This window comes from Melanaphis sacchari, unplaced genomic scaffold (assembly GCF_002803265.2).
Source record: "Melanaphis sacchari strain LSU unplaced genomic scaffold, SCAv2.0 Contig1439_pilon_pilon, whole genome shotgun sequence".
Lineage (NCBI taxonomy): Eukaryota > Metazoa > Arthropoda > Insecta > Hemiptera > Aphididae > Melanaphis > Melanaphis sacchari.
In genome coordinates, this window is record NW_020270613.1 from 204,560 (window position 1) to 276,648 (window position 72,089).

The following is a 72,089-nucleotide window of genomic DNA, read 5'->3' on the forward strand; positions in this document are numbered from 1 at the left end:
AAATATATACGACATTAATTTTACAAAATCTAATCGATTTATTATTCCTACAATTTTTTTTATTTATATTGTCAGCTACCAATTTTTCTTTTTGCAAAATTTGTTGGTGTGATAGGATATACTATATGTTTTATACACGATTAAGTATAAATTATTGACATAACTGTTCATTATAGATATTATGATGTTAACATTTAATTTCAGATACTGACAAAGTTTATTATGAAAGTATGTTTCAGAATGTATGGTTTTTAAAATAAAGGTTTTTTGATAATTTTATAATTTATAGTATGAGTAATTATAATTTTTTTTATTTATTTTTTAATTACTTACTTTTTTACCCTCAAAGCAAATTTTTTTCTTTTATATATTTGTTAATTATTATAAAAAAAATAAATATTTATCATATGAAATAACTGAAAATATGTTAAATTAATGTAATAATAATTATCTGTATGTATATAGTACGATTATATTTTAGTGTGCGTTATAATCTATGACTAACGGTAAATAAATTAAATGGATTTAATTTGAGTACTCATATGAGATTTTTACTTGTGTTTATGGGTTTGTCTGATAGTGTTCCAATAATATATACTGATGTTTTCTAAAAGTAAAATAGTTTTGGATACTTCAGAGCATTATGTTATTACACATTGATCAGTTAACTTTTTTAAGTTAACGTTTAATATTGCAATTAATATACGAAAATAAAGAAAGAGAAAAAATATCACTCAATTGATAAAAAATTTCGGATTTTTATCAATACTGATTGTTTATTTTAAAATTCACCAAATTTCGTTTATAAGAAAGTATAAACTACAAAAATTATTCGGGGTTTGATCAATCTGTTTTGTATATCCTATAAGTTTTACTGGTATTCGTACTTTTACCGTAACATATACATGTATGTATTTCATTAAACCCATATATAAGTCCACGCTACACACATATTAATGTATAGTATACAACTAAACAAGGTAATTTTTCTTTAATCTCCAACACTTATTTCTAAAAAAAAAAAAATAAATAAAGATACTAGTGGTCTTTTAATACCTAGTACTTATTTATAAACTGTGAAGCTTTTTAAAATAAAACTCACATTGTGAAATCTAAATTAATACGTTCATATTATATGTATGTATATATATATATATTTTTAAATACCTATAAATTCTAAAAATATTTATAAATTTTTCAAAAATTGCTTGATGGCAAGTTATATAATTTTATATTTTAACTTTTAAGTATAAAATTCATTTATATGATAAATAATAAGTAAAACTTATTACAAAGTTCAAGTGTTCAATTTTAAATACAATTAAGTGAAAAATGTAACAGTAAGTATTATAAACCACACATCATGTTTAATGTAGGTACCTATAGAAAGTCTAATAATATATGTATAGGATATTTTTTGACTCTAGACTCTATAAAATATAACAATTTTATACTGAAATTACATTTAAATATTATCTAGATACATTATGCTTAATATGTGATTTTAAACAATTGATTTTCGTATTTCATTTGAATCTATGATGTACAAAGTGTCATGTCAATATAAGACATATGTATAAGATGTATTTTATTTCGGTATATCCAATACATACAGTAAAATATATAAATTTTAACATTAATCATTCAACTAATTTCGGATTAAACAATAATAATATTATAATAATGCTCCGATAAATAGGTGTATTGGTATTAATTCGTATTTTTGAGAATCACACTCGTGTGGATCAAACCGAAAGATAAATACCGATCAGGACACGAACCAATCGTTTCTCACAGCTAGCGGCTTTATATATACGTTTTACCATACAACTATAATAATAATAATAATAATAATATGTAAGTATATAATATTCGACACGCCACGCCGCCACGGTCCCGCCCGCACTGAAGTCATTATATTATTATTTTTTTTATTATATACATAACATTTTATCTAATTTGGTTTATTTAATAACATACCTACTCTTTAACGCCGCTGATACCGCTGATTAAGTACCAATACACCAATATTACTTCTCGTTCGGCACAATATAATATCTAAACATTTAATTATTTTATATGTATGTATAATTAATATACCTGATGCGCGATGACTAAAACCATATTAATTATACAACAATAGTAGGTACATTATTACAATAAATTCAATACTACAACATGTTAATAGGTATGAAGTATCTAAATGTTTTCGTGCATTTTTATGACCCATTTTTAGTATCAAATTATTTTTTTTTCATATAGGTATATATTTAACTTTATTATTTATAGTTAATTCTTTTGATTATCATATTTATCACAAAATGTTATTATTAGATATTTTATTTTTAAATATTTGTATAAGACTAGTTTTTGTACAAAAAAATTTGTTTTCGATTACAAAAAACTATTTGAGAAAAGTGGAGAGAAGTTTTTTTATTCTATAAAAAATGTATCAAATTATAACAAACGTTTAGCTTAATAATATTTACGTACAATTCATCTTATGTTTCAGAGATGCTAACATCTTTAAATTTAATATTCTTATTATTTACGTCTAGCGTTTTATTATCTATACAAAGTCAACGAATGTCTTAGAAAAATATAAAATATTATAAATTATATCTAATATTTTTATAATGTTAAAATGTAATATTAGTTTCCCCGTGAATATTTCTATATAAGACTAAATAAATGCACATCTTTATTTTGGAAAAAAAAGTTGTGTAATTTAATAAATAATAATATAGGTATTTTTATGTATTATAATACAAATCAATAATTTATATTCTTTATATTTTTTAGTTATCTTCTAAAATTTAAAATATACTAAGCCATAACATAAATAGAAATAAATAATTTAATAAAGAATAGAAATGAGTATGATAATTTCTCGTTTAATTGTACGTAACACAATAATATACCATATGTCCATATATTATTATAACTGTTCCTGAGTGTCGCCTATTGATTCGAGAATAGAACGTTTTCATATTTTAAACAATTAGCCACTAGATGCATATTATGTGAATTGGAAATAATGATTTAATAAATTTGCAGATAATTAGTATAAAATATTTGTTTACTTACAACAAACCTCAATTTTATAGTAACCAATTTTTGGAGATAAATTGATTTGAAACTTTTTACATTTTAATCATCCGATAAATATATTTCTATGCTTTCCAATACAAATGCATTTGTGTATTTCGAAATTTTATGCATACTTGTGGATTTTTCTTATAATTTTATATGCTATAATATTATATTTTATTGGTTTATTATTAAACTCAACGTATAGTAATTAATATTGTGAAAAAACGTATACTAAAAACGACTTGCAGAAACGTAATATTATATAAAAAGAATTTATAATTATTTTAAGTAACATTTTAATCGAATTATTAAAAAATATTTAAACTAAATGCTGCAATATTATTATTTATATATAGTTATAGATTCTGCACGTATTTATTCATACAGAAGTGATGGAACACTGTTTTTTATAAATAATTATTTAATTCATTTTTTAGTTATTATAATTAAAACTAACAACATCTGTTTTATACAATATTTTTGTATAATTTTTTAAATATTAATACCTTAATATTATAATATAACTCAAATCAAAGTATATTTTATGAACATTATAATAAAATAGGTTAAATTTCTCTGATTGGATATATTGAACTATAGGATAGACAAATTTTAATTTATGATACCTTATGTAATAAAGATTATAATAATTAAAAATAATGTTAAAAAAAATAAATAGATTTGTTATTATGTTATTAAATTCAACTAATTAGTGTCTATTGTAGTAAGGTAAACATGAACCCGGATATACTGAAAATTGCATAGGAGATTCTATTCTTATATAATTAGATTTTTTTCTGAATAAGATAATCACACAACAGTCAAAACAATAGTGAAATGTGTATAACTAAAACAATAATACAAATTAAAAAAAACTTAACAACCTGAAGAAGATTTATAAGATATGATTTCAGAAAATCATATAGCTACGACACGGTATTTAAAGCTATTATTTTTGTAAATAATATCTAGAAATCATAATAGACCGTAGACGTACGTTTTTACTATAGGATTAATTATGTATTTGCAAATATTATTTTACAAATATATTTGCTTATGCTTATTAATGTTATAAATTCATATATTAAACACTTGACAAAAAAAAATATCGGTTATTTAATCGAAATATAAATCTTACTACATATATAATTAAAATGTATTAAAAGAAATATTTACTTTTGTATGTCCTGGATTTAATCAAATAATTAATGTATATGTGCCACAATACTTATTGGAAAAATCGTATAATTATTTTATAATTATTTTTCTTCTTACCTACATAGTATACTTCCGTGAACATATCCATTTTATATAATGAACATTGAAAAGAAAAATTAATGTTTAAAAAAAATAATTTAAATGTATAAAGTTAAAAAATCCAATAGTTTTTAATCTATTATTATTGAACTACTTATAAATATGAAATTAATTTTAATCTGAAAAATAGTCATTTCAAAACCGATATTGATAACATATTTCTAAATGGCTTTATATACCTACAAATTATTTATGTATAAAGAGTACAAATATTCTTGTTAGTATAATATATATATATGTTAACTATTTATTATTTATTTAAATTTAGCATGAATAATAAATATCATTATTTAAATTAATATTTACAATCAGATTCTGGATTTCACGTTTTAACTATGAACGATAATAATCCTTTTAATTAATACTAAAAGTTCAACTATATTCAATGCAATTGTATACTTAAATTTATAATTTTTAAATGTAAATTATAATATTTTAAGATCAAAAATTAAATTAATTATTGACTATTGCATTATAGGTATACTACCTAAAAATAGTTTTTACATTCACATACTACATTATATTTTGAAAAATCAAAAAAATTTACAGCTTCCAATTATGTTAAGTAAAACTTTTAGAAAACTTTTGGTATATTATGGTAGATTACTAAATGGTTTGTATAGTCTTAAATATTTAAGCGCATATCCATTAATTTCCTCGTGATATTATCAAATTTAGAAAACATGTTTTGTGTTCAAAGTACAGCAGAGAATATATATTTTATGAACTATTGACGAATGGTGTTTGGTTATTTTAAGATAAATATTTAGGCAGTATCAATATTTTTTGAATTAATATCTATTTTAAAAAGAATAATGTTGAAAAAAAATTAAGCTGCAACCTGAAAGAATTAGTGTTTGAAAAAATAGCTAACACTACTTATTAAGTATAATTAGAGAAATAAAATATTCCATTGAACTCTGAACTAAATACGAGTACATTAATTTAAACCAAAACGAAGTGAAGAAGTTCTCAACCAACTTAAAATTAGCCACATTAAATTATTATAAGGAAATCTTATGGAAAAAATAGAACCTTCCTAATGCCTATAAACTAATAATATGTAATATAAATAATTTTATCAAGCACATAATCATCCATTGCTCAAATTTTATTTAAGCTAAAAGTGAACATCCAGAAAAATGTATAGACTCCGGTCGGTCTTGTTAGACTCCAGTCAACCCTGAAAATGATTATTATTTTTATATGTATAATTTGAGTTTGAAAATTTAGCCTAACACGAAAGATTTTAATCAAACGATAATTAAATTTAACGAAATATGGTGTAACTTTCACTTTAAAATCTATTAACATAGTTAGCTTATTATTCAGTTAGATGTAAAGAAGGAAAAATAAATTAAAAATTAAAAATTCGGTTAAACTGTATTATCTATCGTTCTCATTAAATATATAATTATTACTAATTTTACTATGTATATGCTATAACTAATAATTGATTAAATTAATATTAAATATAACATATAAATATAAAATTCTTAAATATATTCTAAATAAATTTAGGAGATCATAAGAAGGCCATGTCAAGGAAATTAATTTGTTTATTAAAACCAGGTTAGGTTAATTCATTGATTTGAAAATGAAAAAAAAAATTAAATAAAAAAATAAATTAAACATATTTTTTTGCGTCTTTGATGTTAGCTATAATATATAATACTTATAATAGGGTTGTCTACAAATTAATAATATACAATGTTGTATGTAAATATTTATTAACTTGCAGTAAAGAGTATAAATTGTTTGATTAGTTTTAGAAAAAATAATTATCTATCTATAATATTACTAATTTTGTAGTTTAAACTGTATGATACAATTGACATTAATCAATTAACTATTTACTAAACTGTTAATTAACATTTTTAAACAGTTTAAAACTTATATTAGGTAAGTAGCATGTATACATAGTACTTATACTTATGAAATACATTTCAAACTTAAATAATGATATCCATAAATTTAAATTGTTTCAAAATAAAGATAAATTATTGAATTTTTACATTAGATTCTAGCATAACTATGTTTGAATATAATTTAGACTAATTTAATCAAATTTTGCCTAAAAAAGCTTAAACTTTAAACTGTTTAGTATATATTTTAAATTTATCAGTAATCACATATTATGTGATGTGTGCTCTATAAGTATACAATGAATGTTCATTGTCGGTTCATAAAAGATTTATTGATATTAATAAAAACAAAAAATTGAAATCTCTAATCTAGCGTCCATTATGTGCATGACTAGAGTCAACACATAAAAATAAACTAAAATACATGTCCTGTTTATTTACATAACAATATAGGATATCAGATAACAAAACGTTATTTTAAATAAAACAATTTAACATAAGTAATTCAATTATAAACATTATATGTCTTTCGCAGGTTAATATAGGCATCTATCCCCTGATATTATTCTACTATTGATTAAAATATACTTAATCCATTTAAAATAAATATTATTTCTGTGAACTTATTTATCTAATAACTCTAAACCTATAGCAGTTTTTCGAATACAATGATAAAAATTAATAGTATATCATCAAATCACATTGAGCCCCTATAACTATGTCTCATTTATCAACCGTTAAAGATTAAAATTATATTCAGCAAACACTAAATGAAACATAATAATAGTATACGATTAGGAGTGTCTGCTAATGATATTGGCTTTAGACGATAGATTTCGGCGCGCACACAAGCGTAATAATCTATTAATTTAAATATCTGTTAAGATATACATATACAAGTTTTTATTACAATGATGTAATAAAAAAATACCTACAGACATGCATAATATACATATATACAGTATACATATACAAACTAACATGCACACGAGTCGTTTGGTGGAAACCTGCAACAAGAGAAAGAGAGCGTAAATTAAAGAGACAGAGAAAATTAATAAGCTCCGGAGGGAATATACATTTTAATAACACGTTCGGCCGCGGTCGACCACTGCAAGACCGACGCATCTATAAGAAATAATCATAAAATATCAATTTAAAATAATTACCTAGAATACTTTAAACGAAATAACTATACAGATTAAAAAAATAATAGTAGTAAAAAATTTTAAAAAAAGGATAACAACCGAAAACAACGAAATTGAAGTCTCGGGGACGGGACGAATTTGCATATTAATTTGCTTATAGGTCGGTGCGCTGCCGTACAAACAAGCTTGTATACCTATTATATTATATACGTAGTCATCGTCGTCAGCTACTGCACGGATCAGGTGTTCGGAGTCACTATGTACAGGTACACCGATTTAAATGAGCGGCTTAACATTCCATTTGTGTTTGACCGTACATATAGTGTCTAAATAATTCACGCTGTATAATATACATATACATAATTGTATGGAACCTTATCGCTGGTTTACGTACTGGTCACCCATTTAACAACACTAATAATAGTGAGTTATAAAACTTACACATCATACTATTATTATATTGAATGTATATAACTTTTACATGAATTCAAAAACTCCAATAATAATATAAAGACATTAAATATTATTATCAGTAGCTATTTGACTACGTATGTTATACTTAATAATAAGTAAACGTATCTTCGGAAACTGTTGAGTTAGGCCATCGTTTCTCAAAAGGATGTATATATAAATAGTAAGCATTTGTACGTTTTCGTATAATTAATATAATGATCATAAGAAACTATGATATTATAACTTGATAGGGTGAAAGGATAAAATGTATATTTTGCTAGTCTACATAAGTTATTATTTTACATAATTTTATGAAAAATTGACAAAAAATCAATAAAAGATATAATATATTAGGTATTTATAAGTAGACAGGGTGATTTTTTTATCATTGAACACTCATTATTTCAAAATCTATTAATGTTTTTGAAAATATTATTATTACATAATTTCCTATCAAAACAAACACAATATTTTTTATTGCTATAATTATTTAAGTTCTTACTTTTTTGAATGATAACATTCATTTTTTATTTTTATTCTAAAGCAATAAATATTTTTTTGGAGTATTTTTATAGGTACATAAAATTCAATCAATGTATTTATATTTATAGTATATACACAATAATGTATAGTATATGTATCTACACAATTACTCAACAATATATTACTCAACTGAAATACTAAAGTAACTTTAACAGCTTCTAATATTTATTTAGGAACAACATTTTAAATTTTAAATATATACTTATAGAAAATCACTAAGTTTTGTATAATAGTTATGGTAGAGTACAATATTAAGTTTTTTTGTATTTATTTAAATGTATATAAAATAAAAAAAAAAATATAACTAATTGCCTTTGCAGACGATTTAACTTAAGAACAATAAAATAAATAAATAAATACTAAGTAAATTTAATACAGGTATATTTCCTAAATATTCGACAAATATTTAAAATTAGGTATTAAGATTTATATAAAATAACTGTTTTACAATTGATAAAATCTAAATTGTAACAAGACGAGTTACCGCAGAGGCGTATTTATGGCAGGGTTTGTAAATTATAGCCCTTTTATATCTCAAAAAAATTTCTGGGAACATTTTTAAGAACTACATGTTACCTATTTAAGCACTCTAATGTTGTTGATTTTTTAAAAAGTAAAAGAATACAATAGCTGGGATATTTTTGTAAAGCAGAAAGAAGTTAAATGAAGAATGTATTGGATAAAAAAATCAAATAAGAAAATACCTCGTGGAAAACCAAGACGAGAATGGTTAAACACGGCACTAAATGATTTACAAACCATAGATGAAGTGATACAGGTGGAAAATGCAAGAAACAGTGAACGATGGAAAGACGATGGAAGTGTTGGTCCTGAATGATCAGTAAATTGAAAAAAAAAAAGGTGCTTAATATGCATTGTTATTAAACTATTTTAATTTTTTTTTATTATTATTATATTTGTATGAGATATTCTTTTGTTCAAAACAAATTAACTTAATTAACTAAAACTTTTGTTCAATACTTAATGCAAACTGTAATATACTTATAATAAATATAATTTACTTAAGAAACCTATTCAATTATATAGCAAACTATATAGTATAGTAACTATATTACATTTTATGTAAAATTAAAAAAAAAAAAATTAGCATATATTATATAATTGCTGTTTATTTTACGATTTGTTATATTATAAGGCATATAGGCAATTATGGATGCTTTAAATGACATTGACTATTTTTGAACCTTATATTATGTATAAATTAAATAAACACATTTAGTATATTATATTCACACCACTACATCAGCTGAGTCTGTTGAATACTTTCGATAACTATAACTTAGGTATGCATATAATCATTATTATTATTACCATGAAAATTATAATTCATTAAGTTGTGTGCAATAATCACTAAAAAATAAACATAATAACTACCTATGTATCAACTATCAAGTAAATAATTTTTGCTGCATCATACAGGAATATAGGACAACAGTTAATAAGATAAATTGTTATACCTAGGTTATAGTAGTTAATATTGTTTTCTGTTATAATTTTGTGTATCATTACTTTTATATTATAGTCTATAAAGTATATACAATGTATATTATACATATAGTTTATGATATAATTATTTAGTTATATAAATTGCAATAATTACAAATTTTAGTGTACTTATTACCTTATACAATTATTGTGGTCCCAGTTGAGAAATAACCTTGTGAAACGTGTACCTATTATAAAAAGTACAAAATATCATGAAACATTTATATAAATGCATGATTTTGTAAAATTTAGATATATAATCGGTATATTATAATTTATAGGTAAGTAATGAAGCCAATTGCCGAATAATTGAAACGCAAGTACGCAATAATAATATTGCAATTTACTTACATAATTGAGAACTCATCAAAAATATGATCTTATGATAGTTTTTTAGATGGATAATAGGTACTTTGAAAACATAAATTATACAAAATATCGTTTAATTTCTAAATTTTGGTTTTAAAATAAAAATAATAAATTACCATTGCTTAAACGTTTTTTATACGCATATAGGTATATTTTATAATAACACATTATTATGTACAATTTAATTATCACTGTTTTATATATAAATATAAATTAATTATTAATAATTATATAATTAATAGATGTTTGATAAATGATTTATATTTCGGAATCTATCTATTTTTTTTTAAAGATTGAATTTGAAATAATATATAGTTTTAAGAAAAAAAAATGAATGACGACATACATTAAAATATTTTAAAATTGAAAATAAAATCGATAACTATTAAAACTTGCTACTAGAGCATACATTAAAAGTTATAAAGCGAATTAAAATGATTAATCGAGAACAAAATTGTTTAGCTAACTGTATATAATATATACTTATATAGTATATGTATAAACCTAAAGGTATTTTTCGCAAATAACAATATTTACGCTGCAAAGTAAAGTTAACAAGTAGGAATGTCGGATTTACCCAATATTATCTCAGATAAGCCATAATACGTCGTGATTGTTTTATAATAAATCAACCATCTGTTATATCTGATTATGGCGAGGATAGCGAGGATGGGGTTGTTCAAGTATAAATCAAGTCTGAACAAATTACGTATGTCCGTATGATTATTCACGTATAATTGTGATATATATTCAATTCTCAGCAGGCAGCGCGACAAATGTTTCCAAAAATTAATTGCACCAACTAAACTATTATTATAATATGCTCATAATAATACTTAATAATGGACAAATTCAGTTTCCGAAAAAAAAAAAATAATAACGACCGATTATCATAATCTTATACCCGAAAAATCACTGAGCAAAAGCTAAATAGTTAATATTGTGTGATTATCATATAATATACATTATAGATACGTGCTGTATTTTGACGTTTACTTTAACATACGTCGTCTTATTTAATGCTTTGGACAGAACTTAAGGATAATAAAAGATACATTTTTTTCAAATAATTTCTTTCGAAGTTTTTTATTTTTAAAAAACATTCATAAATAATAAATTCCCGATCGAAGATAATTTAATTTTAATATTATACTTCCTTGATGTGTTTTAAATTTTTCTCGAACGTTTTTTCGGTAAAATAACAACTTGTAGGTGTACAATAAGTGCAACAATATAAAGTCTAATATAGTTTAATAAATACAATCAAATATAATATTATTTCACCAAAAAAATATTTTAAAATTTTAAAGTGCATATATATATATATAAAAATACCAATAAAAATATATTAATTATAATTATAGTATTTTTAGATGTCACATGTTTTACTAATCTTTAGCAAATACGCAATTCGCGTTTCAGTATTAATAATGAGTATCATCATCCAAAACTTAACGCAAGTCAATTATTGTAACTTGTTATCTACAAGTACCTATAGAATTAAATAATAAATAGTGTTAGGTACCTATAGATCTTCTATTCATAAAATAAATTGCAACCAGCCAATTAGGTTGATCAATTATTAAAAGATAAACATTCTCACAGACTTTCTATTGATTGGTCTGCTATTTACTTCGACATGTTTTCACTATCAGTTTTCGGCAATTTCTGAAGCTGACACAAAAAGTATAAATTAGTCAATAAAAATAATGAACAATTAGCAAATAACGTATTTTACACATAAATTATAGAATTATTGACTTGACTTATTTAATTTATTGACTAGGATAAGACTAGAAGTCTAACACAAACATACAATGACGATGACAAAATAAATCATTTAAAGTAGAAAAAAGTTATATGAATTTCAGATTAATTCAATTAATTTTAATAAAATTTTGATTAGTTTTATACTTATGTGTTTTAATTAATTGGAATTTAAATATATTTAATGATAGTATTTTTAATATTTTAAAATGAGAAGTCATTTTTTGATTTATTGCCAAAGTGTTTCCTCAAGTACAAAAGAGATGTAGAGGAAATTAATTAACTTAAATACGTATTATCATACAATAATATACAATAACACACCTGCAAAGTCCTGCTCTGAACCAAACGAATTTAGATGAGCTCCTTGTAAATTGTAATAGGCTACGTCCAAATATGCTGTTCCATTTAATTTAGAACGTATTTAATTTTTAATCTAGTATGAATTGTGTGTTATGACATAGCACAAAATATTATGATAATTTTATCTAATCTTCATAACCTAAAATATGAAAATTAAAATACAATTTACCAATTTAAATTATTTAATAGCACTAAAGATGTCAATATTTAAAAAATTTACAATTATTTTTTTTTAGTAATTATTAATAACAACTATAGTTATGTTACATAACTTTTCGTAAATTATTTTTAAAACGTTTTTTTTAAACAGCGATTTCTATTAAATTAAAGGTACTCATATTTAAAAGTTAATTATTTTATAACCGACTGCAGCAATTAAAGTCAAAGTCTAAAATAATCATTATGTTTCCAAGTAATAACGTCATAATAAGTGTAGAAGAGGTTATTTGCTAATCGATTAATCGATTTATGAACCATAAATATGTGCACACCTTTCAATAATTTGTGGTCGATAGTTAATTTTACTTTATTTCTACTCTAGGCACCATAACCACTACATCACGGTAATATGCAATCGATCAACGAACTTTATTAGTAATATTGCAGGTTGTTGATTTTTTCGTCCATTTTTTTTAGTGATAAATATGTCTTCCATTATAATTCGAAAATAATATTGTTTTAACAAGCTTCGTATTTTGACACGCCAAGTGATAAATGATAATGTCATGTACTACCTTATACGTGTATATGGGTGTGAAAACCAAATACGTGTCGGAGAAATTTAACGTTTTAGCCTCTGTGATAGATTAAATAGGCAGGTACCACATCATAATGGTATGCTTAAACTCTTTTAGTGTAATTTAAACTAGTGGGATGTAAATTATATTACACCATGTATTCAAAATTGTACATGTTCAAAAGTGAACGTTTGACTAGTTGTGTAATTCCATGGTATATAAGTACCAAGCGAGTACAATGTACAATAATATACTATATTAAATATTTATATATATAGTTTATAATTTTTAATGTTAAATAATAACGATTATTGATGAAATATTAAATATCTTAATATCTTAATGTCTACTAATTAAATTTACCATGAAATTCTTTGAATAATCATATCAATGTTGCGTTTACAATAATTTAATAATATATATATTTATGTTTATAGAATAATAACAGCGTATGTATGCAATTACGTTTTTAAAAATAATTGTATGGCTCAGGTTTGTTATAAAACTATTAAATTAATTGAAATGTTTCGTATAATTTATAACTATCTGTTTTTAAAAATTTATATTCTTAATTTTATCATTCTTTGTAATTTAAACTATTCTTTTTTAAATATTTATATTAAATCTATCGATAATCTATACAGTCCATCTTTTTTTATACATATAAAAGCCTGAAGGGAAAACAACTTGAACAGAATGATTTACCCCACCCCCTGTTATTCGTTCCCTATGTTTAAATGCCGATAAAATCAATGCTGACGGCTAGTATCATTTATGACTAGGCTATTGAAAAACTTATAATGTACAAGAAATAATAAAATTGTATAATATGATAGGTATACCACATACAGCATTGAAAAATAACAAACTACTTAGAAACGTCAAATTTGTTTTACTTACTTGACCTTAAAGGTTCAGATTAGCTGACAACAAATATTTTTAGCTAATAATAATTGTCCTTAATAAAATATTTATACAACTAAAGTAACTTATTTAAAAACTGTTTAAAATTACATTTTTTTTTTTTTTGACCAGTTTTTAGGTTAAATTTACTAAAAGTACTTATATATCTAATAGAAAAATTACATAAATAACAAAATAATAAATATTATAAGATTATAACTTTAAAAAAATCTATAAAATGCTATACATTATGAAATTGATTTAGTATATAGTGAAAATTAAATAAAAATAAAATATTGTGTCTGTAGGTATAATTATAATTTATAAGTAAACGTGAATTAAAATTGAGTATACCTACAAAATAATAATAATCACGATAATTTTAAGAATTTTCAAGAAAGCATTAAATTTATCATCTAATTTTATCAATTATCTAACATAATGGATTTGGGAGTTTTACAAATAAAATTTTTACGCCGGTAGTTTTTTTACACGTCCTCTTGAAAAAACTAATTAAAGATTAACTGTTCTGAGGTGAAATGTCTGTTGCGTTCCTGACCCAATATTCAAATGCTAATTTATGCACAGTCAACATGATGACAGTCAATTGTTTTATTTACGTGACCACAATCTGTTGTCACATTATTTAGAGAGCAGCAACAAAATATTTAAATATTACACCTTAGATCAATTGTCTATAAAAATGAACAATTATTATTGACAAAGCTAATGGACATCAAGCAAAATATAATAATAATGATGCAACGAATAATTTTTACCTATCTATAAAGAAATATTAAACGTATACAACATATCGATAAAAATTATAACTATTTTATACTATTAGAAAACTCTCATAATAATGTAACATATTATACGCATTAACTAATAGCAATATTGCTTATAAAAATCTATAGTTACATTAAGTAAAACAAAATAAAATATGGTAAAAAAATTCTAGAATTATTAGTTTTTTTTATAGATAGGTACGTAATATTTGTTAAGGGCTTTAACTCTATCTAGTTAACGATAGGACAATAGCACGTAACTTAGTATTAAACTATATTTAAATTTAAAAACTATTATTAAGTTTCAATTTATAATACTATAGTTTATAATAATCTTTAAGTATGTATTTAAAATGTACACATAAACACATTTGCAAACTATAATATCATGTAAAATGAAAAGCATAAGAGGATCTAATTCATAAATAAATGAAAAGTGAACTCAAGTTTTAATGATCGAAATGTAAATACCTTAAATAAATCCTACGATTCAAGAACAACAATCAACGATGTACTATAATACTGAAATTCCAAACCTTACATTTATTATTAAATTCTTGTTACATAATGATTATGTTATCGACGCCACATGTGTTGTTTCAGAATCATATATCAGAACGACAGAGCATATAATGTCATTAGCTCACTCATCAATCAGCTTGTTCCCCAAAAGATAACACGTGTTATCGGTGTATTAATGATTTCTATACCAAAGCCACCTTAAACACATCTTCAATTTTAGAAATGTATTTCATAAAACTCGAATGGCGTGTAATAAGTGTATAGATCATGTGTGATCATTAGCAGCTTTTCTTCGTCATATAATACGTGAGTATACTTTAAATTAGTATATAATTTTAAAGCGCACCTGTCGAATTGTCTCTAACATGACTTCAAAGACCAATTATTACATCTATCCACGTAAGTCTTCCGAGTTCTCTTTCATCTACTTTAATTTTATAACAGCTATATTTATATACGTTCTGATCAAACATTTTGTATAAGCGGTAAAAAATCACTCATCATTTCTCAAAACCTAGAATTATTTTCTACTTACATATTATGACTTGGATATTTTATGTTTAATTTATTAATTTAAAAAATATATTTATATTGAGATTTCCGTAACATAATAATATAATATCTAATTATGTTTTATCGTTTTTAAATTTTATTTTTTGTGTTTAATGCATTAATTATAAATTATTCAAAATGACTGATGATGAACAGGTATTTTAATTAGCCATTATATCATACAGTTTACTTGATAAATAATATTTTACACAAATTTAATACACATAATGTCATAATATACCTAACTAACTTTAATTTGTTGAAATATTTTGATTCCCATCAACTGAATAAAGTTCAGAATTACTCTAACCCGAAGTATTTTATCTTTAAACTCTTGTAGATATGAATAATAATAATAAATTTATAAAAGCGTATATTTCTGTATAAAACCATTTTAATTCGTAAATTTTATAATTCCTTTTTTAAATGCCAGTTATAATAATATGCAATACGAGCATTAAATAATAATGTCTAGATAATTTATTAGTTTATTAGTTTATTTTAAATAAATGGTTGATTAACTAACTATATTGCTATATACATAGTAGATTTATAAGATATTTAATATATATATATATATATATATGATGTTACTATTAATTAGTCAATTAGAAGTACAAACAATAAACATGCAAAGTCGGTGTACAGAGTGTGACACTCATTGTGTGAATTACATAAAATAATTAAAATAATGTTTCAATCATACATCTCAATGGGAAAAAGTCGAATTCAGGTGTCAATTAAAAGGAAATGGGTCAACTATAGAATAAATTTGACGTTAAGATTGTTACGATCTCTCACCTACATTATTTGCCATTACCACAATCACCGCCTTTACTGAAGAAATTATCCTATTTGTATATAAGATGTTAATACCTATTTATTAATAGTGATTTTGTTTTAAATATATAAAGTTGAATAAATATATATATATGTATATTACTGATCAAATAAAAAGTGTTCATATTACCGGAGAGCGGAGTATACATATTCCGAGAGGAGGATCAAACAATATAACTACTGACAGTATATATTAAATACTATTGACAATTTTAAAATAGAATACATTATTATATAAATAATACCTATACAATATCTTAATTATTGTGTATATATAAACACTGGTAGTCAACATTGAATAATTCCTACCGGGTGTAGGTATATCTACATATTATATTGTGTCAATATAGAAACATAGTAGTATAATGTATATAAAAATAAAAATAAAATATCTTCCTTTTATTGTACAATAAAAAAATAATCTCATACAATATGCATTACATATTTTAATTGTTAACTTAGATTTTGCTTTAAGGAAGACTGATCATTTATTTTAGATATATAGTTATCATGGTAAAAGTACCAATACCTGTAAAATCTAATATACAATAAATAGTTTGGTCAAACCCCGAATGATTTTTGTAGTTTGGATTTTTACAAATGAGATTTGGTAAAATCTTAGGATAAACAACCAGCGTTGGTAAAAATCCAACGCTATAGTACCTTATATACTTAAATATTAATTATTAATATTTTTATATACGAGTAAAAACCGAGGGAAATAAATATTACATAATTAGTATTTAGTAAACAATGTTAGACTTTCACCAACACTGATTGCTTATCTTAAAATTTACTAAATCTCGTTTATAAAAGTACAAACTACAAAAACCATTCGGGTTTGTCCAAACTATTTTGTGTACCTATCTTAGATTTTACTGAAATCAATCGGTACCTAAATATCCGAAATTAGATTTTTCCAATATAGATAGTTTTATAAAATATTAGTTATTATCAGTACTTAAAACTGAAAAAAAATTATTTTTATGAAAATACAATTATAAAGTAAAGTAACGATTATCTCTGTTACGAAAAATCATAGATCTGTACATATTAAGCAGTGTGTTATACAGTCTACTCCATAATAGCTCACTTTTCAGCACACCGGAGGCTTTATTATTATTATATCACATCGTTTGATGCGACGATCGACCGTGTTTAGGTCGTCATCGCCCAGACACCGCGGCGTTATTAATACGTTAACGCGCCTATACCTCTATGCGAGTCACTTTAAGATTTAAAAAAAAAACGTTACACGTACCTTTCAATAATATAAAATACGATATAACGTTTTACCATTCTCTCTCTCGCATACATAAACACTGTACTCCCGAAACCGGTTAATTACTGTACTTCCTCCCCACAATCACTCATCAAACGCCATTCGTTCGCGAGCCGTCGTTTTTGTGTTGTTTATTTTAATTGCCCATACCATATCCGCATCGTCTCGTCTCACATCTATAGTCTATACACGTGGTATAAAATAAAGATCTATGTGTGTGTGTGGGTGTGTAATGCATTCAATTATGTACAGGTATCTAATATTATAATGAATATAATGTATTGATGACGTTCCTTTATATAGTGTGATTTCAATTATAACGCATTTATGACAACAATTGTATTAACAATCAATGTGTGCGTATAGGAACAAATTCTAACTACAGTTAAAATATATTATGTACGTCGAAAACTTTAACCAAGTTTACTAAAAAGTTTGTAACCTCTAAATTTTATTTTAAAATAAAAAATGATTTATATTTGTGTAGAAAATAAAACTATTACTATTGTAACGTGTAAATAAAATTCGTATGTAATTATTAAAATGAATACTTAGCTGACAATAATTTATTTTATATATTTGTATTTAAATAAATATAAATAATTATTTATTTATTTATTTTTAAATAATTAAATAATTAAAAATAATGATGAGTTTTTGTATAATACAACCATAAAAAGTACGCGATTTTAAGTATTTTTACCTACCAAACATGTATAGTTTTATCCGATATTTTATCTAAAGTGTATTTTTAAATTAAATTACCATATGTAGTAAAATATGTTTATTTTATAGAAAATGAATATTTTTTTCTATAAGTTAAGTATATTCAAAAATATATTTCAAAAGCATATATTTTCTGCAAAGAAAACTATTGTTTTATGTTAAAATAGACAAATAGTACCCAGTACTTAAAGAAAATTGTAATATATACTCAGTACTTACGAACATAGTAGTACTTACGTATATAGGTATAGGTATAAAGATATATAAACATATGTATTAAATAGTTAAATAATTAGATTAAAGTTAAATTTTGAAAATTTAATATATTTTTTTTCGAGGACTTAAATTTTAAAAATTGTGCACACTTTGTTTTATAATAAAGATTTCATTAATATAGTACATCATGAATGTCTTACAAAATTAACTGATTATATGATTTATGAATTAGTATTGAGAGATTTATAGTATTTACTATTTACCATAAAAGTTGACAGCAATTTATTTCATTTAGGTTGGAAATTGTTTTAATTATTCGAATTTAAAAAAATTGATTACACCTACCTATACATTTTGTACATAATAATTTAATACAAATGGGTTGAACTAAAATATATACGATTTACTGTCTAAATGGTACACGATGATTACATTGTTTTTTTTATTTTTTATAACTGTATGAAGTCAAATAGATACCTACTAAATTGTATTGTTAATAGATCGTACATTATATAGCTATTAAATATTTTTGTGATATTTAGCAACTATGTATCTTAGACTTAGTCACACTATGTTAAAAATATTGAATTTATATCAGTATCAAACTCGAGTCATCACAACTGATATAAAAAAGTGATATACTCATAAGTGCATGTGTAATATACATAAATGATGTACCTATGTAGGATACTTAAAAAAGTCTAAATAAAAGAAACATTCATAATCTCTGCAATTATAAAGTGTATACTATATATTAAATATTTATTTTTTTTTTTTAGTTAAAATCCGTAGGTTTTTTTGTTGCAACTCTCTATGCTTCTCTATCGTAGCATAATTCTTTCAGGTCTTTGTAATTTCCTTTATTTGTATCCTGTATTATCTGTTTTACGTATTCTGTAATTGGTTTTCTTGCTATGTTTCCTTCAACATCTCCTTCAATAAAATTATTTTCTTTAATAAACTTTCATGCCTTAACATGTGCTCTATCATTTTACCTATTCTAGATTGAATATTTTTCCATATTTGTCGTTGTTCTTTTGTATTATCTAGTACTTCCTTATTCGTTACTATTTCGGTCCATGGGATTTTAAGCGTTTTCTTATTTAATATATTCATTCAATATTTTAGAAAATTATTCTTAAACATAAATATATTGTATACTAATTTAAACAAAAATAAGTAATACCCACTTTTTTTCTATGCATAATATAAAGTTATAAATTTGTACGAATATAATATAAAAGCAATTATTATTGTGATACATTATAATATTATATGCGTATAACACTATAATAGATGTATGTGTATTACTATATTATGGAAAATTTAATATATACTTCAAAATTGTCCCCTCATCCTTCACCATCAACAATGACGACGACTTATAATAATTAATTTATTAGTATCGACTATCGACTTTAAGTATATAATATTGTCGAAACAAGACACGTCTAAACGGGCGCTGGGCGGTTTCGGCATGTAAGTCGCCAGGAGAAAAGTGTTGGAAATAGGCGGCTGTTTGTCGTGACTAAATCGTGAGCCGATAAATCAAATTTTTGTTATTAATAACAGCGTTTATATAAATTATAAATATATACTATTACGTGTGCGCGTGCTTATACTTGATGAATCAGGTATATATTTTCCTAATAAATTATGTAATGCTTCAAGAGTATTGATAAGAATATTATTATACCTGCGTAATACTTTGTGTATCATTTATGACACAAATAATAACCAATAGCTATTATAGATAAACATTTAAAAATTGTTAGAAACATATAATTGATATGATTTATTGCTAAACTAATGTCAACGTCAAAAGTAAATTATAATATGTGAACTATTAAAATCTCTACAAGCACTGAATAGAGGTATTGTTTTAATATGTATATATTATATATTTAGTTCAGTATAAAAATATATTACATATACGATATACCTTTAAATATCCTCTGCAATTATCTATAAAACGAATACCTAAGTAAATTTAATATTCTCGTTATTATAGTAACAGCTGGTATAGTATGTACTCATAAAATGTATACACGGGTCTTACTTTTACAAATAATTATATTTCTAACACAAATATTATATAATACATATTTTATAATTTATATACATTGTTTTATTTTCTTTAAAGAAAATAATTTTATTTTCAACTATATTAACTATTTATGTCAAGAAAAAATATTATTAATAATTTGAGTTATTTTTAGTTCTAAACTTTCATTTTAACATTATACCTACTGATCATATAAAAAATAAATCGTGTTTAGGAACCGAACGAAAATTTACCATGATTTTCATTAATAAGACAGACATATAGTCGTAGTTTTCCTTTCTTTCGTCTCATTTTACTTGTTCTCACAGTGTCTTCAAAGATTTGTTTAAGTTTAAATGAAAAAATGAAAGTTATAGGAAAAAGTTGCAGTTAATTGTTAAAAAAAAAAAAAACGGGACAAAAACTTAACACGAATTTTGAAATTTTTAATTGTATTTTAATCCGCTTACTTTATTTTATTATATTATTATATTTGATTAATACCTAATAAATATTATTTATACTATAATATTTTTATTATTAGGAAATATAATAATTTTGTTTCTATCGGCTTTCTTACAATGGGGTAGTCCACATATTATATGCGACATAAACCTATAAACTATATACTTGTAATTTATAAATTGCGGAGAAAGATTTCTGGAAGTCGATGATGTGCTACAAACCAAAATTTCACTCCGAGAGACAGCACAAACATTTTACAATTTAGATGGTTTGGACTACGACCTATGTAAATACCTATAGAGTGTACAAAAATATGAAATACGGAAATTCAAATAAATACAAAGTATCGGAGCAACTAAGAACTTACAAATGTCACAAAAGAAATACATTATGTGACAATAAGTCAATAAGTGATATAAAAATCATAATTACTCGTATATATTCTAATAGTATAAATATATACTAGTATTCAATATATTTTTACTATACTTTGCGATTAAATATTATATTATACATAACATATTGGCCAATATATAAAGGGCATTTTATGTAACGCCCAGGATTGTAGAATACGCTTAAATTGTATATATATTATCCGTAATATGTATAACTGTCACATTATAATTTGTAAATTAGAATATTATTTCTGTAATAAAGAATATTATTATTATAGTTATTATTGTAATCTATAACAGTGATAATTATTTTGTCTTAAAAAATAATATGTTAATATAATTTATATTTATACCTCACCAAACTCATCAAATAATAAATTAGTTTTATTATGATAATGACTACATATTATTTTGACGTTTACTGCAGTTTCAAAATTAAAACACTATAGTATTGAGTAATGTAGGTACTTTGATTCAAATCTTAAAAAGAAAAAATCCTCGTTATAGTCACTGCAGGTTTGTTTTCATGAGAAACATATGGAACCATAGCAAACGTTTTGTTTTTCACACAGTAATTTGTTATCTACAATATAATATGTGACACTCTACCGCACGAGTAAATTACACTTTAAATGTTTTAAAACTAATATACCTACGCATTAGTGTAAAACCAACACAACCAAAAACAAACTACTTTATAATCTTCGTTTAGATATAACATGAAATTTAATAACTAATATAAACATTCTAAAATCAAAGAGACTTAAACGACCGAGTTTAAGGTTAACGAGTTGATATAATAATATTATATCCTCACACGTTAGACACATTCGAGTTAAAATGATATACTTTTATTTAGAATAATATATTTTTTATACATAATATGTTTAATTGGAATCATTATATTATAGTTAAAGCAATAAATATATAAGTATAGTACATTGTAAATTTAATATTTTATATGTACTATACTGTTTGAAAATTCCATTCCATTTTAAATTTTTATTAAAATTATGAAAAACACGAAAATAATTTACCTGCTTGAATTAATTAAAGTACTACCTATTCTTTACGCGTATAACTGACAAGCAATTCTATACAAATGATGTGCAAATAATGCATCAATTATATTTTAAACTTTATTGTTTTAAGACGTAGATCCGAATTATTATCCACTAAAAAAAAACATCTTAAAAATTATTATCCTGCAATAATTATTATAACTAATGCATAACAAAATTATTTAATTATATTCTACTTAATATCGTTCTTAAATAAATTTCATAGCATAAACATTATACAAATATGCATTTATATATATATATATATATATATTATATAAAATCATGCATGAAAGTTATTATTAGGTACTATTGTAAATTTACGGAAAACATTCAAATTTCTACCCCTTAAATAAATAATATGAAAGAAGTTAACTTGTATTTTTTATAGCCCATTTATTGATATTTGATTTAAATATTTTATTTAAAAAGTTTAACAATACCGACAGTTCAAAATAACAATAAATATAAAAAAAAATGATAACATTTAATAAAAACTCAATTGGTATACAATAGGATAATACATCCTACTTAATATTACTTTGTAATGGACTGTAAATTACAAAATTTTTATAACAATATGTTATAACTTATAAGAAATTGATTATTTCTTAAAATTTTAAATAACAGAAAATAAATACTTTATACTATATGCAAATAAAAGTGATAGATAATTATTTCTTTATCTATCTACTGTCCCAATTTATTCATTATATATGTATTTAATAAAAATTATAATTTTATGTAGAAATGTATCCTTACAATGATATACTATTATACTGTATACAAATGTACGACTATTCCTACATTATAAACTCAATGAATATAATATTTGTAAAATACTATTTTATAATTAAATAAATTTAATAGTAATGTAATAGATAACAATAAATACGTTATGTTGGTACTCGTATAATAGGATTTTATTCAAACCATTAAATTTAGTATACAGTCGTGGAAATTATTACACCTAAAATTATAAAATTCATGTTGTCTTTATTATATTGGCTATAATTTTTTTTTTTTAATTGGTCTTGAGCTTTGGCGACAGGAGTTTTTAACTTAAAACATTATATTTTACTTATATTTTTGACTATAAATTATAATCACCTTAAGAATGGAAAACAATAACTTTAAGAATAATAAATCGTATAATAATTTTTCTTTTGTACCCAAAAGTTTAATAACACAATAGAGGATAAAGTTGTCTAAGATTAAAAAAACACATAGTATGAAATTTAAATTTTAAAGCAAAATAAATAAAAATTCACATTTAAAAATGTTTATAGCAGAGAAATACATGCATTAAAATTGTACTAGATTATTGTAAATCAAATTTAAAGAAATGTCATTAACTATGAGCCAAACTGACGTATCTATTAAAGATACTTAACGGGAAAATAAAAATGTTATACCTATATAGATTTAACTTTCTGACTTATGTTAGTATTTATTTGAAGTAAACGGATTTTATGAGTACAATTTACGTATGATTGCATTATAATACTTAATACATGTTAAATTGATATCGTTTATACATACACCTATATACCTATATATATATATATATAGGTATATACTTGTACATATTTACGTAAAATATTACATATCATCGAAAATTAAATTATACATACATTTTATTCATATAAACCTTAACCATAAAACGCATTAAGTTATATAATATATATATATATTATAAGCAATATGTTTATTATATTATATTGCCATAATAAAATCGTTTTAAAAACGTTGAATCTTCTAAAATTTAAAATAATTTAAGTCCTGATATATTAAAATAATTATTTATTTGACATACTAAAAAAATATAGTTGATGTAAGTACTAAATACTGATATTAACTGAGCTATAACCCATACATATATAGTTAAAACTTATAAAAAGATTAATAAACTTTAAGTATTATATACATATTATAATAATTTATTTGGTTCACCTCAATAAAACATCATTGAATGCTGCAGGTCGTTAGCAAGAAGACAATATGGTGATTATTTGTGCTAGAATTTATCTAGTATCTATAATATTTTCTGTTTTTGTTTAATTAAAAGGTTTTTATTTTTTTATTTTTTTTTTTTTTTACTTATTAATTGTTATTCATATTTATACATCATACTAAAATCGTTAAAAATTAAAAATACCTTAAATACCTCATTATATTATTGTATATATCATTAAATTAATATATTTATAGACTAAGTTAATTTTGGTCTACAACGAGGGTCTAAATTAGGGTTGTATAAACAATCACTAAGCATTTAATGAATCAATAGTGAACTAATAGTCTTTCAAACGTGATTAGCTAATGATTGCTAATTCAATTTTAAGTAATCATTAAATGAATCAATTATTTATGTAGTCTGGCAATTGTATGTTGAAACTAGATTGACCCTCAGCCTTCTACCATCAATATTTTCAACCATAGTACATGGTAACACATAATTAGTTTTGAAATCAAAGTTTTAATGATTGATTTTAGTACCAGCCGACAGTAAACCAAAAAAAAAATTTTTGAAACATTATTTAATTTTGTTGTTTATTTAAAAGATTTTTTGATTTCGAATATTATATGACCGAATACATTAAGCCAACAATAATAGTAGTATGTCTAATGGCTTGCCTAATACGATATTATAATATAATTTGTAACTTGATGATAATTAAGTGCCGGTAAAAAAAATTTTACTCGTATAGTATGCGGTGCATACTATACGAGTCGAACAAATTATTATACTATGTAATATCAAGAAGATCACTCAATTTACTTTATGTACGCTAGTTTATCTATGCACTAATGACAAAATAATAAATATACGCTACAATAATTATTACAACTACAGATAATGTGTATATTTATATATATATATGACACCGGTAATATTATAATACAATAACAACGCGTCATAACAGCTATTTTTATATTCCCGTCTACCGTGCCGCCAACGGTTAATTTCCCGTCGCCGCCACTGCTCGAGGCGTCTCCACTTCTTTTTCGTCACTCTCTCTCTCTTTCTCACGTGCCTGTCAGACGATTCTCCGATCTTTTGTTAGACGTTATTAAATTACACGTACAATTTACTCCCCCGCGTAACGGGCTCCAACAATTGTGTTGTATTTGTTTCCTTTACCCCGCCCCGTTTCTTTATACACACCGTATAGGTGTTTATTGTATGGGACAGGACTGCACCGCTCTGTCAGGGCTGCCTAAAATATACATCACCCAAAATATCTAAGATTCTACTTATTTATTTATAAACGGAAAGGTAGTTTATACACTTAACATTATATTAGATGGTCATCGCGATATCTATGGGATGGTATATGCCTATAATTATCGCATTGTATCCATTTTTCACCCTCTATACGAAGTATATGATACTTTTAATAGTAAGCACTCATTACATCGAAAAGTTTTAACATTTTTGAAAACATTTATCTTACATAACTTGATTCAGTACAATTATATAATATCAATAAATATCATATAATATATACTTTATAATTTATATACATTGTTTCATTTTCTTTAAAGAAAATAATTTTATTTTCAATTATATTAATTTATGCCTATCAAGAAAAAATATTATTAATAATTTGAGAGTTATTTTTAGTTCTAAACTTTCATTTTAATATCATGCTGATCATATGAAAAATAAATCGTGTCTAGGTACTGAACGAACATTTATTATGATATACATTAATAAAACGGACACGATACATGCGGGTATGACGTCCTCTTAAAAGTTTTGTATTATCATCTAGTTAACTCTAAAGATATTAAATTTTGATTAATTTAAACTTAAAAATGTAATTAATTTTAAAACAATATTATTAAAAAACATATTGTTAAGTATAACAATAAAATAAAATAGATTTACATTTTTTATTTTCACTTGCACTTTCACAACGAATTTAAAAGTTGAAGGTCATTTAATAGTAGTTCTATACTCAAAAATATTGAATTTATATCGCATAAATACATATAATACTGAAAGTAAGTAAAAAAATATTAAATATAGTAGAAATAATGATAAAAATTATTAAAACATATAATTTTCTATATGGTTATTTTATAATGATTTCAAAGATAGTAAAGATTCATGAAATGTATTTACTTTTTCTGTACAATTTTTCAATAAAGAATTACAGTTATTCAAAATCTGTACTTTCTTTTTGAAACGCCCCACATGATTTTCGTCATTTTTTTAATCTAATTCATAAAATAAAATAAAATTTGAGGAATAAAGTAAAATAATATTGGGAAAACTTTTTAATTTATATTTTCTACTCGTACAATAAATAGAGTGAATTTTTTTTACAAATTTTACGAGGACACCGAAATTCAAACACTATATTTAAAATTTATATTATCATTATTGTAAATAGACATATTCTCGCTGCAGCAGTACGGCACTACGGTTCACGACGCTACTATATAGTTATATGTTTGTTATTCAGCACTTTCTCGCATATGAACTAGGTACCTTGTATTTTTATATATTATTCATGTGGAGGTTTATATATAACGTGCGTGGTGAAATAGTATATTAATCATAACAATATACACGTCAAAACGATTTCGTCGTCTACAATAGCCGCCCAGAGTATAATAGATTATAATTTTTCACTGAGCAAAACCAATTACGTATATTTTATACTCCTATGTATATCGTTAAAAGAAGGTATGTTCTAACCGATAGAGTGAAGAGGCATAATTATATCTCGTCTCTTATATTATTCTATTCTTATTGTTCTTACTGTATATACGTATTTATAACATAATATACGCTTAAACAGGTCTTATTTTGACTTGCGTTTACCTTTAGACATATTTCGCATAGCTATACATGATAAATACAGTGGGTAGATCCGTACATAAAATCTAAGCCATGCATACATCTGAATAATTCTTGAAAAAAGTTCTATCCTTAAATTGTAATGAAAGCATACGATATTATATTATTATAAATAATAAATGATATTTTCATACGAAAAATATTTAGTCTTTGATTAGCGGGTATAAAGAAAATTGGATAAGTGCCACTTGAACCGCGACTCGTACCTATCTCAAATCTCTTGCTGTGATGAGAAATCCGTATAGTGGATACTATGTATTATTATATTATATTAATATATAGTAGCTATTCTCCTGAGTTAATTAATAATTATTTTCAAAAGAAAGTAATTTCTACACTTATTGCAGTTTATTTTAGTAGATAATAATGTTTTTGACTGGCTATTCCAATTGTCTTCTTTATGGAATATCTAAAATAAAATCCTTGCATCAAATAAATTCAACAAAGTATTTAGTTTTTATTTATTTATTTATTTATATAAATACATGCCGAACAAGTTGTTATTTGATTAAAAATACTTTAAGACTTTTATTTTTCAATAATTAAAACGTAATGTAACATGAGTTGTTTATCGTAAAATTGAAAAATAATGGCGATTTCAAAACAGGTTTGACTACTGAAATTGATTCAAATATTTTAATTAAAAACAACACATAGATAGAGATTTATAATGTGTTTGAAACAAACGTTTGGTATATACATGTAATGTCTGTTTTGCAATTGATAATCATTATTATTATTATTATTATTATTAACCACTTTGTTTTTTAATTTAAAAACTGCTTCTAATAAATCAATTGGAACAAGTATGATTAATTAATATCCCAATAGGTTAATTTTGTTTTCACACGTATTAAAACCTATAACATATTATAGTGAAATCCTTTTATACGGATATGTATTATGTATACAAAGGAATAAACAATAATATTATTAGTGTCTGCGATAATCGTTATACAAACCCATTATATACAATGATTAAAAAAACCAATTTATTGTTTAGTAAAAAAATAATATATTATTATATACACAAGTTCAATCTATTATCGTATCTTGCAATTTTTATCTGACCAATCTAAAAAAATATCGCATATCTTAAAATCTAACGTTTCAGGAATGAAAATATTATGATATCATCCGATCATTGTTACGGGCATGGTGCTCATCGTTGAAAATGTGTATTAAATTACAATTTGTAATTTTACGTACCGGCAGGACGCCATCCTTCATTACCTCATGAGTTATGATATCTGACATTCAAATAAAAGCCGAATCACGAATGGCTAATGATATTCACCTGTATACCTACGACGCATATACCTGTATATACTATATACGGTTGTAAGACACTTTCCGTACATAAATCTCTCTCTAGTTTCTGGAGAAAAATTCTCCTACATATGTCTCCATTGTATTTTACAATTTAATTCATATTTAATAACGTACATAATTTGACAGCAGGCCGGTGTTGGCTTAATAAATTATTTTTTTTATTTGTTCAAAAAAGTATTAGCAAGATTATTTCGAAATATTAGATTTTATAGGAGATTAATGAGACAAATTCATTAAGTGGTAAGGTGTAATTAAAAATATGTAAAAGTATATTAACATTAAACTTATCAAACATAGTTAATACTTAATACAGTAAAATATAAGCTATAAGTATTATAGATTAAAATTAATACCATTAAAAAATAATAATATTAATAATAAAATAGTTTAATTCATAATAATATTAACTATTATAGGTAATGTTGTTCTGATAAGAACCATATTCAATCTTATTCTTCTGTAATTTATAGACAGATATAGATTTATACTCTTAATCGCTTAGGTTTTTTTAATACTTACAACTTGTCTCAATTAGTATATTGTATTAATTTTTATTCCGCTAACTTTTTTATTTATTATTTTTTTTTTTTTTTTTTTTTAATAATATTATTTCATAATTATCATACCAGGTGCAGTACTTATATATTATATATATAATATAATATTGAGGGTATATAATTTAAGAAAAATAATTGGTGTAGTCATATTGAGAAATTAGGTTCATCACTCGTCTTAATCCGAATTATGCTAACATATAGCAGTCGGTGGATGCCGACGTACGCTGCAGGCCACAGTACCATAGGGATAAGCTATAATATATAATATACGCACTAAACACGAGATAAATTTGGGTTTTTATACAAAAAATATCGACACGCGATAAATAAGAGGCGATCTTGAAAGCTATTTAGGTGTAAATTATGTAATAATAACATCTTTCACGCGTTGTATGCATTCTTCTGTCGGAAATTTGTAGACATCTAAACATTATATGGTATTATAATTTATAATATACTCGATTAAATTCCCATAAAGCCATTTTAGACTTGACTAACTTGTTCCAGGGAATATATACATATATAGGTAAGTACTAATTATGTGCTTCTAGAATAAAAATTAACTGTAATCAAAAATTTTTAATTTTTTTGTTATTAAGAGCTAAACAACATGGGCCATTTACATTAGCTTTATATGATTTAAATAAATAAATTATAATAAATTTTTACGAAAATGTATTTCATTATTATTGTATCTGTATGTAAATAAATACATATATTTTGTCTCATGCATTGTCTTCTTAAATCCATGCGACAATGAGTTAATTATTAATATGTTAATGTTATTTTTTAATTGTTTAACTGAACACTGTGCACATTACACATATTATGAACCAATGTTCATTTAATTAAATGAAAGCTATAGTTTTTAAAATGATAAAAAACAATCACTGGTAACGTAGGTACTCAACCGTAATGTATGGAATGCGTGTTGTAATTAAATACTCCACAGGCAATCTGTCATCGCGCACATACTTAGAGGTTGTCGTGTTGACGAAAATGGATAGAAACATCACTTCTGTAATAAACATACGACATACATATTGTATTATTACTATAATAATAGTAGTTTATAATATGTACTAAGACGATGCCACGGTGTAACGAACTCAGCCAATATATACGCAGATCGTTGGATGCGGGGTGTACAATTAACGTCAAATAAACGGTTATTTCATCAACACTCGATATTAATACAATATTATACAACTCATTTTAGTCGTTTAACCCTAACCATGTATACCTACTTGTATTATTATATCGTTCATTGTTTAGTCGCATCTGGTCTAATAATTAAATCGTTTTAATTAATATCGAACATATTAGGTTCTTAATATACCCCATTGATTGTCGAGGAATTATTCTCCAGCTCTCCGTGCACTTTCTTAAATAAATACGTGTAAAATAATATGTTCTTCGTAGCTCGTTAAGTATATTTTAATAATTTTATTGTTTAAGCTTCAAATATTATTTATAGATGAAAAAAAAATTTAAAAATAAGATATTTTACAATTACAATAAGTAAAATAGCAAATATTAAAGATATTAGTTGATTTAAAGCAAACAATTATAACGAGTTGTGTTAGATACAAAATATAAAAATAAATGTAAGCTTTTATATATTAAAAGTATCCAAATACATATAATATATTATGTTAAATAAAATAAATTCTCAGTATGCCAAATTGCTAAATACTACTATTTTCCCTGAAATTTTGTTACGATGATTTTGTTAAGTGAATAAGAATATTTTATCATATTTGGGCACCACTGATTTGGACACGACCGGTCGTCATGTATCGTTACAACAAAAACAACAACAATAATAATAATATGAGTATATATAAACGCATATACACGAGAACGAGACAGTCGGTAGAGCGGGTGGTGAGGTGTTGAATATTATGAGGTGTTGGGTGCCTGTCAAACGTACAACACACTTAATGTCTTCACACCGACGGCGGCGGCCGAGACTAATTGTAAAAGATGTCTTCATCGTCGTCGTAGCACCGCGGAAAACGTACGTACACACACAGACGTCAGAATAAAGTGGCTTTACACGTTATGTTGTTATTATATTATTATTATTATTATTATTATTATTATTATTATTATTATTATGTACGTACCTCTTCTACAGTACACCTGTGCGCGCGAGCGTTGTATATTATACTCATGATGAACGTATAGGTATATAATATTATATATGTTGTACAATATACAGAGCGTTCTCGCGTTTTTTTACTTTCCGTCGGAAACGATATAATTATTATTAAATTATTATCGCATTGAGGCGTACCAGTAGTATATACCAGTATTGTGTACAGCGGTAACGAAATGAAAAAAAAAACGTTTTTATGCATCCATAAAAAAAAATAATAATATTTCAACTTTTTTATTATTATGATTATTATTTCGTTTTATAATACAATCGTATACGTAACATAATAAAAACCTTAACGTAAAAATGCGTTTATACAAGTCATTCCGAAATAAGGGATCGATGCACGTATAACGTGTACATAAACATATATAGGTATACATGACAGCAAGAAACGGTAGCGATCAAAAACAGTAAGTTTTATTTTTTTTTTCTGTTCGTCTTTTTTCTATTGCAACTCGTATACTATGGCAAAGTGATGTACGAGGGGGTCTGTCTACGACAAGTGGACAAAAACAATAAAAAATATTTATTCACAATAATAATATATATTATTATATTATAATACGTTTTTTCCGACTTTAACACAAAACTATACATTAAAATAAACACTTATTGCACTCGCATGTTTAAATTTACAGATATGCCAACATTCCATCGTGTGCCGCTTAACAGATAAATTATATGAGTATACATTTCGTTCGCAGTGTTAATTATAATCGCTATTACGATATAAACTAAATTATTTACAAATTGATAATAATAATATATAAACGACAATTTATACAATGTGTTAACTTAAAATTTAAAAACATATATATAAATTATAAATATATACTATTGACTAGATTCTTGTTACTTACTAATGGGATGTTCATACGGACAGGGGTTATTATATAACTGTACAAAGAACAATAAATAAATATGACGTATTATATGATATTAATCCACCCGAGTTCCAACGTGTTTCGCGCATTGATACGGATGGAGTTCCCAAGCATTGACATTAAATCACACGGATGTAATATTATCACAAATAATAATAATAATAATAATGCGATTTATAAAAATCGTCAATTGTCATTTATAATCTCTGTTGTGTTTATTTATTTATGATAGGATGCTTCTACCTAATATAAATATGTATGTATATTATATAATGCACATAAACGATTCAAATTTGATTGAACAATTTTAAAAATAATCAGAACAAACTTGAATTGAGTATTGTAACGCTTATTGCTTATTATATTACTATGTTTTTTTACATAAAATATAATAGTATACATCTATTGTTCACCTGTAACTGCAAGTGCCTATATTTTAATTATTATACGATATACACATATACCTATCTACATTACTGCAGTTTTCAAGAATAGAAATTAATTAAAGAAAAAGAAACGTGAAACAAAGTTTTTTACAGATGTATATCGTGGTAATATATTTTATATTTGTAGGTCATCCATCGATTTACAATATGATTATATACCTAAAATATGTATAATATTATATTATTACGTCATATAGGAACCCTGCGATGTTGACGATGACAACGAACAACGACGACGACGTTATACAAATCAAAGGTGGGAATGTGTGTGATTAAAAACGCGAAGGGAGGGAGGTAGAGAATGAGTTCATACTTTGTTATTGTTGTTGTTACTTATGTTATTGTTGTTTATGTTGTTGACATGGGCAGCGGTGATGCTGAATGGTCGATTGCCACCAGCCAACAGGGATTCGATGCTGAACGGGTTGAGACGGCGAGCCTTGTCCGCGGTGGCCGCCGACGACGTGGTCAGGTTCAACAGCGGAGGTGGCGGTGATGATTCGCCATCGCCGGCCTGGGGTCGTCTATACAAGCGTCCGCCGCCGTACTCGTCGTCCGAACTACAGCTATCGTCGCCCCGACAAGCGGCCGCAGCGGCTGCTACTGCTGCCGCCGCAGCCGCAGCCGCGCGCGCGTACGGCGGAAGTCCCTCGTCTTCGTCTTCGTCCAAATCGTCGTCGTCGTCGTCGTCGTCGTCATCGAACGTCGTGCTCGCACTCCGCCTGCGGTGCAACATCCTGTGGTGATGGTTTTGATGTTGGTGGTGGTGATGCAAGAGATGGTCTTCTTCGCCAACCACGTCAATCTCCTCGTCTCGGCTCGTCTGTCCACTGCAACAGCTAGACGAGTCGTGGAAAGACAGATCCATACCGGCGTTCGACGATCCACCAACTCCGTCAATTCCTCCTCCCATTCCTCCACCGACGACTCCACAATCGATTTGACCGTGTTTTTTGGCCGCATCTATAAAAACAAACAAGTTTCAACGTTCAAATAAAATTCAAATTCATATCGATTCTCACATCATCACTATATTATTATACACCATCGTCCAAAAATAAAGTTGAAAGTGTTCATTTTCTATGATCATTATATATTATAATATAATAATTTATAATAGTTCAATATGAATAAAATATATAATATTTTGTACGTAAAGATTTAAGTATACTTACAAAAACTTTTATAAAAAAGAAAAATCGTTATAATTTAATTTATGCTTACATTTTTTATCAATGACTTTTATGAAAACAAATTATGATTAAAAAAAAAAATACGTAATTTAATGAAAATGAATGGTTTCTTTTATATGTAAAACTGTGATATTAATCTAATATTAAAATATGTACAATCCTACTTCATCACAATAAATTGAATTTATTTTTATTATTTTACGATCGTCGATAAGGATCAATATAAATTATAAGTATTATATTACTATTATTTTATCCGTGTATTTTTCACAAAAATCAAATACCAAATATAATAACATACACCGTCAGAAGTTTAACTTATTACATAATAATAACATACTCGAGCTCGATATCATTTGATTTAATGTTATTTTATATATTATTATATTAGCTATAGACTCGGACAATTATATTGGACTGGCTACTGGTTATAGCACGCAATTTTAAAGAATCTTTAACAAGGTCATTTTGATTGGTTTTTCGTTTAGAATGAGTAATGTACCACATATATTATTACCATGAGAAAATTTCCAATAACCGTATCAAAATACATACATATTGTATACCTACCATGTGATATAGTCGTAAACAGTATAATATTGTAAACTGGAATTTAAGATGTGTATTCGACATTGAAACAGTAATTTTTTTTTATCTGAACAATTCAAAGACTATTAAAATAATTATACACTAATAGAACTAAACGTCGTATATTGTAACGGTGTAGATATATCAGTTTGTATAATATTATAAAAGATAACTCTTTTTATATTGACATATAGAGTACCTATAATATAGACGATACGTTTCTAAAATTATATTATTATATTATATACTGGACTATATTATCAGTAATTATTTTCTAATTGCATATCGAACATAACGTTAATTACAATAAAAATATAAAATGTAATAAATCATTTTATTATATAGCTATTGAAAAATTCTAAATATGAAATTTGACACAGTGAAATCACACCACGAATAATGATAATATTACCTATTATACCATATATTATTATATTGCTGTCATTATAATATATTATAGAATCACTTACTGTTAGCTTGTTGAGACTCCCATTCCTTGCGCAATGTGTCTAAGTCAACGTGCACTCCTTTGGCAGCTAGCTTCCTCTGTTGTCGTTCCAAGCTCTTGAGCAACTTTTTCTGTCGTCGTTCGCGCTCTTTGCGCCGTAACTCGTCCGCTGGTATTGGTTCTCCGGAACAAGTTACAGGATGCGCATTGTGTGCCGGTCGACCCGGACCCTTTTTAGTGTGTTCCTTTTTTCTCCATTTTGCTCGTCGATTTTGAAACCATACCTGTAAAAATCAATTCATTTTTTATATAAGTAAACTATTACAGTTATATTATAATAATAAAGCATTTAGTGGATTATAATATATTATGTGTAATCAACAATGATATAATTTATTCTTCTGTAAAATTAGTAAACAGATAAGTATTGAATAGACGCCTACCTACATTCGGCGCCAACAATTATAATAATAAATAATAGTATGAATCCCGATGATATTTTATATAATAAATTTATATTGGTTGACACGTGCTCTTATTAATTTATAACATATAGAAGAAAAGCGACCCTGAACAAATGGCCTTTAAATTCCATAATAATTCGATACATACTCCTATATTTAAAAAAAGTATAGCTATATTATATGTATATACGTGCGCACTAAAGTTTATCGTCTATTTCTCGCCTCCGGCATTTGTGGTTCTAAAGCCAGAACGTATTACACCCCAGGGACGTGTTCCAACTGTATGCTTCGAACTGCAACATGATGGCGTAGATTATTTAACCATACACACAACCGTTTGTATATGCACTTTCCACCCTTCACGATAAAAAAAAAAACGGCCAACAAAAATCAACCCCTAGCTGGCTGAAACAAGTATCAAGAATGAGGTTCTAAATCAAAATATTGAACGAAAAAGGGTGGATGCTCTAGGGAACTTATATATGAAACATAAAAAACAAATGTGAATTCCTCGCGTGGGTACAATAACTCTATGCGTATGTACCTATATATAAATATAATATATACTTACAGCTACTCTAGACTCCTTGAGGTCCAACCGCAGGGCTAAAGCCTCCCTCATGAAAACGTCTGGGTAGTGGCTAGCCAAAAACGCCCGTTCCAGTTCTTCCAGCTGCCACGTGTTGAAATTTGTTCTGGACCTCCGCCGTTTGTTAGCTAAGTCTTCCGAACTACCTGCAGCGCTGTCTCCGTCTACTCCACCTAAACGTTATGATATATTTTATTATAGCAAAATGTTAAAATATTTTTAATATATAAAAAACTTAATAATAAAAATAGATTTTATCAGAACGTGTGAAAATAAAATATTTAAACAAGTTTTCGTGGATTAAATTTCACCATTTAAATTTATTTCATATTTCACAATATTATTCATGTAATTAAAGAGAGTATAATATTGCAAATTGTCATGAATATTCATGTTGTTTATTGCATACAATGATATAAGGTATTTAATATTTGTATTATGAGTATTTATGTATAACAAGAATACTTGTTGTTTCACGTAATTTCGTTAAATCTATTTTATAATTAATGATACTCAAATGATATATATTTTGTATTAATGATTGAGTACATTTTCATAAATATTGAATAATTTTTTTGGTAATTGAAAATTATATTATATTATATTTGTATGTATGGTTTACACGTAGGTGCTCACAGCGTGTAATAGATATAAAAACAATAAAGGTACTACTATTCATTACACAGATATTTTAAAAATCCTATAGTTGTAGGCCAAAACTAAATTTTTTCATAAAATATTGACATATTGTACGAAATACATTTTTAAAAATATCGAAAATAAAATAATTTATGTGTATTGTATAACACACAATAAATTTGTACATTTTTATAATATGCTCATGTATATAGTATAAATACAGCATGAACAAGTACCTATAGTTTGTAAGTATTTTAAAATACTTTAATCCCTAAGAGTTTGGATTATTAGAGAATATTTTTTTCACATTCCGGGTGATTTGAACTATTTCGAAAACAGATTTACGCCACATGGGAACGGTTGTATTTTCGATTACCGAAAAGTTGAAAATTGGCTTTTCCGGAGCCGGGGTAAAAAGTTTAATACACCGTAGGGCGTTAAAAATATACTTTCAAACTTCTCGAATTGAAACATAAGTTTACAGCAGGCGTATTGTTTACGAACCGAAAAACTGTAGATAAAAACTAATATAATATATCTATATTTTTCCCTAGCTGATCAATAGTATACCGACAGAAACCAGTGCTGTACATATATACTATATAGTATATATATAGTATATATATATACATTATGCAAGCATGGGGGAAGAAAACCGCATATCGAGTTAAAACAATTTCGCAATCGCGTTATAAATCATGTCTCTGCGACATATGGCAATATTGGCTTGTACAAGAGAGAAACCGTTTCCACGAGGATTTTTATCTCGTAGCATGCGTGCACTTCAGACAGTCGTAAATCATATAAGAATATGGAAAAACATAAAGACGAGGCTAGATAATAGAATCGGAGCATGGAAGCAGTTTTCTGATGGTCTAAGAGGTAGTGGAGAGTAGAAGAAAATTAATTTTCGCCAAAACAGAGAGCTGGTCCAAGAGGGGTTCTCGAAAAAAAATTATTTGTATAATAACTGAACCATAACTGAATGAATTGTTTTCATGTTACCCCAGTTATCATGTTACAGAGACCGACATTATGACGACAACAATATTACGCAACTTTTATGATTTTCACTTTCAGAATAAATCTCATATACTTAAAGTAATTGAAAACTGGTACACTGACATATTTAACTTTAAAAACGTGTGTAAAATTTAAAAATTAAACTTCTACTTGGTACACAATATAAACATTAAAAAAATATATAATTATATCGCATATTTACTAACATTAAGTTGATTTATACATATACAGATTATAGGTATAGTGATATTTTTAAACAATTGCATTAAATAATCTCGTTCAGCTGTATAATAATACATAAACTTCTAATCAGAATCAGTTATATAGGTACTTATAACAAATATTAAATTTTAAATGAAAAAATTGTCAAAATATTTTAGTGCAGTTGTCAAAAATGAAAAATATTTTATCGGGAATATAATATATACAATATACATTACATTGTTCAAAAAATCTATCAAATTTATTTCAACAAAATCTATACTACGTAGACTAGTAGAATATACAGTTGTACAGTAGGATATCAGCGTATTTATACTTTAATAACGAGTATACATCATGTAGGTATACAGTTAACCAATGAAATGTCTTGTTCTAAGTGGAAGCAAATAATGACGAAGATGTGTATGTGTACGAAGTAGCTGTCACACGTAATATTATTTATTTATTATTATTTTTATAGACGGGAGATGAATGTAGGGGACGTGTAACACGATACGCGTTTTGGGTGGACCGTGTCAAACGGATAACAATTCGTTAAAATTGAATTAACGCGTCGGCGGACGACGCGTGGAGATGACGACGGACACATGACTCTCACGATAGGCGCTCCGGTAAACCTTTCTCTATTGCCGCCGAAATGGTATCTTTAAAACGCGTGATGTCGTATAACGTATAACACACATATATTATTATTATCATGTTATAAGATTTTAGTCAACAATGACAATATGACAATGGTAATAGAAATAATGGCGATAATAATAATGATAGAAAAAAACGCAACAAACAAGACCGAAGGCGACCAATAGGAAAAAAAAATAATAAAAACCGTTTCACGATGTGCAAAACACACGTCGGGTGGCGACACTAAAATCTAGGACGTTCGGTTTTTATTATTGTAGGTACATAATATTATATTATTTACTGACGGTGGCGGCACAATAACACGTCTGAGTATATTTAATATATATATATCACTGATTATAACTATCGTCGTATGTATATATAATATATTATATTGGCGGGAAGTCGTCGCGCCGCAAACGGCCTGTAACTATAGGTACCTATAGCAATAATAAGGCGCCATATTTGTCAGACGCGCGCAATCGACTCGACGTGTGGAGAATTTTAAATTTGGTAATTGTATCTATGTATGTTTAGGACTTTTACGGTATAGTATATACATAGATAAGACAGTTATATTAAATGATACACATTTTATATGACACTTCTTATATTATTATAAAATAAAATATTTACCATTACTCTGTATACTCATGTTATTTGTCTCTTATCATTTATACTCATTATGTCATCTGATATAGATTGAGTATTTCGACTTAAAATAGAAAAAAAAAAAACTTTACTAAACTTTGTTATAATATTTTATTAATGTTTGAATACTTGTGTAGGTTTATCGTGTATGTTTAAATACAAATTCACGATTTTTTAAATTATTAAACGCAGCTATTTATACTGTTACATAAAATGTGGTTTTTATTGTGGTAAAACCATAATTGTGCATTAAACGGTTCATCTATAATAATCATATCATCCTACCGGTACGGTATGTGATATATATTCTGGAAGTTCAAGCTCGTGATAAATTTCACATTCTAAACAGCTTTCACGCGTCGATGTTTGGCAAGTTTGCCAACATCATATACACGTATGGGCCACAGAATAAATAAAGTTAGTTCACAGGCTTCCATTACGTGGAGGTTTTTGATTAAACAAAGTTCATTTGATAGATGACGATGGTACGCGCGTATATCATATACATATTATATAATACTGCACGAGTCTAATTAAATGTGAACCTTGACGACATCCCTATATCACTGAAAATTGGCTTTTATGTGCTCAAAATGCCAAATTCACTACAGAATTACCTTAGAAATTAACACGAACGAGCACGATACTATATACGCAGACAATTTAATTTTTCATAAAATATACTTTTTGTGAAAAGTATTCAAAAAAACTACACTTAAAGATCTTAATATGTATCAAAACTTGTAGGTAAAATAACTTAATGTAATTAAAATATAGGTAAGTATATCATTTTAAGTATCTACAATCTTACATATTACAATATTACATGTTTGATAATTTTACTCGCCATGTATACACGGAGTGTGTGAAATATTTAATTATGTTATTTTTATTACACTGTTATATAATGTAGAGCTAACTACTATAATGTAGAACCTAACCTAACCTATGAAACAGGTTTTTGTAAGTTCCCAAAATAACTGTCCTAAAATCGATAAACCAGTGGCATTATTATTATTTAATGAATATCTTTTATTTTATTGTCACTAAAAAGCATTTCATACTTTATTCTGCAAACAAATCTACTTCTATCTAATTTATAATTAGAAATTAGAGTATTCATACAAGAATAAGGTACATTTAAATATAATAAAAATACGAATTCCCGAATATATTAATTTAAAGTAAATACTCTGACACTAAGTAATATCATTGCTACATACATGACATCTACGTAAATTATTATTAGATATTATATATAATGTATAACAACTATTACTGTAGCCTACAATGTTACAAGCACTCAACCGTGCAAAGTGTTTTTGTGTAAAAACAAACTTTCTGAGCGCGTTAATATTATGTGATGACTTCTTTAATAATAATAAAACAGTATAGTTAATGTTGTGAGTTAGTATGTTTAAGTGTGGGTATATAGTATATACTTTAGTTGAATGCCATCACAGACATTTTTTTTATTTACAATATACTAATAAAGAACTAAATTGATCAATGTTTATCTTAAAATGTAAAACGATATGAGTATAAATATTTTTTAAATCAATTTTTAACATTAAAACATTTAATTTATTAATTGTAATGCGTTTTTTCGTCTTATGTATACAATTAATTATTTTTATATTTTAAGATCTAGCACGCACGTATGTATATTGAAACTTAATATTATTTTAAGTTTGATTCTCATAGAGTACGCACTGTGTACCTATTTATTTTAAATGTAAATTATTTTGTTAACGGAAGTCTTCGCTATTGCCATATGGTTAAATAGGTATGTAGGCATGTACGACATGTAAGTAATCATCCCTTAATGTAGAAATATTTAGTAAAACGTAAAAATATAATTAATTTTGATGCGTTTGTCGCTATACCGATAACAATTTTTAAACTCTCCACCGGAACGTGTATTTACTTTACATAAAAAAAACATGTTCCAGATGCTAAACGACAACGTCTTCGTCATTTCGTACTATAAAAATAATAACAAGAATAATTGAGTGTATAGACAGTGTCTAACCTATATTTATTGACTCCCGTCGGCCACCTGTGACTTACGCCATCTTTCGTTAACTTTATATATCGGTATAAAATAATATTATGTTTAAAATATAGGAATGTTAATAAAACGATCGGTAGTATTATATGCGGGGATGACAGTATGACGGGGTGGAGCAAACGATGAAAAAGAGAAAGGGAGCGTGATTTGAATTGTAATTTCCTGTAAACAAACCGCCGCCGCCACCGAGTTCTAATTCATTTTAATAACGATGTATATACACTGCAGTAGTTGCGAACATGGCGGGGACAAGGCACGGGAGTAAAGAGTTTTATGATTACAACCCAATTACAAAATATAACTTAATAATAATAATAACAAGCAAAGGGTGGAAAATTTTCCATCACTTTCTACATATATTTATATCACAGCGATCAGTTAAAATGCATTTTATAGTCAAAATTTGATTCCACTAGACAGCTGTTCGGTATTTTTCGAAAGATCAAAAATACACCTAAATGTTATAGTTTATTTAAATGTATAAAGTTTAGTGAAAAACTTTTTCATTGTTATTTTATGAACTGAAATTTAAAAAACATCGTTTTATTTAAGTTTCATATAATTTTAAGGAGTATTTTAAGATTGTATTGTAATTTAATTTTACACACGAAAATATTTGAATTAAACATCATACACAAGTAATTATAATAATATGTACTACGTAGTGCTTGATTTAAACAATTAAGTAATTTGTAGTGCCTTACAAAATCGCAAAGTATAATAAATAACTACAATCATATTATTTTAATATTATAACAGTTATGTATTCTGTGGACTGTGATGAATACGTGGTATTCGCGATCAGGCCAGTACAGTGTTATGTTTTCATAAACCAACGTGTTTCGTAGAAAACCAGTGTATGGAGAAAACAAATAAAACTACAAATATTGAATATGATAATATTATAATTACACTTATCACAGATAACGGTCCATTTTTCCATAATAACTTTTATTTCTAATATGTTTGAATTTAAATAGTGGCGTTTGCCCAGATCTATGTAAACTCATCCTCGATAATGTGAAAAATAGGCACTGACTTAGTATACCTATATACTATACAGTAAATGTTTTAATTGTTCATAACTCATAAGTAATAGGTTTATAATTAAAATTGATTTCACCAATTGTTTGTATAAAAAAATCATATTTTTATCAGCTAAGTAAATTAGTTTTCATTAATACACACAATATTAATGTCTACATCATAATAAAGGTATAGTAAATTAAACTTAAAATAATTTTAACTTAGTATAAATAAAAAATGTCTTGGTTGTAAAAAGAATTTATAATATCTATATTTTTATTAATTTTACAATATATCTGTTTATAATTCAAATAACTATTGCGAAATTAATCAATGTTAATCGTAGAGACTATATGTTATCGTATTTATATATATATACAAATAGTATAACATACTTAGGTATAAGCTATTATAATTAAAAAAAAACAATTCAGCCATTACAATTATAATTCGCAGGATTAAAATTCAATTTTTTTATAATATTAAACGTATATAATAACAATTTTTGAGAAAAACATATAACAAGAGATTGTTATTTTTTTAATTGCAATTCCTATAGGCTATAATTGAAATAATGAAATCGATTAGAGTATATACCATGATGAGTGCGTATTTAATATATGTATCTATAATCTATATAAAGTGCACAAGATACAAAATAAATTTTTAATTTACGAGTATATACATAAATCGTTAACAAAGTGTGTAAGAGATATTTACAGATATGTAAAGGGTCACGAGAGTCGGAGTCTAATCGAACAACACTTTAAACAGTTTTGAATGCAATAGGCAATCATAAAACTATATATAATAAAACTGTATAATACGTACTATGTCAAAAACTTTTTGATATAATTCAAAGTCTACTGGAAATTATAGTACCTATATTGAATTAAAGAGTAGCAATTCTTTCAAGTTCTTAGCACTCTGTTAATTAATAGATTTATGTTATTATTAATTATTATTTTTACATTCAAAAGACTAAAAACTTGATTCGAATAACCTTTGTATTGATCAATATTTTTGTTATTTAATTATTTTCAATCAATTAGGCCAGCTTCAATAAGATATATCTATATATAATATATTATACTGGTACGGCACCGCCGCAAAATTGATAAGCTGTAAATTTATAATGTGTAGGTAATAATAATCTATATGTATAATCTAATTAATATCGGTATTTTAATTGAAACAAACCAATCAGCTGGTAAACACAAAGAAAAAAAAATTATTAAATAAAGGTGTGTTTGTTTCTTATTAAAAAAAAATATATAATAATACAAGCTATAACATGTATAATATACATATATTCAAACTCGGGCATACACTTTGTGACCGTTGATCTTCGTTCTACGAACTTCTTATGATGAAAGTCGCCGCAGATAAAAAAAAAATAAATAACAGTTTCTTTTTAGCCAGACTTAATCTAATTGTAACTAATTAGGAGCTAGTTTTCAATTTCCTAATGGGTCACCGGAATTTAGACGAGCGGCATGCTGATAGCGTTTATAATTTATTACATGTTTTCTACAGTTTTTGAATATTTATATAGGTAATATTACAATATTAATACATACAACTTAAAAAACTATCTTAGTTGTCTTAGAAAAATATCTCGTAAATTACATCATTATAAATAACCAAATAAAATAAATAATAAAAATCCAATATCGATCAATAGCACATTTCAAAAATGATAAATGCATTATTCAGTATAATATGTGTTATTATAGATATTATGAAAGATGTTGGCTTGGATAATAATGTAGATGTGTACCTAATTAACTAGAATTAATTATGACATTTATCGAGATAAAACAATATTTTTCATATTAAGTACAAAAATATTTTGTTTCAGAACAATTTTGTTATTGTATGGTTAGATATAACTTAGAATACGTACCTACTCACATTTATCAAATAGTTAAAATGTTAATGTTATAGATGCCTAAACTTATATATATATATATATATATATATAATTGAAAAATCTCAGTGTTAAGTTCATTTTGTAACAACAGTTTACACATTCAGTGGTAGGTACGTTTACAATTTTAATTATATAAACTTTTCAACATTCAAAGTACATACATTTAAAATACTCTCCAACGTCCAACGTTTATATTATTTATTAATATTTAAGACATGTAAAATTGAATTCTTAAAAACACTATTATATTATATTTTTATATAGAAAAACATTTTACTCGCAAACAAAACATAAATTACTACAAAATATGTAAGAAAGCTAGTGATCAAAATACAATTTGTGCAAAATGTTTTTCTATAAAAGTATACCTACCTATATGTAGATAAAGTACAATAATGTTGGTTATTAATATTATAATAGATAATTTTTACATTGGTGAGAATTTAAAATTAATACTCTGAAAAGTTTATTTGACTAAAACTTTAAATACACCTACTATCACTTAACATATAATTGTAATAACAAAATTATATATAAAAAAATAAACAGTTTGTATGAAATGTTTTTCAACAATATTTTTTCAAAATTACTTAAAATTATATAAAATATTGAGTTTTATTATTTATTAAAAATTCATTTGATATTATAACTTGGTTCTTAATATTTTAATGATTAGTAAATTGTAAAGCTATACATAAATTTTAACAGCTAGTAGTAGGTACTCAATAAAGTAAATATTTCGTAATAAAAAAATCCAAGAGGTTAAACTAACTATAGTTAGTAATATTTGGACTAACATATTCTAAGAGATAATATAAAAACGTTCATGACTTATTCTGATAATTGTTTTATCTTAATGATATGGAATGCATTTTTGATGTAAGAACGGAAAATTAATAAGTACTTCAGAATAATAATAATAAACTTCGTGTTTGTATTCAACCGTACGTGTTTAGTCTCGTGGCTATAATGGACAATATAATATAAGTACCTAATAATAATATAATGCAATGGCTTAATAAAATATAACCCGTGAAACACAAGACTGTAATTATTACCTTCAATGACGGCCGACGGGCCATTTGAAGGCGGACGTTTTTCGCTTCTCGCACCCGTATATAGTATATAGATTCTTTTATATAAGTACCTATAGTTCATTTCTGACAATATTATTACCGTGTTATTTATATAGATATATAATGCAGCAACGGTGTAGGGTGCAAGTTAGTATCTACACATAGAAGAAAAAAAACCAGAAACAAAATTGAATAACACTGCAGCGTATAATATTATGTTCTACACCCAATTTGAAGTGGATCGCCCAGAGCATAAATCATCCCGCGATCATTCATGATAGGTACCTAGCCTAATTGCGGCGATCCTTATGATGGCGTTGCGTTAGCTCCGCTATGGTAATGCACGACATTTCCGTTTCGTGATCCTTCTTGATTTTTCTTGATCGTCAGAATAACAATTTTGAAAACAAAAAAACTACCCAAATAACAAGTCATAAAAATGTACAAATCGTCCGAAATTTTATCGGGTTCTTCATACACACCGAGGCATATATGTCTAATTGGATTTGTGTTCAGCTTATTTTAACGTGCACGTAATAAAATAATAACTTGAATTGATATATTTAAACACTGTTGTAACACAATCGATCAAATTTGAAATAAATATAATTTACTTAATATGTATATCATAAATCTGCAATAGTTTGTTGGTATAGAATGCCTGTATAACGTTTTTATCTCTTATTTTCTGGATGCTGATTGTTATACTGACAGTGTAGTTTGATAAATTATGTTATCTATTATAATTAATATTATTTTTTAAAATATATTCAATATGTTTTAGTTTTTACTTATATTCTATACTTATTCAATGCACGAGTAACTGATATTGATTTCAACTCTAAACAAAATCATTATGCACGATTACATATTATATTATACGTGATTATGCGTGTCATAATATCACGTAATATATTTAATCAATTATTAAATTCAATCACTTAAAACAGAACGTCAGCGTTCGATTTCCATCGCTCATAAGTTATGAAAACGTTATTATTATAATAATTGAATTACGATTAAAATTATTGCTTACCACCTCCCATACTCATCACCTCACTGTCTTTCTGCAGCGGTTTCTTTGCCACGCGTGTACCGTGTACATGTATATAATATAATACGTACATTGCTGTCATTTATGTAGGAACAGAAACGTGACTTGTGCCTGCCACGCGTGTGTTGTCCACCTATAGTCCGTATAGGTACACACACAGGCGCGCAGACATGTGGTCACAAATGAAACGGATTGAAATATCAGCTTTACGTGACCGTCGAATTGGTATAGTGAGTACAATGGTATTGGTATATAATTCAAAATACTTAACCCGTAATAACCGCGAGTAGGACGTGTCACCGACATCAATATAAATAATAATATAATAGTAACTGCTGTAGCTGTTCTCTTGTTGTAAGACGATTTTTCTCGTTAAGAAATAATAAACACACACACGACACTCAAATTTTCAATTGGATTCGAACGCAAACACAAAAGACAAGTCCACAGCGTCACATAATTAACACATATATAATAACGCTTCAGTGCACGAGATTATATCATTATGACCTCTAGATCGACAACGAAATTCGTAACGGCTAGAAATTCCAAGTTCCACGTGCCACGAGCTGCAAATATACTTATGACGAGATTTTCATCTTAAAACGTGATACAAATAGATAATGTATTATGGTGTAGTGTGATATAGCAAATATCCTCGCTGTATCGTATATAAATCCTCAACAACGTGACAGAAAACGATAAAATACATCTCATTAATTGCAAATGTTATAATATTCGTGAATCTCGAGACGCAATATAATTATTTTCGTTGTTTTTATCAATTACATACTAGAGGCTGCATTGCATCAACAATTTCACAACATATTATTTGAAAAAAAAAATAAAAATATTTTTCAGTTATTATACGATTGACTTTGATAAAATAAAAAATTCCGATTTAACATTTAAACGATAGTTAAAACGATGTGCGATTACACGTCATGGTGATAATTCATAAAAACAATATTCCGTCAAAATATTATGTATAGGTACCTACATTCAGATTATTTGATATATTATTAGATGGTTTTCAGCTAATTTCTAATCAATTTAGGTGCGCTCAGACAGTCGTCTATTATAAGCTATAGGTATCATTAATCATAATCACCCAAACGTTTCATCGATGTTTTCTAAGAAATACATGTATAATATTATAATATACATATACTTCCATACAATATTTATATAATGGTATGTTAAACTGTGTTTCTCGTATTTAATGTACGATGAAAACCAGAATAACAATTTAATAATAATAATTATTATTTTATTCACCCATCGCTGGCGTATTGATTTATATTTCTTTCAAATCAATTCAAACCTTTGATCAGACCGCCTTTTACCGCGAATTTATACGGATCGATTGCTTTATCGCTCGTCAATGTCAATCATTTTAATTGTAAAAACACGATTTTTAAAAACCTTTTGCATTACTATGAAACGCGCAAATAACATACGATTTATAATTTGCACAATATAACCATATTAATTATATTTTATACGTAAATCTATAGATGATTATTGATTGTATTGTTCGACAGAAATACGTAATCGTTTAATTACCCAATAACAAGTTTGTTTTTATTCGTAGTATTTGGTTATTCAAACTATATCTGTTTACTTTATTCATATTGATGTTTTACCATTAATTATTAATTAAAATACTTGTTATTTGTTAATAAAGTTAGGTTATTATAGAAGGATATGTGTATTATTGTATACCTAACAATTCATGAAATCATCAATAATTTTTTGTTCAGCAAAATTAGTATTTTAAATACATATTGTAACTCATGAAAAATATGTATTTATACCGTATAATTAATTACGATAAATTAATGAATTGAGTATTTATATACATTATAAATTACTTTAAGTGATTAGCCCCAGATATCATAATTTTGTTCAATTTAGTATCTAATAAATGTAATAGAATTACATTTTACAAATAATTAATATAAACTATTTATTTAAAATCATTAATGTTATAAATTATAATTATACACTTTTTAATGTATTGATAATATATTTTGTAATTTATAATAGAATCAATTTAAATAATTAAAATCAAAAATTAATAAAAATGTGCATAATTAAATTTATAGATATAAACATATCGATGTCAACAAGACGCAGTAAAGTAAGTGTACACAAGAGTGCATGAGACGTTATGACGCAAAGTATAATATTTGTAAATATGTACAGTGTTAAGGTTAATATAGTGGCTATATTCTATAAAATGATATATCTGTTCTTTTATGGTTTTATCCTTCATCTATATTAATAAATATTTTTTTTCTAATATTCATGAAAATTCTTTATATTTATATATAAGTATAATATATTATTATTACAGTAGTGCATTTTTAATCTACAATAATTATATTTAACTTTAATGGAAGTACTTATCTATAATTCGAAAGAAAAAATTGGGAAAACGATGTACATATTGTCATGATGGTGATAAGCATATATTTATTATAAAATAGTTGTATATATTATAGTTCCATACTTTATAATATATTCATACTAAATCATTTCTATACCAAATGGATTTGCTTTGTATTTATTATTTATAAGTTATAACGTACATCGAAAATGGTTTTCGATACGCTATCGACGATAGAGGTATACCGCTATTACCTACAAAATTTAACCGCATAGTGAAAATAAATAAATAAATTATAACCGCGTGCTGTGGTGTAGGTTACAGAGGAATGTTTCGCGTGTTAAAAGAAAGTATGTACCTATTTATGCAAAAAATATATGTGCTTATGTACAAAATGAGTCAAAGTTCTACAAAATACATTGTCATGCGTATTTGGTTCTATTTCATACTTGATATTACAATCGAGATAATAATCGAGTTTCTACTGTATAAATATGAAGAATGATGATCAAAATGAAGAGTGTGTAAAGCTTTTCTTCGTGTTATATTAAAAAAATAAAATTAAAACACCCCCTAGACAATTTCTGGCTACGTGGCTAATCACATGTGAATATGTGTACATTTTAAGGATTAGAATAAATGCGTATATTAAAGATGAACAATCATGAGTTTTATGTGAATTAGGTAGGTACGTCGTCATAACGTTAATAATAATAATATTTAATAGCTGCCGCACGAAACTCTTAAATCTACCAACACGTTGTGTATACCTATTACTTATATGTGTACTATATGTACTATATAATAATATAGGTAAACTCGAGATATATATATATATATATATAATATATATATATATATATATACGCATTTAACTAAACAGCATGTATGTAAGTATAATATTATATATAAGTGTTTTTATATATTTATGCAAGTATATAATATAGTAATGACCGGTTACACTCTTGTACGTGGCGTACATAATATATAGATTTTAATTCCCCGATCTGGATGAATTGTACCATATATTTTATTAAAGATTATTTGCCCGCAACTGTATACAAAGCTAGTATAAGTGTTTTACATAATATATACATATATCTATGTTCGTTGTGTCTACATTTAAAAACCTAGTGTCTTAGTATTTATCTACACTCTATAAAATAATAAATACTTACATGACTATATGTGCACTATGTACCTATATATATATATAATAAGTGGATACCCATTGTAGCGTACGTATACCTACAATATAAGCGCATCATTTACTTATTATGAGCCTCCTGCAGAGACTAAATATAATTTGCTAAAAAAATATTTAGTTATCAATTAATAATAGATATTGATTCTTGTATATTATATAATAAAAAAACGAATGGCTTATACATATTTTTATATTTTAGGTTATATATACTAATATAATAAAAATTATCTAGTTTAGATTTATTTCTTGTATGTATACATAAGAATAATAAACATACATACATAAATATTATTATTCAATAAAATTTGTCTAATTGAACATCATAAAAAAGATAAAACTGAAATGTTTAAAATCAATTTAAATTTTAAAGTAATAACAATAAAATATAATAGCTATTAAAGTAGAAAATTATTATTTTCTTTATAACTTCTATATAATAGTATGTAATATATATTAATTACATTTATTCGATTTTGGTACACACACACACACACACACACACACACATATATATTTATTATGCATGAATAAGATGTTAAAAAAGAAAAATTACACATTCGATAACACTGTTAAAGGTTCACATTATAATATTATAGTTGAACATTTTTATCTGTTAATTATTTCACCATTTGTATAAAATAATGAACAGTTATGATAGTTAATGTTTAATTGTTAATTACCTAATACAACAAGAGCGAAATATATTAATAGGCATAGTTGAGTAATTATATAGGTATATCCGTTTATTTTGTTAATTAATTGATTAAGTAATATTAATGTTATTTGGTTTATTTTTAATTCAATAATATTAATATACGATAAATATTTGTATATAAAATAATAATAAGGTATTTTGTTCATGCGTAGGTGCTTATTATATATAATATATATATATATATTAAAATTAATGATAAATAATAAATTCATATTTTCATACATTTAAGTCGTAAAAAAAATAATTATAAGCGGTTAAATTTATAAGACATGGGTAATCTTTGTTTTTTTTTTAATTTTATTATTATTCTAATTTATTGTTTATATAATCATTGTGGTTAAACGTTTAATTTTTTTTTTAATTTTCATTGATTTCAACTATAGTTTAATACAGTGAAAACTGTCTAATGCGGAATAACATATGGGACCAATCAAAAATTCCGGATTATAAATTCGTATCAAATTTTATATTAAAAAATTAGTTTACAACATTTATAATTTGTATTTTTTGAATTAGAGACTAATATAATCTTCATTTATTACTTTACTTTATATAACTTATTTTAGATTAATTGTAGATTTATTTTCTTGCAAAATTATTTACAATTTATACATATTACAAAAGTATGAAGGTTGGGAATTAATTTTAAACATTTAGCTTTTCCAAAAATCATGTAAAGTTTTTGTTTTGTCACTATTGTTACTATTTTTCCAAAAGTATCATCACTTAGTATGTGCAAACTATTCAATGTAAGACTGTTGGTGCATAACTGTTTCATAGCTATACATTATGCATACGAGATAAGTTTGTATAGCAGATACGATAACCAAAAAATACAAATTACCCAACTAATACATTATGTAGTACAGTTTTATCTTAATTATCGTTTTACGATGTACCCACATATTCATATCAACGTAAAATGACACGTGTCAGATTTTCAGCTTATGCAAGCTTTTTACTTGCATTAGACCCACAAAACCGTTCTGTTTCTGCGTTAGAAAGGTTTCGTTTTATTGAGGTTCAACGTCTATATTATAAAACTATAAGAACATGCCGGGCCCATAGAACAATTCCGTATTGGATAGTTTTATTCAGGGTCCAAATTATCCAGTTTTCACTGTATTGTCATATGCGTTTTTTTCTCCTATACCTACCTAATTTAAACTATAAACATATGTGAAAAAAGAGATCCAAGTATCCAAAATACATATTGGTGAAAATATTTTGTGCTATTGATGACAAAATGTATATTTATATTGTTAACAGTCTTACAAAATATATACAGTACCAACATATATATATATATATATTAAACAAAAGCTAGTTCAGAATTCAGATAGAATATTATTATATTAATAATAATTATTGTAAAAAATTAAAGTAAACCTGCTTAAATATTGAAAATATTTTTGTAAACGCTTTACGGTATAATTTTAATTTTATCGTAATTATATTTTAGCAATTAAAATATATAAGTAGGTTACATATTTAGTAATTATACAAATTTATGAATAACTATGTCCTATAATTATAACAAGGTAAGTGTAATGATTGTAAATGGTAAAATTGAGTAATAATTTTTATCTAAAAAAATATGATATGTATGTTATTCATGAATAATAGTTAAAATACAAGTCAACTTGTAATAAAATAAAGCTCGGTAAAACAAACTCTTAAAATAACAAACATTTTCTCATTTCTTTGAAATTCATTATAGGTAATACGAATTAGCTGTATTAATAAAAATAAATTGAATTTCATGTTTAGAACTGATGAACTAGATATATTTTTTTATATATCATTCAATCATTCAAATATATGATCATTTAAATAATCAATTTTTGATCCAAATATTGAATATTTATAAAAAATATGTATATATTAACTAATATATTATTATATTTGTGGCGATTTTAAGAATTTTAAATTGTCAAATATTAATAAAATATATATAAGCATATAAGTTGATAAATATACCTATGTAGACATACTCGTATATGGGCAATGGACATAATATCTGCTGTATACCAGGGACAGCCAAACTTTTTTTGGCTGCGATCTACTAAAAATATATTTCACCTTTGAGGATCGACTTCAATAAAAAAGTTTTTTTTATTATATTAAGTTAATATACCAGCATAATTAATTTTCGTGTGCGTAGCCTAAAAATAAATTCTAACACGATTGACTTTTAAATCTTTGTGATTGACTGTTTATCCGCCCCTGCTAAACAGGGGTTTAAACTTTTAATTAAATTATTGTTAAAAATAAATCAACAATTATTTGACAGACTATAACTATTGAATTTAAATGATGTACTCATCTAAAACATTTTAAAATCAATCTTTGAGTACTTGAAATTGCAAAATTTTAACATAACTATATTTTCCACACCTATCTTATAAGAGAGCACCCTCCCGGTTGTGTAAGGTTCCCACGGTTAAATTATATACTTATATTATATAAACGATCATATGCAGTATACTTATATAACTGCCCCTTTTTTGGATATTTACCATCACGCTATTTTCGTATTTATCGTTATAATTTAACATAAATATGCGCTTAAAAAAAAAAACCTGATACACATAATAAATATTATGTATAATACATAAATAAGTGTACCTAATCAAATTCTAATATAATATTATAAGTAAAATAAATACGTATCATATTTCTAATTTCTATGTATAAATACATTAAGAACTTGCAGTATACCATCTATTAATATCACCTAACTTTTTAATCACATAACATATTTTTATTTAGAATAAAGTATAAAGAAATATATTACAAAGGTACCTCCTATATATTTATACACATAACAATTCTATATACATTTATCTTTATACCAATGTATATGAAGGTACAAAACTATAAAACTAAGCACGCAAATTAACTAATCGTACTTCAAAGTAAAATATTTACAATTTATATAATCCTATTATAAAGATCGTAAAACCGTTTAAATTTAATACTCATACATCTCTAATAATTATAAATATAATTAATGTATAATAATGAATCTACTTTTATTCAAGATTAGTATTTGACTGTACTGTAAGTAGAATTAGGTATAATCATTATTCATACCTACTATGTGCACAACTTCTCACTACAATAAATTTTCTCTGAAAATTAGAATGGTTTAAAAATAAACCTAAATGTGTTATTGTAATCACGCCTATTATATACTAACTTATGATTTATTAATTATCAATTTTTTTTAGGTGATTGCCTATCTATATTTCTTGTTACTAGGGTTACGTGCTATTTAAATCGATGTACCTCTATATATTATGCAATAAAACAAGGTAAATTAATGATCACACGAATGGGTTGAATTAAAACATTTTTCATAAGAATAATATATAATGTTATATTTTTGATTTTACACGCTAATAATTCATATTCGTGATTCACATAAAATTACTTACACAAAGCGGGAATTTTATAAAATTGATTTTTATTATAGATCTTATTTTTAAAAGATAATATGTTTTTAACAAATATTAAATTACGGTGAATATTAAAATATTATATAGGTATGCCTACTCATCATATAACCAAATCTATTAAATCTATAACTATAATAAATAAAAATACCTTCTAGATATTATTTGATTTTTACAAGTGTAACTTAAGGTTTTTTTTTATAACTTAAAAGTTTAATGATATACTTAAATAATTCTAGTAATTATTATAATTATTTAAACAACACTATATATTTTTGTTTCCATATTAATATATCGATTTCATTATGTTTATTCATAGTGCATTTATCGTGTATACATATAGTTTTTTTAATCGAAAATAATAACATCCTGAGTATTAAAAAAAATACCTATAGACTATAAAATATATCTACGCATATATCTAGAAATAAAAAAACAAAATTGTTGAAATATTTAGGAAAGTGCTCAACGTACCTATTATAACACTTTTGTACGTAATAAATAATATGAACAGTATCTGAAGCTAACCTTTTTTGGGTGATCCGTTTTCAGAGGCACTGTCATCACTATGATTGCCTGACATATTAATAATCCTGTGCTGTTGGTGTTGCTGCTGCTGTTGCAGCTGTTGTTGTTGCTGTTGCTGTTGCTGCAACAGTAATTGATGATGCTGCTGCTGCTGTTGCTGCTGATGGTGATGCGGTCGTTTCTTGCCCGCGGGTTCCGAGTTAGGCCGGTGATGGTGGTGTTGTTGTTGATGTACGGCTGCGGACATCACATGACCCGCGACCGTATTGTTCCTAGCAGCGGCCGCGGCCGCAGCTGCCGCGATCGCATACCGCTGAGCGGCCGCGTGTTCAACGTGGTGTTGCTGGAGGAACGGCGAAAGGCCGGCCGCCGCGAAACTGGCCGCAGACGCCATGCCGTGCGGGAAACGGGCGGCAAAGTGCGGGAACAGAGGATGCGGAGGCATTTGGACGCCGTTTCCACCGGACTGTTGCCCTGCGCCTCCGGATGTCGTGGCGGCCGTACTTCCGTAACTGTTGGCCGCGGCCGCGGCAGCCGCGGCGTACAGCCGTAACGATGGGGACGCTTGTCCCGAGTCCAACACCATCATCGTGTGCTTACGATGTAACACTAGTGTAAGACAGTAATCACAGTAAAAAGGACTGCAGAACAGCTATAAAAGCGACAACAGCAGTGTAGTATAATATATCTAATGTAATCACAGTCGACGGACGCGGTGGCGACGACCACAACGACGGCAAACACAACAACGACGGCGCAAACACGACTACGACACTATATGCAGACAGCGACTACTACGCGGCGACGGCGACCGGACGGTTGTGATGTGGCGAGCAACTGCAGACGAGCGCGCGGTACGGCATCGGCGCGGCTATTAAATATAGTTAACACCTATTTTTCGGTGCCTCCGCGCCGGCCCGGCCCGCCCCAATACACGCGCGCACCACCACCGCCGCCTCGGCACCACCAGCACCGCCGCCGCAGACAGACGCCACGGGCACCGCTAACCCCATGTGCCGTAATGCTATAAGTGTATATTTGTGTGAGTGTGTGTGCGTGTCGACTAAATTGCCGGGTAATGATGGCGAGCGATTCTCCCACCGCCGACGCCGTCGTTCATTGATTCGTTCGTTCCGGACGCACACACGCCTCGAGTGGCCTCAGAAAGACACGCCCACTGCCGCCGCCCGGGATACCGGGGCGGCCGCCGCCGACGCTTCGGTTATTATTACCCGGTATAGCACCACGCCGCCGCCGTCAAAAGGACCGGCGTCACCGCCCGCGTGATGATGATAATAATAATTATCTTCAATTTATACTTTTCGGTAAACACACCGAAATATTAAGATCCCACAAAATCATAAGTAAGTCACTATAGGTATAGGTATTATTATGTATTATTATATTATTATGATGAGTACCTATGTAGCTATATATGTTATGCGCGCGTCTTCGTTAGAAACTTTAACGAGCCAGTGAGACGTTACAGCGCATTCGCTGTCTTGTGTCTTCCTATATCTGCATGTAAACAGAAAGTGTAATAATTATTAATCTATGTTCTCTTAAGGTTTACTGGTTACTGTAATTAAGTGAAGACGTGAAGTATATAAGTGTACATGGATATAAACGTGGTTAAATTATTTATGTACTATTATCTGTTTTATGATTCATGCGTGATATATTTACCTCTGTGCGTGATGAATACAAGGTTATATGCCTACATTATATATATATATAAGGTCTGTGCCTTATGATTTATTTTATCCAATCGTGTATCATAATATATACTTACATATATGATCATTCAATTCAACGAACATCTGCGATTTATTAGGTTAGGTATACCTATATTCACTATAATAATGTGCTTCTTTTCAAAACATACAAAATATTATGTATAATAATTTATAACTCATGTAGGTATATAAATATATTTAATAATTTTTTATTATTTTAAACGATCAAGTATACAACATAACATATTGTGTATTTGGTATATCTATGAACACGAAATAAGTTAAAGGTAGGCGAATACCTACTAAATAATAGTATAAAGTAGCTAAATGTTTATCAAGTTTTAGCACCGTTGCCACGTTGTTAACTAATATACGAGTGTCAAACACTGAATAATTGAGCAGTGGTTTAAAGTTTAGATATGTTATATACGTAGGTATATTTATATTGTCTATAATAGCTTAAAAATGTGAATATAATATTTCGTTATTTATGAGACATTGTTTACACAAGAACACAAGCGTTGTACGGTATAATTATATTAAATTTGAACGTGAAAAATAAATGAAAATTTTTTATAAAATATAATTTTTTTTTTAATTTTCATGCACGTGCGCACCAATAATCTTTAACAGTGGCCAGTGTTCTTTTTGCGCACAGTTTGTCATTCATTTTCCAGTCTGGAAAGTTACTGATCGTATTAACGCGTATATTATAAAATGAGAATTTCTTTTATTCTATTCTCTGTAGTTTTATTTAATATTTTTATCGACTTTATTATAATATATTATGTAGGTAGGCAATTGAAAGCTGTATATATTATACATTATACATAGTTTTCACTGCATGTTAAATAAGGTTATATTATGTATTTAAAGGTATATACCTTATTTAATAATAATATTTTAATAATAGAACTATTAGATATACCTTTAAACTCTCAAACTTTTAGTCAAATCGTTAAAATTATTAAGAACATACAAATAAATTCATATTTTTTTATCACAATAGTCATTTTTCTTTGTATATGATATGTAATAATACGCAATTATTCATTGATAAGTAAACTTATAACGCGATTTTTATATATTTATTATGTACCTAATTGTTTATTATGCATACCTATAATATTTATTTAAGCTTTTGAAGAATTAGTAAAATATTTGATAAAGTGAGATGAGAAAATGTTTTCATATTATATGTGAGTAGGTATGATTTGTTTGACAGACAAATGGAAAAACTATTCATCATTCAACTAATTTACGTCCTACGAATTGAAATGTGTATAATATAATACATATATATATTTAACACTGATACCTATTTTTTGAACAGAGAACACTAAATTAATGTCGTAAATAGTTATACCCACTAAAGTTCAGAATAAAACGATTTTTGAGAGTCATTGTTCATCCACTTTGGGACATAAGTTTTATGTGCAGTATATGTAAGCTGATTTCCTCATCTCACAACAATAAACACCTTTGTGCACATAAATATCCGTTTTATTTCGTCATTTATTTAGATTTGAGTCGAGGTTTTTCCATGATAACTTAAAAGTGGATGGAATCGCAATTTTTTCAGTATAGACCTCTCGTATAAACGGAGCAATAAATAAAAATATGTGTACAGACTATGCGTATAATATTTATGCAGCCGGAGGGGGTAGAGGGCAGAAAAAAGCAATTTCATGCAAGCGAAAATATATATATACATGTATACATTTGTCTGTGTGCGAGTTTTATATAAAAAGAGAGAGAATAGCTAGTAACAGAAAGAGAGGAAGTGAGATGGAAAGAGAGAGAAGGAAAACATGAGCATAAACTGTTTTTGAAACTTAGAACGGAAGGGCCACGAGAGGAGAGAAAGTTTAATGAGAACAAACTGCCTTTTGGGTACTTCCACCCTGCTACCACATCCCACACCATTATAACCCCAAAAGCGGTAGCAGCGGTTACGTGTTCTCAATTCTTAACTGACTAAAATAAAAAAAATAAAAATACTATGGTGGTTGGTTTTTATTGCCTGGAACAGTTGACAGAGTATGAGTAGCGGTGGAGAAGCAAATAAATAAACTATATATGGAAAAATATTACCCACTTTATTCAATACCCGAGCAAAATTACGGGAAAGTCTGTAGTGGAACAGAGAGAATGATTTTTTTTTTTTTAATACTGCCGATAAAAAAAAAAGAAAAAAGTGTTTGTTGCAAACAATAGTGCTCTTGGATACGCCACTGCCACTACGCGTGGCTCACACTATATATATATATAGAGACAGAGAGAGATATTTATATATGGTATAACTAGTAAATCAGTGAATAATTTAAAAATACAATATAATTACAAAACAAATATTAAATACACATTACTAAGTTAAAATATTTTTGTAATTTAGAAATTATATTGAAAAACAATAATTAACATTTACTGTTACAAAACCAGCTACGTCCTACACATTATATTTTATAATTATTATTTATTATTAAAACTGTATAACTGTATTAATAAACGATTTTCAATCAGATAAATTAGAATTTATTAATATCGAATACATTTTAGGTATATAAAGTTTAAACACTATACATCTATTTATAATACTCATTTAATGTGTGATATTAGTATAATGGAAAATTGTTATTAGGTTTTTTTTACATGTGTATAATACTTCAAATAATTATATAATATAATAATTAATATTAATTGTTTTAAGAGGATTGAAAGCGGTAATTTTTTATCTTTGTCCAATACGCACGCATAACATAGGGTTATAGATATGTTGTATTCCCAACGTACCAATTGATATTATAAAACGAAAACAATTTTGAAAACAGATTTGAATTTGTCGTTAAGTCTTTTTAGGATCGTATTTTTCATATTTTTTAATTTTTGATTTTAACTTCTCAAAAATTTTAAATATACCAATTTTTTAACTACTCTTTTTTCAATATATCTAACGTTTTTAATATTTTAGGGCATACAATTAAAACTGTAGGAAAGTCAATTTTCAGTAGACTTGACGAAAAATTCATATTCATTTTCAAAATCCTTATCGCTTCATTATAACAATCAGTACGATTAAAACACGAATATAACACGTCTATATAATCCCATGTTGCGTGTGTAATAGACAAAGACAAAAAAATCACAGATCCCAATTCCCTTAAGTAAAATAAAAATATGCTAAGTTAAAATAAATATATCTGTATGTAATACTACTACATAATATATCTAAATGGTGTACCTACATAACACAAAATGTTTGACTTATGCCATTTAACGTTTAAACTTTAAAAATAAAGTATTTTAACAATAACATAGGTACAATATTTTATATACCTATATAATATTACTTATTGTGTAAATATATAGAGTGTAAACATAAACGATTTAAATCCTATTAAATAATATAATAATGTATCTACATGTATATCTATTGTTAAAAATTCGAAAGTAATAAAAACCAAAAATCGATTGTAAAATAAAGCGCACATATTTGAGGTGCTACAAAATAAAAATATATGTGCTATTTATATTTTTATTCACCCTCCAATAAATAAGACCTACACCATTAATTATTTTTATTTTTATGTTTACTTTTAATGAATTTTAATTTTATACTCAATGAAAAAGTATATGCTATGACATTTAAATTATGTCTGAAGGGAGAAATTCTGCTTGTTAATACAATATTATGATGATCATTATTTATGACGTTTGGGCATGATAAAGCGTAATATTTAATACGTTATATAGGTACCTACTTCATCATTTTTTAAGGCTTTAAAAAAATGTTCAAAATTTGCAAACATTGAATTTTGATTCGAATTTATATAAGCTCTATATTATTGAATTAATTTATTAGGTCGTATTTATACCGCTATACTAAATACTTATGTATTGCATTGTAAATATCTAATAAGAATTAAAGATGTATTTATTTTTTTTAAATAAATTATGCTTAATATGTTTTAATATATAAATACATAATCATTTAATACCTACTGAAAATCATTTAAACTATCACACAAGATATATATATATTGTATCAAATAGTAAAACAATTTTTAGATCACAATGTACAATTAATATATAGAAGTAAATTTATGCAAGATATTAAATATTTAATATTAATTTATTTTTATTTTAAAACACTAAAAGATTTCAAATTATTTGTGTTCAATTTCAATTTTTATAAAGTTTGTCTAAAAACCATTATAGTTGTTTGGTTTTCTTATTATTTATAGGATATAGATATAGTTCATAAATCATTAAATCTTTTAAAGCGTTTACATATTAGATACCTATATATTAATTATTTAGTCATATAAAAATGTTTAATTGTATTAAATTTAAATTTAATATATGATAGGCTATATTTTATTTCATATAAAATGTAAGATCTAATTATTCTAATTATATTTTTTTTGTTAATCTTAATTATATTCATGAAATTTAGCTCTACAAGTTTAATTTATAGGGAGTTTTGTAGTTATATTAACTTATTATGCAGCTTTGTGCTACAGTAAACATCAATATTATTATTATTATTATTATTAATATATTATGTATGTTTTTGAAGCAAAGTCCATAGGTAATAGTAAATAACAGAATATAGAATTAACCATAAATATCTATGCCGTAAATCTATGTAGCGAGTGTCGCGACGCAAAAGACGTATGGTCGAAGGATTGCATGTGTGGAATGCACCGAAAATATTTAGTTATATAGCAAACACATCTACATACGCACATATTTTTAAAAAAATTAATCTGTGGTTAATATGAATCATACATTCATAGCACATCATAGTATAGACTAGTCTTAATCTTAAAGCATTTCAAAGTAAATTTTCTAAAGAAGTTCCAAAAAAAATTTATAATGTTTGAATAAATATAATTATTAAATTATATAGGTATACTATCATATAACTTTAAAATTCCAGCATGTTATATTATTCTATTGTACACTTGCAAAAAGTGTATTTTGGGTAGGAACCTCTATTATATCTTTATTTTGTGCTTAATTCGTAGTGCTACAAGAGAGTACCTAATACTATCTACGAAGTATAGAAAATTAAAATTTATTATTTTTACAAATAAAATATGTAAAAAATAACTAAAGTATATTATATTGCTATTTATGATGCATATATAATTTATGTTTAGGTTATTATTTAGTATTTACAATCATATAATATAGTTTCTATCATACAAAGACTTTAGCAACATCATAATGTGATTTTAATAAATTATGTATCAATATCTCTCTATATTTAATAATATAAAAATTACGTTAGTGTTTATTTAAACGATACACAGTATAATATAATAGCCACTTTCAATATTACGGATAAACATTATATACTAACTAGGGATTAATCGAAAGTAAATTATTGATTATACCTATAATAATATGTGTACAGTTTAGAGCCAACCTACTAATATGGAAGGGACATCAAAATTCTCGTGGGAAGGCTAATTTGCAGGCCACCGCCTGCAGACCATGATGGTCTCTGTATACAGGATACTAAATATATTATACATCGACAGTTCCGATAAAAAACTAATTTACTCGAGTATTCAAACAATCGTTAAAATTAGCCATCAATATAGTCTATTAACCGGTTGGGCTAAAAATAATACAATTACTTCCGGCTGTATGTAGGTATTACGCCCATTGCGCAAACGGTGTTAATTTGCAGTAGGTATATATATAATGTATATATTGTATATTATATGCACTGTACGCATATTACTGAACGTCTGGCTTCCGTGAGCAATATTATTTTCAATAAGAACCAATATAAGCCATAAATAGGTATACCACATCCATATGGTTATTTGTGAGCGGGAAGTTTCAAGCGTTTATTTTTTCCTAAAAATATTTTTTTTTAATTTTAATATACATAATTGGCTATTATACCTACTGTATACCTTTTATAATATATTTAAAAAAACAAATTTTACATATTTATTATGTATCAAAACTTTATAGGTACTTACAATCATTAATAAAATCAAAAGTCTTAAGAAAAATTGTTAATATATTAAATGTTATAAAAATCTACACGTGCTTAATAATTTGCAGTAAAAATGAAAAATTTTCATTTGAAAAAAAAATTTTGTATCGCTACATAATACCGTATATTGATGTATATAAAAATCTAAGTATCTTAAATTATTAGTCTTTAAGTATATACGTAAACATTTTAAAAATCAGAATCTTAATAACAATAATTAATTATTAAAAGTTAAAATGGTAATAATAGCATGCTCGCAGTAATCACCCTATGTTCCTGTACAATAATGGATTTTTAAATATATACTTTTGGCTTATTCTTTAAAATTTAATCATACAATATTTAAATATCTAAACGTATCTATTATGATAATATATTTACATAATAGTAATAATATAAAATATATTATCGTATATATAGTTTAATACCTAATTTATTTTATTGATAATAAAATGTGTTGTAGAAAGTAGCGAATAGTAACCATTACAATTAAATAACTGATATAGATACTAAATATTCTATATAGTAGATAAGTATAAATATAAAATAAGATAAATAATATAAAAAAAATGTTTACTATATACTTTTGTTTAAATTGAAAATAAGAATTTAATCGTAAAATTATTACTATATATATGAAATATTTATCTGCACATCTAAAATTATTATTTATATATAATACCTATTTTATATATATTATTTATTTATATAACATATAGATATATAGTATTTGATTATGTGTTTATATAATTGAGATATGTATAGGTAAGTGTACATAAACCATTGGAATTCTGAGTTAATACTATAAATATATATATATTATTTTTAAAGTTGTGTTGGCTTTTGTATATACTCTTATATTCTTATACTTTTCATGAACTTTGCGTAGGTACAGCTAACTACCGATAGACAAAATACGGTTTCTTTTATTTTATCTAAACCTCGTATTACAACAGAAATAAACGCAGGTGAAAATGTGAACTTCGCGTCCATAGTATAAAAAGCGATTTGTCGGCAGAGTACGGGCCGTATATCACATACGCACTGTAGGGATGGATTTTGTGTATAGTATTACCGTATAAAAATGCTGTAAAGTGTTTCGTTGGGTTAGATGAAAGAAAAGTGAGGTCCAAGAAGGGACGTCTGCGTGGAAAACAAACGAGCGTAAAAGACGTTCTTGATCTTTTTTCTCAGGGATCGTGTAAAGGGTCGCGAACATATTGAGTTGTGTGTATAACCTGTTTATATGCGAGCGCGTGTGCGTAAATTTATACACATACACACATATATATAAACGTGTAGAAATAGGGTAGATATTTTTTCTCTCGTTGTTATTTTCCTCCTTCGTACTCGGGGCGGAAAAATATACGAGAAGCCATTTTGTTTATTGATGGGTCAGCGAGAATCTTTATTTACGGACGAGGGTCGGTGGCGGCGGCCACTTGGCACCTCCGCAGGGCATTATCTACGAACGATTGACCGCCGTGTGGGATTTGAAAATACTCACGCGCGCATACGTACACATATACACACACACATTTACACATAGACGCAAACACCCTGCCCTACCACGATCAAGGCTGTACTGGGTGCAAAGGGAAAAGAGATGACTGCGGTGGTGAAAATGGAAATTCGTTCACGTCCGCGGGGTTTATCTTTTTGTCGAACACAACGAAACGGTATTCTTATCGTCGCGCGTACCGAAACTCTGTGTGTTTTTGTATTATGACCTACAGTCGTCGTTGTTCAACTCCACCCCCTTCCTGTCCCCGTTTCTCATCACGTGAATAGAATCCAATTTCCTAGCTTATAAATATGATTTTGTGTATACACACTTTTATTTTCTCCTTCGCTTTTCAGTCAGCACGTGATTTTTAGACCGAACGCAGACGTATATATTATATACACACCGCGATGTACACGCAGATGGATGCTAACAAAAAAATCATCCTTACACCCCTGTAACGTGTATATACGCATCACGCCGTATACACACGCTGACTGTTATATAACAGTGTACGCATCGATGGGTTGTCGTTATATTACATAATATACAATATTATTATATACATAATATGTATATCGGAACATCGAAATGATAATAATATCACTACGTTTTTAGGTTCCATGTATATATGTTATTACGTTATATTGACCTCTGAATATTTTATCGATTTTCATACATTATCCTCAAGTCAAATGGAATATGTAGTCATGTAGTAGATTGTAGGTGTCATATGATTGCAACATATAATATGATGTATATTGTATGTTGTAGGTATACATATAAAGAATAAAATCGTTTTTGTTTGTAGTATTTTTTTTTTTTTTTTTTTTTTTTATCACAACATAATAATAATATTACTGAACAGTGTACTGCGTTTTATTTAGGTAGTTATAAACATTTATTCTCTATTCAAATAAAATAAATATTATACGCACGTTGTGTATAATTATATCCTATACTATGTGTTAATAATTAATAGATATATTATATAATCTATATATTGTAGGTACAGTGTTAAGATAATAATATATCCAAAAGGGTAACTTTATTTTTAAATATAATTAAAAAATATCTTCATTTTATTTACAACATTCTTGGTTTTTGTTTTATAGATATTATACATTATTCGAGTTTAATTAAAATATTTATTAACAACGCAAAACATAGTATTTGTTAACTTAATTATACAATAAAAATTTAGTTTTCTATAGCAATCTTAAAACTCCCATCTTATAATTTAAGTTATTATTCCAACCACATACCTATAACTTATATAGGTACATTTATATAGTTTTGTAACTATGAACGTACTTACAAATTACATAATTACAACTACCCATTCAATCTATTTATTACGTAAAACAAGAAAAACTATTTTTAAATTTGCTTAAATAAGTAATTTGTATACTTTTTAAGTATAGCATTTAGTCTTTAATAAAAATAACGTATACTAGGGTAGTAAATGTCAATTTTATGATTATTGCTTTAGTACGTGTGTTTGTTAAATCATCTAAACATATTTTATAACAGTTTATTATGAAATTCAAATTTATAAACGATACATGTATAAATGTATACGCACTGTATTTTTCTTTTACATAAATTATCATTAGTTAATATTTAATATTTTAATAGTCAAAAATTGAAATAAAATATAAATATTTAAATTGATAGAAAATAAATGTGTAAACATTTGTATAAAAAAACATCACCTATTTTTAACATAAACTAACTTATATTCGTATTTTTCTTGTTTAATATACTGCAATTACGGAAATATATATGACTGTTTTATTTTGAATATTTAATCTCAATACTTCAAAAATATCATTGAAAAAAGTCCTTATAAATAAATAATCATTTGAGGATTTTTTTTTTTTAAAACTCGTTTATAAGAACTCGTAGTATGATCGAATTCGTTTGTACACTATTCTCATACATTTTATACAAAGAATGAAATTAGAAAATTAGATAATATAAGGGGGAAAAGCGTTCACCCATTGTTTTTATTACTTTGGTGGAATCATAAAACTAGTGGTAAAAGTTGTTATTCAGAATATAAAACTCTGTCAAATTTCGATCATTGCCAAACATATAAAACAACAATAAAAATAACATAAAATATTTGATCGGTCTTATTTTTTCATTCTATATATATTATTATGTGTGTATATGTGTGTAATGTACGACCACCAATCGTTTTCATATACCAAATAAACCCTAGCGTGCATAACTACGAGGTTTCTTCTTCTTTTTTATTGATACACTCGGAAAATTGTATTATTGCTGTATAAATTTCCAATAACGGTTATAAGGTCCTCAGGGTCGCGGTTTCATGATTCCGCGGGTTCCTTTGGTCGATTTGTATTCATGACGAAATCATAAACCGTTATGAGCTTTAAGGGTATTTTGGGTGTTCTGTTTCTGATGTTGGTGCTGAGTCAGCACCTACTTTCCCGCACTTCCGGTTTGGTTGTGAAATAAACCTATGGTTGGAAATAAACGGGTTTTGACTTTTTATACATTTATATCTATACCTATATACCTATATATATATATATATATATATATGAATGACAGAAGTCAGTATTCTAGTATACTATGTGTGGAGTATATAACGTTTCTGTTATTTCTCTCTCTGATGATGATATTCCACCCTCTTCGCTCAAGCCGCAAACCCTCAAACGACCAATAAAACCGATTCGCATACCAAAGACCATTCGTTCGCGAAATTAACCGCAGGATGCACGCGACTAACGGTTGAGCGCACATAACGGTTTGCATTAAGCGTTTATCCGTGAGCAGTAGCCGCCACCACAATAGCACCGTATATACATTAAACATATTACACAGTATATATAATATGTAAATATATGTATATTGTATAAAACTATATAGTGTATACGTACACCCTTTCACAAAAGACACACTCAGATTTAGGACAGCCCCCGAGAGGCGGCAGTTAAGAAATGTGACACTTGGTTTTGATGATAATAATAAATTGTACAATTTTCTTTCACCATTTTATATTGGTATATAATATGAATAAAGGTACATACAATTACAAAATACTTAGTTAGAATAGTTCAATTTTAATATGATAAAAAATAAAATTAATTAATAATTACAGTTTACTAATTTATTTTTTTTTTAAATATATTTTTAACAAAAATTATGTGGAAATCCATGAATATTAACTTTATTTTATCTAGTAACTAGATAACTATAGTAGTATAACGATTACCGTCTAACAACATCGTATATTACTCCTTAGGTAGAACACGGCTAATATGATATAAGTATGAGAAATGATAAGCAAGGCCGACTGCTGACTTAGGAATTTCCGGCACGCGTTATGGTATATAATAATGACTGATGCGTGCTTTACGAGAGTGTTTGACATGAATAGAAACACAACGGTGGAGAAAATTCCGCGACGATCTGCATGCCCATCTGCAAACATCCACACTCACGGCACATCGACACATCATATCCAGAACAGTAACTCTCATATTCTTTATATATAATTATATATTATCTGTCTTGTATCAATATATTTTATATAAATACCATATATATATATACTTAGGTGTACTTTAATAATTACTTAAATAGGTTAAATATGATTTCTAACGTTAATATAAACATAACTTTGTAATAGGGAACAAGGGAACAAATCAAATGGTAGCGATCGGTGAAAAGGGTACGTTACAATAGTAGCTTAAATTAGTTGAATTATGTACACTATTATCTACATTCAATGTATTTTTAAATTATAACATGCTATCTACTTTCCTCATTTATTAAGTGTCCTGTAAAATTAAAATGAACAAAATTATAAATTGTACATATAATCATTTTTTAATAATTCTTACTTGTTAATAAATTTAAAGATATAGAAATAAATAAAATAAATAAAATAAATAAAAATACACAGCTTTATAATATAGAAGTATAGACACTAATATTAAAATATTAAAATTATTATTTCGATTTGAGTGGTTCATCACATCTCGCTTATCCTCATATCATATCTTCATTTAATATTTATAGTTTATTCTATATTATTATGATAGTTATATTATCACAATAAACTATAAACAGGTATTTATATATATTTTTATTTGATAAAAAATTTATTTTATTCAATTATCATACACATAGTTTTTCTTCAATTAATTCTAAACTATAGATAGTCTATAAGTATTTATCATTTACTCGTTCTTGATAAATAATAATGGTCTAAAATAGAAATATATTACATACAAAGTTTAAACGATACTTATTTCAATTTGTGTTAAATAATTTATAAAAATGTCATATACTTGATTGTATTTACTTTTCATAAACTTTCTGCCATATAAATATACTTACCTAATTAGTACATTAAATAATAATGTTTAATTTGGCAGTTAATATGCCATGTATATATATGTATATATAAGTCATAAAAACTATCTGATAATTTGCATTGATTACACAGATCACCGTTTTCTGTAAATAAATAGGTAAATTTAACGATTGATACATTTATATGATATTCAATTTTTTAGTATAACTAATGAAATATAATATTAGGAATTTGATACCCATTAAATATTTTATTACCGTTTAATATACCTAACTGTTATAATATCGTTACTTGATAAAATTAGAATTGTTAAGACATAGCGATAGCATGTATAAGAAAATCAGTGGAATTGATTTTTTTTATTTAATAAAGTAATAAACAATTTCAGTTCAAAAATGCTACCTATTCAACATCAAAGAATTTAATTTAAACCGCCTTCCGTTTAATCAAGAAATATAATATTATAGGTATGAAGTTGTTATGAATTAATAATGTATAACCCAAATTAATACATCTCTTTTCCGTTTAAATTTTAATTTATTTTCTTATTTATAACATTATAATATCAGTATATAATTTTGTTACGCATGCAGTTGGCTTCTAATATTAACATTTTATGAAATTAAATTGTATTTAGTTTTAAGCAAAACAGTAGCTATTGTTTAAAAACCTATCCTATAAAAGTAAAAACTATAAAAATACTTAATTATGGTTTTCTAAATTATGTTATAAAAGATCTTGGCACGAAGTGAGTTAATTAAAAAAAAATAATTGTGTAGGTACTAAATATGTTGGTTTATGGCCGATGGAAACACTTTTAAATTAACATAAATATAAACATTTTTCGTTGAACTTAGAAGGGCTATATATATAGTAAAACATTGATTATACAGTTATTTTAAATTTAACCTTATACTTAAATTGCATTAATTATCATCTTAAAAAACTCTATATCTATGTATGAACGTGCAGTATATATCTATACTCAAATATATTATTTATATATGTAGGTATATACATAAATAAATAATATATATATATATAGATAAAATATTATGGACTAATATTGTTATAGGTACAGTAAAATTAAAACTTAAAATTTAATGGACATTTTTACCTATATTCGATGTATATTTAAGCTTAACTATTTAGATCTAAAATATAATATTTAACATTTTAACTATAATGCTAATGTACCATCAATAATATTATAATATAAATTTTTGCATTTTAAATTTTAAGTGTATATTATATAAAAGCTATTGTAGTATTATTTATACACAGTTTGTAAATTTAACCGTGAAATAAAAAACATTAATGGATAATATTATATTACATTCAATAATAATTATTGATAAGTGAATTATTTATTTTCTTAGGTCCCAAACATGATTTGGTTTTGATATATCAATATCTTTGTATATTGATATAAATAATAGTATATAGATAATCTATAATATATGATATGCTATAATAATGCTAATAAATATTTATTACATGACACACATACCTGCATACATATAAATGTTTTCAGTATTTATTTTATGGGTGAATAATAAATACTCAATATCATAAAAATGTAAACTTCAAACACTCATAAAAAATTGTGACTTTACGGTAAACTTTTTTTTTTTATTATTATAGGTAGAAAACTATATGAGAATTCTTATATTATATTTTCAAACTTAAATAAATATAAAAGGAAAATGTTTACGATTTTTTAACTACAAAACTATTTGAACGCTTTCAATTAACGAATTTTATAAAAATTCTAAATATAAACGCTTTTATAAAAAAATATTATGACTATATGTTTTTGATATTTTTTTAATTAAAAATTGATAACCTTTCGATGAACCTCGAATTTAATTTTAAAGCATTTTAACACTATATAACATTTTTTATTGACAATTTTTTAAAAATGGAAAATTCTAATGTTTATAAACACTTTAAATATAATCAAAATATTTAGAAAATTATGCTGTGTGTAAGAAATATTAACATAAAAATTTATTGAAATATTTAATTATCTGCCGTTATTAATTTTTGAGTAACACTAGAAAAACCAAATTAATAAGCTTGTTTTGAATAAAAATGTCTGTTTTTCTTTTTTTTCTTTCTTTTTCACGAAAAATACAGAACATTTATAATTTTGACTTATTTAAAATACAATCTATCATATTTGCTATCATAAACTACTCTCGATTTAGAAAATCAAAGCATTCTTTTAGTCTATTTATCGAATATACACATTACACACAACGAATATATACTATTTTAAAATGAATATATATTTATATTCATTGCTACACTCAGAAACTAAAATAAAACAACAAAATGAAACATTCTGTATACATATAATTGAGTATGACTGTATTTCAGTGTACATTATATCTATTTAGTTATTTAGTTAGTTTGAACGACTAACTATACCTGCTACCTAACCTATTTTTTATTTTTTTTTTTAATCCAATCATTTTAGGCATGATTGCCTTCATCTAATTAGAAAAAAAGTAATTATTGATCAGGTAGAAACTAAATAAAAAATCTTTATAGTTATATAGTTATCATGATTGTACAATTTGATTGATATACATTTGGTTATTCGTATGAAAATTACAAAGTTTTTCAAGTGATTGATTGGAGTATTCGGTTCATAAAAAATATTTTGAATGATTATTTGAAAATATTGCTGCAATTTTATTATAAAGTTTATATTATATTACTTCCAAAACACCGTATAAACTAACGCAAAGAAAAAAAAAAAAATGGAAAATGAATAAGTAATAATTAATTATATTTTCTTTTCATGACTGTTAAATAAATAAAAGTTTCTCTTCTTATTTAAATATAAATTTAACCTAATATTTATATCGGAATGCATTAATTTTATTTTTATTTGAAAAATAGTTTATAGTTCAAATAATTACCTGTTACTACTGTAACAGTTCATATTTCCATAATATATAGTATACAATTTACTATTATACGAGTAATTTACATTAATATATGTTCTTATCATATAAATTCAAATTTTAATTGAATTGATATTTCTTTGTATATTTACTACACAATTGCACACAAACGTCACGAACTTTAGGTTATTTCATCAAAAGTCTATTTGAAATTTATCTTTAAAAAGTCAGTAAGGAAAGATAAATGAAAATAATCATTTAATCATTATAATGATACATATATCGACGTATTCCGTATGGATGGAGAAACATTCGTAATCTATTAGAAACTTAAAACTTCTTTATGATAGCAATAGTTAGAAGGGAAAATTATGATCAAATACGTATAAAAAAAAAAATAGTAATAGTGTTATTAGAACGTCTACATTAACTTTTCAAGTATACAAGTACAC

General features: G+C 25.9%; 1 protein-coding gene across 1 annotated transcript; it reads right to left on the bottom strand.

Moving 5' to 3' along the window:
- Positions 1-32,100: 32,100 nt before the first annotated feature.
- Positions 32,101-55,971, bottom strand: LOC112591796 (homeobox protein unc-4-like). The gene is made up of 4 exons (XM_025335722.1): positions 55,110-55,971; positions 36,473-36,663; positions 35,460-35,721; positions 32,101-34,171 (listed from the first exon to the last, which is right to left on the bottom strand). Exons 1-4 carry the CDS (start codon positions 55,696-55,698, stop codon positions 33,516-33,518), a joined length of 1,698 nt encoding a protein of 565 aa, XP_025191507.1. The 5' UTR covers positions 55,699-55,971; the 3' UTR covers positions 32,101-33,515.
- Positions 55,972-72,089: the final 16,118 nt, after the last annotated feature.

Excerpts from the sequence above, each read along its gene's own strand:
- LOC112591796 (XM_025335722.1), bottom strand. The coding sequence starts at position 55,698 with ATGATGGTGTTGGACTCGGGACAAGCGTCCCCATCGTTACGGCTGTAC. Across the intron at positions 36,664-55,109 it reads AAACGGATCACCCAAAAAAG|GTGGAGTAGACGGAGACAGC; the intron begins GTTAGCTTCAGA and ends CATAACGTTTAG. Across the intron at positions 35,722-36,472 it reads TCAAGGAGTCTAGAGTAGCT|GTATGGTTTCAAAATCGACG; the intron begins GTAAGTATATAT and ends TGATTTTTACAG.